Source organism: Rhinolophus ferrumequinum, chromosome 11 (genome assembly GCF_004115265.2).
Source record: "Rhinolophus ferrumequinum isolate MPI-CBG mRhiFer1 chromosome 11, mRhiFer1_v1.p, whole genome shotgun sequence".
Classification (NCBI taxonomy): domain Eukaryota; kingdom Metazoa; phylum Chordata; class Mammalia; order Chiroptera; family Rhinolophidae; genus Rhinolophus; species Rhinolophus ferrumequinum.
The window spans coordinates 84,142,266-84,214,354 of record NC_046294.1 but is presented as its reverse complement, the minus strand read 5'-3'; positions in this window follow the sequence as shown (position 1 = coordinate 84,214,354).

Here is a 72,089-nt window from a genome sequence, read left to right as displayed (position 1 = left end):
AATGTCTCTCGGTGCTTTTAATCATTTAATAATTTCTTGTCACAGAGGGTATTAATTTTCTATTGCTGCTACAACAAATTATCACAAACTTAATGGCTTAAAACAACACAAATTTATTCTTTTACAGTCTTGAGGCTGAAACTCTGAAATCAGTTTCATTGGGCTAAAGGTCAAGGGTCAGCAGGCCTGGTTTTTATGGAGGTTCCTGGAGAGAATTTGTTTCCTTGCCCTTTCCAGCTTCCAGAAGCAGCCTGTTTAGGCTCTTGGCTCACGGCCCTCTATCTTTCTATTATCTTTAAAGCCAGTAGTGAAGCATCTTCAAGTCCTAGTTTCTCTGTCCTTTTGCTTCTGTCGTCTGTCTGACTCCTCCTCCTCACTTTGATAAGTACCCTTGTGATTACATGGGGCCCACCCAGATAATCCAGGGTAATCTCCCCATCTCAAGATCTTTAATTTAGTCACATGGCAAATTCCCTATTATGATGGAAGGTAATATTCACTGGCTTCAGGAATTGGGATACAGACATTTTGGGGGACCATTATTTATCCTGTCACATAGAGTAAGGAACAAATAAATACACATTTTTGTAGACATGTCAACAAATCAATTAGAAAATATTTAATAAACACTTACTACATGGCAGTGTAGGAAATGCATATCAATATTCATATCAATGCATATCAATGTTCTTTTCCCTCATAGACCTCACAATATTTTGTGGAAAAGGAATGTTCTTTTCCCTCACAGACTTCACAGTATTTTGTGGAAAAGGAAACTAATACTCATGAAATAATTATATTCTAAACTCTAGGGTACTAATTATAAATGCCATAGGGCTACAGAAAACTCATTTGAGTTGTATGGGTTGTAGCAATCAATGAAGTTCACATGAGGAAAACACAGAGACTCAAAATAGATATGTAGAACATAGATGGAGCAAGAAGGGAAGGAGGAAAAGTAGCAATACTAAATGAGTTGGACCATAGCAGCCAAAGTGTGGCCACAGGAATGGAATACGGCTAAGAAACATAGAGATTCCCCTAGATCAGGAGTCAGCAAACTATGGGCCACATGCCAAATTTAGTCATTTCAGCTATTTTTATAAATAAAGTTTTATTAGGACTCAGTCACACATTTAATTTATGGCTGCTTTCATGCTACAGTGGCAGAGATAAATAGTTGCAACAGAGACCATATAGCCCACAAAGCCTAAAATATTTACAGTCTGGCTTTTTACAGAAAAAAAGAAAAGTTTGCCAATGCCTTCCCTAAATAGAAGATTACTTGCTAAGTTTCCTTGCAGGAAAAGTACTGGGAAGGACTCAAAGCACAGGGTAGGGACTTAGGAGACAAGTTCTTTGGGAACCTGGGTAAATCATGCCTGGTTTCCACATCTCTGATACTCATGGAATATAAAATGGATCACCTTAGCCCTTATCTGCTACCCTGAGCTCCTGAGAGCTCATGGATGACAAGTATCTCTAATACAATCTTGAGAGGAAGTGGCCCAAGATATATTTTCATTATTGTTTCAAGGGGGCAGGAGTGTCTGTGTTACTCAGAGTATAAAAATGTGCTTTCCTGTAAAGTCAAGGTCAAGGATTTAATCTCTTTGTTGGTTTGCCCCATTCCATTCTTCTGAATGCAGCTCCTGTGCCAACCATAAAAGCCTCTTGTTCGTCAGAAAAGGGACTGGACAAGAGAAAGGGCACAGATCAATCAACAAAAGCCTCCTCACTCCTAACAACCGAGCTTATTTGTATTTTTAACAAATATTTATTTTGTGCATAGGAAACAACCAAAAAAAAAGTCTCTGCCCCTCCCCCGCCCAGGAGCTCTGAGCCTAATAGAAGAATGAACACAAACTCACAAGGAACAGTTAAGAAGAGAAAACAGACTGTGATAAAATGTGAAAGTGAGGGAGACAGATTGTAAGTGTGATAGGAGGAATTTACAGAAGAAGGAGATGGATGTGAGATAGATGTGAACAGAGCAGTTTGGGGAAGGCCTTGGGGAAAATAGAATTGGATCTGGTCTTGAGGAATGGATCACATTTGGATTGGGAAAGTGGAAATGGAATACATCATGATAGAAAGAAAAGAATGCTCAAAGCTTGGAATTGTAATTATGAATAACAGTCTAGAAAATAAACAACTAATGCTGTTAAGAAGTTAGGATACTAAATTGTGCATCCAAAGTACACTAAACTGCCGAGAGATCATCACACCTATGACACAGACTTCCTATAGCTATGAGACCAATTCATTATCAAGCAAATACACGAGAGATAAAAACAATGCTAGGAGACAAATGTAAGGTAATTGTAGAATGGGTACTAGGGACAGTAACTATTATAATCACTTCATTCTTGGTTGAGACAATCATAGCTCTCTAATGAAACATCAATAAAGAAAAGTCAGACGTACTTTGACAGGACATTCCCTGATTTTTGCTGATTATTACGTCCTGCTACCACCCAAAGGTAGAAAAGGAAGATGAGTATTCTCTTACTGTTGAGAGCCTTGGAACCACAGAACTTGCTTCCTAATTCTTGCTAGAGCTCTTCCTCTGTAGAACTGTTTTGGCTAGACCACAGACTTTGGTCCAAATTCAAGGATGGCCTATAATGATGCCTTGGCGTCAGTTTGAAGTTGTTTTTACTTGGATTACTCTCAAATCAGAGAAGCAGTGCAAAGGATGGAAAGAAGGTAAGCACAAAGATGAATGTATATGGCTCTCCGTTTTACCCCCTGATTGTGAATATATGTACCTGAAGTACAGTTGGCTTAGCATTGCACCAGGTTGAGAAGTGCTCCAAGTTGAAGAAAAGGAGGTTTACATCACTAAGTTTGGGAAAATTTGTTACACAGCAAGAATAATTGGAACATGGACTTAACTACAGGTTTAAGATAAAATCACAATCCATTTGCTGCTTTCTTTTTTCATATTTGTCCAAAGTTTATTTGTAATTAATCATCTCCAATTGTTTCCTTGAATATTTTAATTATTTTCACTATTTTCTAGCTATTTCACTTCTTCTCCTACACTAGTGTTCCCTGGTTTTACCCATTGTTAGATTTCTCGTTTACTGATGAAAAAACGACTAGAAAACTAGGTCTTTTAAAAACTTTTCAGTATAATCCAGTTTATTCTGTTCCTTCTAGAATTACCAGAAATGTTGTATATGCTTCTAGGGACTTACTATAAGAATATATGTAACTTGGAATATGTTCAACAGAGAGTGACAAAAATGCTTAGAGATTTAAAATTTTTTTATGGAATGACTGAAAGAGTAAGGGTAGTTCAGGCTAGAGCAAAAAAATATTAAAATATTTAAGAGATGGGGATAGTGTTGTAAATTTGAAATCACTAATATTAGTTGTGAAAGCCTAAGAAGAGCAATGAATATTATTTGTTTGGGCTCTGAGGGCAAAACCAGAACCAGTGGATGGAATGACAGACAGATTTTAACTCTGTAAAGACCTTTCTAATACTAGAAATATCTAAAGGTAAAATGGACAGTTGTAAGAAGCAGTGAATTTCCTATTACTGGAGGTTTTAAAGCAATGATTAAATGTCTTCTTGATGAGAATATTGTAGAATAAATTCATGCGTTGAAGAGAGGAAAGCAAAGGGTGGGGAATGCTGGAAGAGATGACCTTTATGGTCCTTCCCAAACCTAGGATTCTATGAATATTTTATTTTTGGTTCAGTGGAAAAAAACAACATGTATATTTATAGGACTATTGACATCAACAGCAATATTTGCCAGAAACACGAGCCTTTATAAACTGATGAAGCTTTGGTGTGAGTAAACTGGTCAATTCAGTGGCGAGAACCCACTGATCAGGATGAAGACAAGCAGAAGGTAATTAAGTGAGACGTCTTAGTAGGAGGGCTGCCAAGCGTAACTAAGTCAGACTTTTATTTTGATTGGAAGGTGAGAAGAACGTGATCCTCTGCCCGAGTTTGAAATAAGGAAATATGGTAGTATGGGGAGGGTTAGGATAAAAACCTGTGAGTCAACAAAGCTGCTCTGCCCAGGAAGAGATATCAGGTCTTGCTTGGAGTAAATTCATTAACAGAACTAAAAAGCTGAGTGATAGCGGCTTTCACGGAAATAAGCAGATATGTAGTTAAAAGCACCTATAGAAGACCCTATTTTTGCAAGTCAGGGTACAGCACCACCCACCCAAACAGAGCCTAAGAGTCAGAGTAAGTTGATGTATTTATTTCCTAGGGCTGCTGTAATAAAGTACCACAAACTGCGTGGCTTAAAATAAAAGAAATGTATTCTCTCACAATTCTGGAGGCCAGAAGTCTAAAATCAAGGTGTAGGCAGGGCCATGTTTCCTCTGAGGGCTCTAAGGAAGAATTGTTCCTTTACTTCTAGCTTTTGTGGGTTGCTGGAAACCCCTGACATTCCTCCATCTTCACATAGCAGTCTTCCCTCAGTAGGTGGTTCATGCTTTATATGACCTTCTTGTGAGGACACCAATCACTGGGTTTAGGACCCACCCCAATCCAGTAGGATCTCATCTTAACTAATTACATTGCAAAAAACTCTGTTTCCAAATAAGTTCATATTCTGAGGTTCCAAATGGACATGAATTTTTTTGGGGGTGTGGCGGCAACGCTATTCAACCCAATACAGTTGGGAACCACATTTTTGTTAAATAGTTGAAAATAGAGAACATCACCAATCTGTGCCTACATGTTAGTCTTAAAAAGTTTTGACTTACCATTTTTCTCCTTTCAGTTAGTGATAGCTAACATTTGTTGAATACTTCCTTGGTGCCTCACACTGTACTAAGTTCTTCACATGAATTCTGTTACATAATCTTCACAAGACGTGTGTAATTATGAGCCCCATTTTATAGAAGAGTAACTGAGGTTTAGAGAGGATACGTAACCTGTTGGAAGTCACTTCATTAGGAAAAGCCGGAGTGAGGCCTCAAGCAAAGGCCTGGGTGATTGAAAGACTGATAGAGATATATCAATGATTAGTGACTCATACATATTTATATTGTTATCTTTTTGAAGTCGTGTTTACATTAACATCATAATTGGGTGGGATATATGCATTAATCTCAAGATCCTCAGTTATCTCTGCTGGGTAAGGAACTTATTCTTTTGAACATTTGTTATCCATCTACCTCATGGCAACTAATGTTGAACCGGAGACATGCTGCCTCAGAGGAACCAACCGAAATGTGCTGTAGGAAGGTATCTCAAATTCCACAGAATGAAAGTATTTTCAAAGCATCCACACACTTACGTGCAGCACATGCAAGATGTCCTCGTGCCCAGTCGAGAAGGAAATGGCAATTCATGAGAGGAGGTAATTCCTCACACGTGATTATTAGTATTATCATTCTTTTTTTTTTTAAATTTTTTTTTTAATTTATTGGGGTGACAATTGTTAGTAAAATTACATAGATTTCAGGTGTGTAATTCTTTTTAATCATTATCGTTTAAAATAGTAGTTCTCAACCAGGGTAATTTTGCTTTCTGGGGGATGCTTGGCATCATCTGGAGACACTGGTTGTCACAACTAGGGGAGGGTGCTATTGCATGACAAAGGCCAGAGATGCTGCTAAACATCTTGCACTGCATGAGTCAGTCCCCCTACAGCAAAGAATGATCTGGCCCTAAATATCAATAATGCTGAGAGTGAGAAACCCTGGTTAAACAGTTAGTGGTAAAAGAGGGTGCCTTAGGGGTCTCATTCCTGAATTATAGGATCTCATTGCTTCCCTCCCAGCCTCTGGTACTTAATAGAATTTTTCACGATCCCCAAACTAGCGACTACTCTCAGTAGTGATGATAATTGATAATGATGGTTAATATTTATTGAGCTCTTTCTATGTGCCAGGCATTGTTTTAAGGGCTGTTCATGTATTGACTCAGTTAATCCTCACTGTGACTCTTTTAGTCAAGTGCCATTATTATTCTCATTATACAAATGAGGAAATTAAGACATAGCAAGTTTGAGAAGCTTGCCCCAGGCTACAAAGCCAGTATGCGGGCATAGGCAGAATGCTGCTAATTTAACTTTTATTCTCCCCTTCCCCCTGCTTTTCCCAGCAGTAAATCAAGCTGAATGCCTGGTTGTATATCTTATGGAATAATACAGTAGGAGGGAGTAGGACTCCTATTTAACAGATGGGAAATTAGAGGCAGTAACAAGAGAAGGAAACTTGCACACTGCCCATGGGCATTAACTAAATCCACTCTCATGGAATGCTTAGTTGACATTCTCTTCCAATTCATATGACACATGTGAATTTTTTTCCCTTTCAAGAAGTCTTATCTGAGAATAAGGTGTGCCTCGTAGAGTCTGAGTAGCTGTAGTAGTGCCAAGCGAATACTGCTGGCTGGATAAATGGATGGATGGATGGATGGATAGATGAAGGGAGGAAGGGGAGGATGGATGGATGGATGGATGGCCAGATGGCCAAATGCTGAGCTACCAGGAGGGCTCAGGGAATGATATGTTAGGGGAGAGGAACTTCATTCCTAAGACGGCAACTATGATCAAGAATCCCAAGTTCTCAAAGGTGGCAGCAAAGCTGAGAGCCAGCAGACCAGGAAAGAGCCAGAAAGAGAAGCAAGACCCGCAATTTACCTGAGCCTAAGGGCCTTATTCCACAGAGCCTGGAAGTAAGTCACATTTTAATGTGTTTGTATTTTGTTTTTCTTCTAGACCAGGTGCGGGGACAGAGTCCCAGAGCAGTTTCCAGGCTCTCGGCCTCATGTGGAAAGGTGCTGGCTCAAGTAGTAGATGGCCATCAGCTGTGACTAGTTGGGCATCAGTTGTTACCTGTTAGCCATCAACCCTTAATATAACTGCCATGGCTATGTGGGCAGGTTGGTTGGTTGGCAGAGAAGCGAATGGCAGACTGCGGATCATGTGGCTCCTGCTTCCTGTGTCTCCAACCCAGTCACCAGCGAGAATATACTGGTATGACTCCCCTATCTATGGTTCCATGGGTGTTCCGTTTTGGCCTCACCATATCCTGCATTCTTATGCAGGGAGCAGGACCAAAGACCCTATATGACACATGGCACAGCAAGCAGGGTACGGTGCCGGCCAAAGCTCTCTGAAGAGCGGTGGAGCAGTTTGTGAGTATGAACACTCAGTTTTGGGAAGCCCGTGAGTAGCGGCTCCGGGAACAGGAGGCACGATCTGCTTGGGAGAAATGTGACCCCTTGGTGAATTGGCGGTCCTCTGAAGCATCCGGTGGCACGCCGCCCTATTGGCCAAAGCAAGCGTCATCTTCTTTTGGTAGTCTGCTGCTGTCATGGGCTCCTAGAGTTGTGGACATTTTACACCAAGGCCTCCACCCAATCAGACACCTGGCACAGCGAGCAGGATTCAGGCCATGTAGGAATGGTGTCTGACTCTGGGCAGGAGGGCATGTGGCCCCCACACAGTATGTGGTACCCGGTAGCCACTGTTTTCAGGAGTTAGACCCCCATGGAGGGGTGGGAAGATGTGCATGGCTGTCTGACCAGCATAGAAAGAGCTGCGCAGCTGCCAGAGAGCTGGACCCCCGTGGAGGGGTGGGAAGAGGTGGACGGTTCTCCAACCAGCATAGGCCAGAGACAGCGAAGGTCATTGCGGCCGTGTGAGCTGGGAAGTGCTTGCTGAGGCGACCCAGATGCAGGGCTTGCAGTCCCAGGAAGAAATACTTGTTGAGTCCTTAGTGAAAGATGCGGGTGAGGTCAAGGTCATCCCTCACCCCCAGGACTTGGAACCCTTGCCCTGCGGAGAGTGCACACATTGTGAGGCTGGTGCACAGCCCTGGCAAATGACTGTGGACTATAGGGAATTGCCTTCTATCCCTGATTTGATGGACAGCTTGACTGTTTGCTTGGGAACGTACCACCATGCAGTGGAACCAGTGGATGTTTGCTTCCTATGTCTCAACGGGCCACCAGCACCTGGCACAGCAAGGTTCAGGAAGACCCCTTGTTGGGGTACAAGTGGATGATTGCTTCCTGTGTCTCCACTGGCCACTGTGGAGAATGTGTAGGCACCTTGGCTGTGAGCCACTATTGTTCTAGCATGGTATCCTGAGAACCCTGACTGTGCCCAAGAAGTTTGGTTGTGCCCAGAAAGACTGGCGGTACGCTGAGAAACCCTGGCTGTGCCCAGGGAGTGGATGGACATCGAGGGACACCCCCGGAACATTACTTGAACTGAACTGAAACCTTTTCTCGTAGGCTGGGTTCCTCACACAGGGCCTCTCGTGGAAGATGCTTGTCGCATAGATTGTGAGGCGAGACCCTGGAAGGGTAGAGTGTGGGGACAGAGTCCCAGAGAGCAGTTTCCAGGCTCTCGGCCTCACATGAAAAGGTGCTGGCTCAGGTAGTAGATGGCCATCAGCTGTGACTAGTTGGACGTCAGCTATTACCGGTTAGCTATTAGCCGCTAATATAACTGCCGAGGCTGCGGGGGCATGTTGGTTGGTTGGCACAGAATCAGAGGGCGGATTGCAGATTGTGTGGCTCCGGCTTCCTGTATCTCCAGTGAGAATATAGTGGTATGAATCTCCTGTCTATGGCTTCGTGGGTGTTTCTTTTTGGCCTCACCATATCCTGCTTTCTTATGCAGGGAGCTGGACAGAAACCCTGCATGACATCAGGGTTTCTCAACCTCAGCATTATTGACATTTAGGTCCAGAAAATTCTGTGTTTTGGAAGCTTTTCTTTGTGTTATAAGATGTTTACCAGTGACCCTAGTCTCTATCCACTAATTCAAGTAGAACCCATCCCAAGCCATGACAATAAAAAATGTCTCCAGATATTGTCAAATGTCTACTGAAGAGGCAAAATTACCCCAGTTTAAAACAACTGCTCTAGGCTGAGTTCCTACAGGATAGGGCTTGGGTTTCTTCACCTTGGTGGCAATTGCAGAACTAACACAGTGATGAAAACTTCATAAATGTCCATGGATTGATAGATTGCTTTTTCTCCTTTGGCAGCAAAAAAAAAAATCAAATTTCAAGGGGTAAAACTACAGGACAAATGAGGCAGGGAGAGAGGGAGGAAACAAAAAAACAAGGGGGAGGGAGAGTGGGAGAAGAAAGAAAGGTGCTTGCTCATAGATGCCGGTAAAACCCCACCCACGGCCAAGTCCTCTGTGGGCAGAGCAGCAACAAGTGTGAATTAGACTCAAACTCAGCAAGAAATCTCAGTGACTTCACCTCTGCTTGAACCAGAAAACTCACAGTTTTTGCATTCATATTGCTTAGAGGGGACCAGGGTTATCTTTTTGTGTGTATGAATGTGTGTGTGTGTGTGTGTGTGTGTGTGTGTGTGTGTTGTGTGTGTGTGAAAGTATAATTACCCATCACTGATTAATCTTCAGACTGAGTCAAGCATTCATTGCAAATCCTTGAAACAAACAAGTCTATTTATATTTTAATTATTTTTTTGGATTTCAGGTTGATTTGTCTTTCTTCTGCATATTTATGAAGCTGTTGATCCTATGGCAACCTTATCCTTACCTCTTGTGGAGCAGAAGGAAGAGAGTGAGAAAGGCAGAGAAACACAGAAAAGTTGGTTTTTCCCCTTCTCTTCCTCAGGATGCTACAGCATTCCCTGTAGCTCCAAAGGACAGCAAGGATGACACAAGAACAGACAGTTTTTTAAAATTAAGGTGTAATTAATTAACTGTGGACCCCTGTCCACAGCTGTCATTCTTATTGAAGGTGACCTCAGCTCTCTTGCTGGAATCTTATTTTAGTCTTGGCTCCTTTTGCTGCCTTGTTACCATTATGGTCAGTCCTTCTATGTCTTTATTATACCTGCATTTTTCAAATGACCCAAATTTGTTCTTAAATAGTCCAAGTTTTTATATAAAATTTTATCAGTGAATTTGGGTTATTGGAAAAATTGTGCAGTTTTCCTTACTTGACAGTGCATTGCATCTGTGCATGAAAAAATGCAAATGTGAGGTGAAGGGTAAACTGTTGACCAGATCAGCAAGTGGATCTACAACGCCACCTCCACTAACAAACATCAAAATGGCAGTATATTTAAACAACTGGGCCCAGTAGCTCGGGGCAACACTAGACACTACTGTTTAGCTAATGTTTTGGCTTTTGTAGATTCTTTGTCAGCAGATAATTACTTCTTCTAACAGATCTCCATTGAGGAATATGCTTCCCCATCCCACTGATTTTGGGCTTGGCTGTTTGACTTGCCTTGGTCTCATGGAGAGGAGCATATGCTTTCCTGTTTCTTGTTGTGGCCAATGGGGTGTTGACATATGTGATGCAAGCAGAGGCTTGGGCTCTATCACTGAAAAGAACATGAAGCTGCTGCTCCCAAAAGACACATCCTCCTTGAATCAGACCTGCAAATTGGAGCCACACTTGGCTGAATCTATTCTAGATCAACTCCAGCAGACTGACAGATGTGTAAGCAAGAAATGAATGCTTCTTGTTTTATGCCTCTAGATTTTGGGATGAGTATTATATAGTTTCAAAGGTTGATTCCCTTGACAGACCCAGCTCTACCAAAAATGCCTTAAGACATGTGATCTTCTATTAGCGCCAGATCACAGAAGAATAATGCCTGCATCTCCGCAGCACAACACCTGGCTTATCTGGGTCCATCACAGTATTACATAAAAACCATTATAACTATCATGTGATAACTGTTTGCATTTGAACTATGTGATTTTTTTAAATTAAAGTTTATTGGGGTGACAATTGTTTGTAAAGTTACATAGATTTCAGGTGTACAATTCTGTATCACATCATCTATAAATCACATTGTGTGTTCACCACCCAGAGTCAGTTCTCCTTCCATCACCATATATTTGATCCCCCTTACCCTCATCTACCACCCCCTCCCCCCTTACCCTCTAGTAACCACTAAACTATTGTCTGTGTCTATGACTTTTTGTTTCTCATTTGTTTGTCTTGTTCTTTTGTTGTTTTTGGTTTATATACCACATATCAGTGAAATCATATGATTCTCTGTTTTTTCTGTCTGACTTATTTCGCTTAGCATTATTATATTCTCAAGATCCATCCATGTTGTCACAAATGGTCCTATTTCATCTTCTCTTACCGCTGAACAGTATTCCATTGTGTATATATAACACAACTTCTTTATCCATTCATCCATCGAAGGACATTTTGGTTGTTTCCATGTCTTGGCCACTGTAAATAAAGCTGCAATGAACATTGGAGCACACGTGTCTTTATGGATAAATGTTTTCAGATTTTTTTGGGTAGATACCTAGGAATGGGATTGCTGGGTCATACGGTAATTCTATTTGTAATTTTCTGAGGAACCTCCACACTGCCTTCCATAGCAGCTGCACCAATCTGCATTCCCACCAACAGTTTATGAGGGTTCCTTTTCCTCCACAGCCTCTCCAACACTTGTTACTATTTGTCTTGTTGATGATACCCATTCTGACTGGGTAGAGGTGGTATCTCATTGTGGTTTTTATTTGCATTTCTCTGATGATTAGTGATGTTGAGCATTTTTTCATATGTCTATTTGCCATTTGTATGTCCCCTTTGGAGAAATGTCTCTTCAGGTCCTCTGCCCATTTTTCAATTGGATTGTTTTCTTGTTGTTGAATTGCATGAGGTCCTTGTATATTTTGTATATTAGCCCCTTATCGGAGGCACTGTTTGCAAAAATCTTCTCACATTCACTTGGTTGCCTCTTTATTTTGTCAATGGTTTCTTTTGCTGTGCAGAAGCTTTTAAGTTTGATATAGTCCCATTCATTTATTTTAGCTTTTACTTCCCTTGCCTTTGGAGTCAAATTCATAAAGTGTTCTTTGAACCCAAGGTCCATAAGTTTAGTACCTATGTTTTCTTCTATGCAGTTTATTGTGTCAGGTCTTATGCTTAAGTCTTTGATCCATTTTGAATTAATTTTGGTATATGGTGACAGATAGCAGTCCAGTTTCATTCTTTTGCACATGGCTTTCCAATTCTCCCAGCACCATTTATTGAAGAGGCTGTCTTTTCTCCATTGTATGTTTTTGGCTTCTTTGTCAAAAATTATCTGTCCATATTTATGTGGTTTTATTTCTGAGTTTTCAATTCTATTCCATTGGTTTATGTGTCTGTTTTTCAGCCAATACCGTGCTGTTTTGATTATTATTGCCCTGTAGCACAAGCTAAAGTCAGGGAGTGTGATACCTCCAGCATTGTTCTTTTTTCTTAAGATTGCTTTGACTATTCGGGGTCTTTTGTGGTTCCAAACAAATCTGATGATTTTTTGTTCTTTTTCTTTAAAAAAATGCCATTGGGATTTTGATGGGGATTGCATTAAATCTGTATATTGCTTTGGGTAATATGGCCATTTTAACGATGTTGAAACTTCCAATCCATGAGCACGGAATGTTTTTCCATTTCTTTGTGTGTTCTTCAATCTCTTTTAAAAATATCTTGGAGTTTTCAGCATATAGGTCTTTCACATCCTTGGTTAAGTTTATTCCTAGGTATTTTATTCTTTTTGCTGCAACTGAAAAAGGAATTGTTTTTTTTATTTTTCTGAGATTTGATTGTTAGTATATAGGAATGCAATGGACTTTTGTACGTTGATTTTGTAGCCGGCCACATTACTGTATTCGTTGATTGTTTCTAATAACTTTTTGGTGGAGTCTATAAGGTTTTCTATATACACCATCATGTCATCTGCAAAGAGTGACAATTTAACTTCTTCATTCCCAATTTGGATGCCTTTTACTTCTTTCTCTTGCCTCATTGCTCTGGCAAGGACTTCCAACACTATGTTGAAAAGCAGAGGTGATAGGGGACAGCCCTGTTGTGTTCCTGAACATAGAGCAAAGGGCTTCAGTTTTTCACCATTAATTATGAGATTAGCTGAGGGTTTGTCATATATGGCCTTTATTATGTTAAGGTATTTTCCTTCTATACCTATTTTATTAAATGTTTTAATCATAAATGGATGTTGTATTTTGTCAAACACTTTTTCTGCATCTATTGATATAATCATATGATTTTTGTCCTTTATTTTGTTTATGTGATGTATCACATTGATGGATTTGCGGATGTTGAACCATCCTTGTGCCCTGGGGATGAACCCCACTTGATCGTGATGAATAATCTTTTTAATGCATTGTTGTATTCGATTTGCTAGAATTTTGTTTAGGATTTTTGCATCTGTATTCATCAGAGAGATTGGTCTGTAGTTCTGTTTTTGTATTGTCCTTGCCAGGTTTTGGTATCAGGGTAATGTTGGCCTCATAAAATGAGTTAGGGAGTACTGTCTCTTCTTCAGTTTTTTGGAAGAGTTTGAGCAGGATTGGCATTAGATCCTCTTTGATGGTTTGGTAGAATTCACTAGTGAAGCCATTTGGTCCCGGACTTTTGCTTTTGGGAAGGTTTTGGATGACTGATTCAATTTCGTTACTGGTGATCGGTCTGTTTAGATTTTCCATTTTTTCATGGAAGGCTATATGTTTCTAAGAAGTTGTGCATTTCTTCTAGGTTATTGAATTTGGTGGCATATAGTCCTTCATAGTATTGTTGGATGATCCTTTTTTATTTCTGGGGCATCCGTGATAACGTCCCCTTTTTCATTTCTGATTTTGTTTATTAGTGTCTTCTCTCTTTTTATCTTAGTGAGCCTAGCCAAGGGTCAGGCTCGCTTGTCAATTTTGTTAATCTTTTCAAAGAACCAGCTCTTTGTCAGATTAAAATTTTCTATTGTCTTTTTGTTCGCTATTTCATTTATTTCTGTTCTGATTATTATTATTTCCTTTCTTCTGCTGACCTTAGGTTTCATTTCTTCTTCCTTTTCTAGTTCTTTAAGGTATAATGTGAGGTTATTTATTTGGGATTTTTCTTATTTCTTGAGATAGGCCTGTAGTGATATAAATTTCCCTCTTAAAACTGCTTTTGCTGCATCCCAAAAATTTTGGTAGGATGTATTTTCATTCTCATTTGTTTCTATGTATCTTTTGATCTCTACTCTAATTTCTTCTTTGACCCTGTCTTTCTTTAAAGTATTTTGTTTAATCTCCATGTATTTGTGTTTTTTTCTGCTTTGTTTTTGCAGTTGATATCCAATTTCAAAGCCTTGTGATCAGAGAATAAGCTTGGTATGATTTCAACCTTCTTAAATTTGATGAGATTAGTTTTATGTTCCAGTATATAGTCTATCCTTGAGAATGTTCCATGTACACTAGAAAAACATGTATAGTCTGACGTTTTAGGATGAAGTGCTCTATAAATGTCAATTATGTCCATTTCATCTAATGTGACATTTTGGGCTGCTATTTCATTGTTTTCTTTTTGGATGATCTATCCATAGCTGTCAATGATGTATTTAGGTCCCCTAGTATAATTGTGTTTTGGTCAATTTCTCCCTTTAGTTCTGTTAGTAGTTGCTTGGCATATTTTGGTGCTCCCTGATTGGTGGCATAAATATTGATGACTGTTATGTCTTCTTGTTGTATAGTCCCTTTTACCATTATGAAATGTCCATCTTTGTTTCTTGTTACCTTTTTCACCCTGAAGTCTGTTTCATCTGATATCATTATGGCTACACCTGATTTTCTCTGGATACCATTTGCTTGGAGTGTCAATTCCCACCCTTTCACTTTGAGTCTATTTTTGTCCTTGTAGCTGAGATGTGTCTCTTGGAGACAGCATATGGTTGGCTTTAGTTTTTTGATCCAATCTGCTATTCTGTGCCTTTTTATTGGTGAGTTCAGTCCATTCACATTTAGGGTTATTATTGATATGTGAGGATTTCCTATCATTCTATCTTTAGTTTTCTGGTAAGATTGTGTCTCCATTGTTTCTTTGCCTTTTTGTTGTTGTTTATTATTTCTTTATGGTGGTATTCTGTGATATTTCCCTCTGTTTCTTCTTTTATTACAGTACATATTTCAGTTCTGGATTTGTTTTTGAGTGGTTACCCTTAAGTTTAAGTAAAAGAAAGTTTGATATTTAGAGTATTCCATTTTCTTTAGCATGCTTACTTTCTCCATTGCCATATTCCGGTTCAGGCCGTTACTCTCCCCCTTTTTATGTTTTGGTTGCCACAAATTGTCCCTGTTGATGGTGGTCGAATAGCCTCCTTTAGTATTAGAAAATTCCCTCAGCTTCTGTATGTGTGGAAAGGTCTTTATTCGTCCTTCATGTCTAAAGGATATCTTTGCTGGATATATTATTCTTGGCACATAATTTCTGTTTTTCAATAGTTTGAATATTTGGTTCCACTCCCTCCTGGCTTGTAGAGTTTCTGCTGAAAAATCTAATGATAATCTAATGGGCTTTCCTTTGTAGGTTACCGTCTTCTTTTCCCTGTCTGCCTTGAGGATTCTTTCTTTATCATTGACTTTAGACAGCTTCAATACAATGTGCCTTGGAGAAGGCCTTTTGGGATTGAGGTAATTAGGTGTTCTATTTGCTTCTTGGATTCGAGGATCCAGTTCTGTCCACAAATTTGGGAAGTTCTCATCAACAATTTGTTTGAATATATTCTCTGTTCCCTTCTCTCTTTTTTCTCCTTCTGGTATGCCCATTATTCTTATATTGTTCTTTCTGATGGAGTCACAAAGTTGTTGTAGAGTTCTTTCATTTCTTTTAAATGTCAAGTCTCTTTCTTCTTCCATCCGTGTCATTTCCAGGTTTCTATCTTCAATATCACTGATTCTTTCCTCCATTTGGTGAACTCTACTTCCTAAACTGGCTATTTTATTCTTAATTTCTTTTATTGAGTTCTTAATCTCCAGAAATTCTATTTGGTTCTTTTTTTAAACTTTCAATCTCTTTTGTAAAATGCTCATGTTGTTCTTTGATTATGTTCTGAGTTCATTAAACTGCCTTTCTGTGTTTTCTTGCATCTTGTTGAGTTTTTTCAGAACTGCAATCTTGAATTCTGTCATTTAAGTCACATATTCTCATATCTTTAACTTCATTTTCTGGAGACTTTTCAATTTCTTTCTGAGCTGTCTTGTTGCCTTGGTTATTCTTGGCAATCAATGATTTATTATTTCTCTTCCTAGACATCTACAGGAGTGGGTTCTGCAACAGGTTGATAGGAAGAGGTCTTTCTTTTGTTTTCCATTACGTGTTGGTAGAATGTTTTATTTTCTGTTCGACTGCAGCCCTTTTTTCTCTCTCACACTGTAGTGTTATGTTTTCTCTGCACTATTCCAGCTTTTCACACAATGGGCGGATTTCCTGGAAGGTGGGCTTCTCCTCTGTTAAAAGTTCACCTGGGTCATAGGGAACAGCATCCCTGTGGAGATGCGGAGAGCTTTTGAAGTTCCAAAGCTCTTCCTGCATGCAATTCAGAGCCCATGTGTTTCAGCTGTTCTATTTACTCCTGCAGGGATCCACCCAGATAGGTGCGGACAAGGGCAGGGTGAGTTGTGAGAGGTGGCCCAGAGCAATGGCAGTGACCACCACCACAGGCAGTCCTGCTTCCACAGCTCCCTCCCCTTTGTCGGAACTAGTTGGGCTGCAAATCTGTGTTTGCAGACCACAGTTCTCAGAACTGCAAATATGTTGTTCTTTTGATCTGACACTGCTACTGTTCCGCTTCTAGCACCAGACAGGTGGGGGCAGGGTGAGCTCTGGGAGGGTAGAGAGGGGGTGGCTAGTCTCAGTGCATAAAGCTTGCAGTTCTCTGTGGCAGTGAGGGCTTAAACCACCATTTTCAGCCTTCTTCCCTCAGTCTTTGCTCCAAGGTCTCTGCCGTGAGCATTGGATTCAGCCATGTTGTGTGCTGTCCCCTCAGCCCTATGGGCCATAAGTGGAGCCCTAGCAGTCCGAGTTCTTCCCTCTCCCGCAGCTGCGGTAGTTCCAGGATGCAGTGAGCTCAGAGCACTGAGCTAGATTGCGTCCTGTGCCTGTGCGGCTCCGTCTCCACACTTCTCCCTTCCGTCCACCCCTACTCGTGCAATTTGCCCACCTTTAGGTGAATTCAGTAGTGAGCTTCTTCGTCTTGCCTGTCTGTTGGGCAGGGACTCCTTTGTGGAGTTATAGCTGTTTAATTTGTTGTAAATTCCAGGGGAGCTTTACAGAGGCTCACCTCATGCCTCGATTTTGATGACGTCCTAAAGTTATACTATTTTCATCTCCATTTTACAAGTGAGAAGACTAGAGCTCAGATAAATTAAATGACTTGACTAAGATGACACTGACAGTAAATGGAAGATCTTGGACCAAAACTTCTCCTTCTACATCTTACCCTCGAATCATACTGCCTTGTTTGTTGTACACATAAATTAAATGACGTGATGACAATTTGTTAGGAGGCGGAGTGGATTTTCTGTTCGCAACCTTGCCCCTGCTGCAGCCACTGTTAGCCCTGTGGACAGGGGCACATATTGCATCTCATTCTCTTGGATCCTATTCTCAGACTCAGAAGACAGAAGTTTAGAAACTCACCCTCCTTTATCCCTCCCTTTCCCTGCTGCCACATCACCTTCCCCCTAAGAGCTACTTGGCTTAATGGTCTCTGAACATCATGCAGATGGGAAGTTCTATTCTGGAAAGTCAGTCCCACTCATTATGTTGTAAAATCAAATCAAGCAGGATGCCTGCTCTTAAGAAATGACAGCAGAGTTTGGCAAACTTTTTTCTGTAAGGGCCAGAGTCGAGTTTTAGGCTTTGACGGTGATACAACCTCTGTTGCAGCTACTAAGATCTGTAAGTGTAGTGTGAACGCAGCTATAGACAATATATAAATGTGTAAGCCCAACAAAACTTTATTGACAAAAACAGGTGGTGAGCAAGATTAATCCCATTGGCTACAGATTGTCTGCCCCTGGTTTATAGACGAACAGGAGACAGACCTGAGCTCAATTCCAGTATCAGTCATCCCCATCTTTTAAGTTATGTCTTATAAAGACAATGAGAGTGCTTTTCCTTCTTTCCTTTCTTTCTCTCTGTCACGCAGGGTGTCACGTGGGGTCTCTGGTCCCACTCCCCACATAAGAATGTAGGATATGGTGAGGCCAAAAAGGAACACCCACGGAGCCATAGATAGGGGAGTCATACCACTATATTCTCGCTGGTGGCTGGGTTGGAGACACAGGAAGCAGGAGCCACACTATCTGCAACCTGCCATCCACTTATCTCTGGCATCCAACCTCACTTGCTAGCTGCAATCTGCCTTGCTAACTGCAATCCACTCTTGCTAGCTGTCATGCAGGACGGCCTGCAGGGTCTCTTGTCCCGCTCCCCACACAAGAATGCAGGATATGGTGAGGCCAAAAAGGAACACCCACGGAGCCATAGGTAGGGGAGTCATACCACTATACTCTCACTGGCAGCTGGGTTGGAGACACAGGAACCAGGAGCAACACAATTCTCAACCCTCACTGTGTCGCTTGCAGGCTCAGCCACCATCTTCTTGCTAGCTCCCATTTTCTGCTAGCCTAGCCACGGCAGTTATATTAGTGGCCAATGGCTCACTGGTTACAGCTGACGGCCAACTAGCCACAGCTGATGGCCATCCAATCACAACTGATGGCCATTTACTATTCGAGTAAACACCTTTCCACGTGAGGGTGAAAGCCTGGAAAATGCACTCCTGGCTCTGTCCCCAAACTCTCTCTCTTTTCTTTCTTTGTTTTTTACTTCTAGTCTTCCTTCATTCTTCCCTTTGTTCTTCCTTCCTTTGTCTCTCTTTTTTTCTTTCTCCTTCCTTCCTTCCTTCCTTCCTTCCTTCCTTCCTTCCTTCCTTCCTTCCCTTCTTCCCCCTTTCCTTCTTTTTTCCATCCTATCAGCAAATACCTATTTTGTGTCATGCACTGGGCATACAGGTCAGGAGTTTCAGCCTCTCATCCTGAGCTCTGCTCCTTCTCACCTTGGAAAGCTCTAGGCACTGTGTTCCCAGCAGTGCCCCAGGGAGCAAGGAGGAAGGAGACACTGAGGGGAGAAGGGGGAGGGAGAACAATCCAGCAGGAAAAGGAGGATTGCTAGTGTCATCACCCTGGGCAAGAGACATATAGGTGCAGAGTGTCTGCTCCTGAGTCTCTATTTCAGCACTCCTTTCATCTGGAGTAAGACTCTTTAATTTGTAAACATTAATAACCATTATTATTATTAAAAAGGAAAGAAAGTGAGTAGCCCTGTAACTAATTACTTTAAGTGTTCTCAACAAGGCACAGTTCAACTCCTTTATAAAGCCTCCTGCTGTGAAGACCAGATTGTCATTATGATCAGATCCTTCCTTAGACCTATTAATTTTACCCAGAATAACAGCAGAACAGATGCAAGAAGAAGGCTAGTCTGATTAACATAATTCTTTTCAAAGACCATTTCCTCCCTAAGGGCCACGTACTGAGTCTTCTATCTTGTCTCAGATCTAATTACATTCAGGAGAATTCAGACACTGACGGGCGATCTCAGCAGATGTCACTTCTCAGATTTGAAGCACACTTCAGGATATGAAACCTTATCAGAAAATCAATTGAAATTAACAATTCCCTCTCTCTTTCTCTCCATCTCTTCCCTCTGCCAATGCTCCCTCTCCCTGTGTCTTTTCCTCCCTCTTTCTTTTTTCTTTTTCTTTGGCCAGATTAAAGTTGTTTCCAAATAGTACTAACCTTTCTCAGGAGGAGAGACAGCATTTACAGGAATTCAATAAACCTGAAACTCAAGCCTATGCTTACCTTTTGAAGTGTTTCTCTGTCTCTTCCAGTCTCAATATAATGAGTGTGTGTGTGTGTGTGTGTGTGTGTGTGTGTGTGTATTAGGAGCAGCAGTTCTTGAGGATCTCTATAAGATATAAAAATAAGGTAAAAACAGCAGAAACAGGGGCTTTCTGCAGCACATTGAAAAGATACACACCACAAGCTACCTCTTAAGTATCTGATCTCTGATTGAAACCAGAACCGATTTGGTTCCCAGTGTCTGATATTTGATGGGCAAAAGCGTGCGTTTACAATGGAATCTCTTGCTGCTTTTAATGAAGTATTTGACTTTTCACCTGCTGCTTTCAAATGAGCTCTGGGAGCTTTAGAGAGATGCTCTTGGGTGAGCAGCAAATGAGGGGTGGCTGGGGTTTTTGTGCCTGGCGCCTAGGTCAAGTTATGGCAGACCTGGAGTTCCAGCAGCACCAGAATCTCATGTTTCTACTAAGCCTCACCCTTAACTCCAGTGCTTTTTGTTCTGGGATCTCAGAATGTAGAAAATGAGGCCTGAAAAACCAATAACCTGAAACCCAACCACACTTTTCTCTGCTGCTACGCTTAAGCTCCATTGTGGTCTGCATTGCTCTGCCCCTCTGAAGTTGCCTGGTATGGGAAAATAATGCCACAGACAGGAGTATTTGAGGACATGACTGTAGGCAGAAGCCATGGACAAGCCATCTATTTTATGTATCCTGGGAGAACAATGAAGAAGGAGGTAGGAAGTGGAACATGCAGTTCTGCATTCTGTATTTGCTTTTTGTGGTTTGCAGATGCTGCTCAGTGCCTTGCTGACACGGCGCGCAAACTGGCCTCCACTCCCCAAAGCCCCATTGCAGCAGCTGTTCTTGCCTGGCTGAGCCTGGCTCTGCATCTCTGCGGTGATGTTCCTCAGGGTGGCCAGCTGGGTGTTCTCCCCCGATAGCATGCAGCCTTGGCACTGGCCCTCTGGGAAGCTGCCAAAGCAAAAGCATTGGAGCAGGATGGGCACAGAGCATCTCTTTGCAGGGACACTGAAAAATCTCCCCATCTTTATGCTGGTGGAGTTAGGGCTTGAGAGGAAAGCACTAGAAGTGGGATAAGAGGTGGAGAGAATTATGGAAACAAGGGCATCTTTGTCATTCTCTGGCTTGTACTGTGCATCTTTCTCACTAACTCATAGAGAGTCTAGAGAATTTGACTTGTATATACCTGTCCATGCTATATGACTTTTCGATAGTCTGGCCTTAAGAATGACACCAGCATGTGCATAATTGATGAGTGAGAAGCCTACTGGCTCCAATGAAATTGCTCTATCTCAGACTTTACACCCTGGGGATCCCTAAGAAGGTTTAGACTTACACAGTAGTTGAGACAATAAAACAACCAATAGGAAACCAATCCCTTATTCTTTTCCAGGTTTCACCAAATGTAATGTCATCATTACACAGTCTGCTCTTGTGGGAGAGAGGGGAAGCTCGTTATGGTAGAAGGCAGGCCCATGCTATGTCAGTGGGTCCTTAGCAGTAGGTGGTTTCTCATACCATCTGTGCTGTCACAAAGCCTGTAGGCAAACAAATGCATTAAAGTCGGTGCCACTCAAGCCTGCATGGGCCTGTTAGGTATCCCCACAGTGCTCAGCTGCTGCCTTTGGGGAAAGAAAGCCTGTCTAGGGATCAAAAGAAAAGGATGGAAATGAGTCTCAGAAGTCCAGGCTCCAACTTGCCTTGTCTGAGTTAATCACAGAAAAAAGGTAAGCTTTGTTGGTATAGGTGGTCTAAATGGAAAAACATAGTGATTTATGATCGCAACATCCTATGGCCAGTCTAATCCAAGATTCAAGGAAAAAATAATTACTGCGTGTCTTTGATGTGTAAATGCTTTCATTTACTTGGCATTTATTAAGCATCTGCTATGTGCACATCAATGTGATAGTTCCTAGGAGAAGTGAGGAGAAATGAATCAGACATGGTCTCTGACACTAAAGTAGTTTACACACTTTAGTGTGTAATACACACACACACACACACACACAATATATAGAGAGAAAACAGAGGGGAATGTTAATATGGAGGTAACCAATTTCAAGGTTTCAAAACAAATTATAGTTTTTGTGATAGACGGGCTGCTTTTATTGTAAAATGATAATTTTCCTTAAAAACAAATATAGTACTTGCTTAATAGTGAAAATGTGAGGAGGGAAATTCCTCCTAATCCCACTAACCAGAAATAATCACTATTGATGATACTTGGATATCTCATATAAATCTCAAGTATTACAAACTTATAACTGAACTCTCAATTACACACACACACACACACACACACACACACACACACACACACGACGTCTGGACAAAACCTGCACTGTCTCTTCTGTTCTATCTCAGCACTTCCTCAACTGTACCACCATGAACATAATTGTTTGAGGAAGAAACTGAGACTCATCTTGTATGACTCCATCTCCTCTTCCCACAATACCCAGTTATCTCCAAGTCTTTTCTATTCTAACCTACAAAACATACTTCAACCTACCTGTTTCTCTCTCTATTTTCTGCCACATTGTAGCTCAAGCCACCTTTTCACTTAGATTACTCAATAATCTTTCATCAAGCCTACTGATTTCACTTTTGCCTCCTTTACTTCCTTCTCCATATTGTAGGGTTTGGTTGGTTTTTGTTTGTTTTTGTTTTTGTTTTTGTTTTTTTAATGTAAGTTGGACCAAGTCATTCTTCTGCAGAATACCTTCAGTTGTTTCCAGCTGCACTTAGTATAAACTTCTGTCTCTGAGAATAAGGCAGGCTAGGTTGTTTGGACAATTATCACATTGAAAACACTAAAAATGATTAATAATTTTTAAAAAGATTCTTAAAAGCATCAAAATACTGACCCTATGGTATGAAATTACTACATCAAAATCGATGTGAAATTAGGAACCCAGACATCCAAATAGGACATTTTTTTACACTGGTGGTATTTTCTGAACTAGATGAACTGATTGTAGCCTCATGGGTCGATGGAGACAGACTCAAATATCCAAGCCTTTTTAAAGTGTGTCATGTAATATAGGATACCTCCTGCCATAAATCTGGAACACCAAAGGGCTATACCTTGAGGGAGAGCCACCCCATACCAGGAATTTCAAGGTAGATTTCCTGACCCTTAAGCAGTCTGGAGAAGAGAAAATAACCTCTCCCCTAGAGGTCATATGCACCAAATTGTTTTATAGCAAATTTGTGGGTTAAATTCACATGAACTGAAAGGCACATAAAAAGCTATAACTTTGGTTTGCTGTGGCCAAGCTCTAGGAGGAAGCATAGGTGAAAACAAGACAAAACAAAGCATAAATTATCTTTGTAGAAAATCAACCTCAATAAACGTCAATAAAATCAACGTCAATAAAATCACAGAAATAATTGTCCAATGGCAATGAATAGCACATCACAAAAAATACCAAGATACAAAGAAAAACACATCATGTAGGAGAATCAGCATAAACAATAGACGGCAAAAACAGGCCCATGAAAACTTTAAATTGAACTGACAGAAACATTTTATAATTTATTATGTTATATATATTTATTTAGAGAAAAAGTGACAAACTTAAAAATATCTTTATGGAACAGAAAACAATAAAAGGCAACCTAGAATATTTCAAATAGAACTTTTAGAAATGAAAAATACAATCATAGAGACTTAATTGCTGGGTTTAAGAGCATACATGCTAACGAGAAACAAGAATTAGTGAAGTAGAAAATAACTCAGACAGATATTACCCAGAAAGAAGCACACAGAGAACAAGAAATGAAAATATGAAAGAGATTAAGAGTATAAAATGAGAGCTGATATTTATTTAATTCAAGTTCTAGATGGAGAGGTGAGATAAAATGAGGCAAAGACAATGTTTAAAGAGATGATGGCTGAGAATTTTCCAGAATTATTTAAAGACAGATTCAAGAGTTCCTACAAATCCAAACAGTATCAACAAAAAGAAATCCACTCTTAGATACATCACAGTGAATTTTAGGATACCAAATATGGTGAGAAGATCTTAAAAGCAGTCAGAGGGGAAAAGTGTAAGTTCAAAAAAGAGGCAGTTATAATGACAACTGAACTTTCAAAACTATTGTATTTATAATAAAATCTTAATTCCTTACTATAGCTCTAAAACTCTGTATGATCTGTGCTGCTCTCCTTTCCTACTTTCTCTTGTGCTGTTCTCTCTCCCTCCCTTGCTCTGATTCTCTGGAGTTTTCTCATTTCCATGATCAGACTTTCCTCCATCTTGGTGCATTCTCTCCATCTGCCTGAATCCATCTCTTCACATGATGGCTTCTTTTCATTTCATATCGCAGCCTAAATGTGACTTCTTCAGTGGATTCTTCCCTAAACACCAGTCTACAGTAAGTAATTCTTATTAATCTTTTTCATATAATTTTATTTTTTCCTCATTTTGCATGTCTCCCACTAGACTGCTCCATGAATACAAGAACCACAATAATTTTGTTCACCTTTCTATACCTAGCACCCTGAAGAATTTCTCATTTACAGTAAGAATTCAGCAAATAATATGGAAAATAATGTTTTAGTATAGATACTTCTGGTCTTTTCCTAGGAACATTTACTTATATAGTTATACGTAATTTTTGCTTTTTTATTTTTAAAAATATGGCAGTGTTCTCTTTTCTATTCTACTTTTTATATTTATCAATGTAATGTTACTATGTCTCATGTTGATAAACATTCTTCTATAACTTGATTACTACCGTGTTTCCCTGAACACTACCGTGTTTCCCTGAACATAAGACCTAGCCAGATCATCAGCTCTAATGTGTCTTTTGGAGCAAAAATTAATATAAGACCCGGTATTATATCATATTGTATTGTATTGTATTATTATATTATATTATATTATATTATATTATATTATATTATATTATATACCCGGTCTTATAAGACCGGGTCTTATATTAATTTTTTCTCCAAAAGACGCATTAGAGCTGAGTCCGGCGAGATCTTATTTTGGGGGGAATACAGTAATAGCTGCATGATAGTCTATCACAGAGATATCATCATTTATTTGACCCATCCACTATTGTTGGATGTTTAGATTTTCATGTTAATCATGATGTGAATAAATCAACTTCTACTATTTCCATGGCAATAACACCTGGGTTGAAATGCAAAGGGGGCAAAAAAGTATATGCTGGAAAATTTTTGTATCCCAGTCACCCAGTTTCCCTACCCAGGCACAACAACTGCTACCTATAAAAATTGTAATTTTGTCAAATTTACCTTTCCCTTCCCACAATTTGTACTTTAATAAGTCCAATGTACTGAATCTTGTTTGTTTTTTTCTGTTTTCCCTTAACAAAGTGAAAGTATACCAGTACATAAAGATTAGTTACATTCTTTTTAACTATTGTATGCATATAATAGTCTACTGTATGTTATGTATATACTATATCATAATGTATTTAATCAGTGTCCTATTTTCAGACACATTAGAATAAAATCCTAGATGTGGAATTGCATATTTAATTGTATCGATCTTGTTAAATAGCTCTTTTTGGAACTTGTACTAAAACATATGCGCCACTAGCAACATATAAAAGTGTGTGTTTCCTTACACGCTCAACACCAAAGTCTTATCAAACTTTCAGATATGTACACATGATATATGAAATATGATATCTTGCAGAAGTGCGAAACAAATTGCATTTCTTTTATTAGTAATGAAGTTGATGCGTTTTTTTGTTCGTTTAAGAGCCAGTAGGGAAGCATTTGAGATCTTGCTCCCCAGCATGTGTCATCAGTTTTGACTCAAATAAATTCCTATAAGATTTTTTTTTTTTAAATAGTGCTACAGTGAACATAGGGGTGCATATACCTTTTCAAATTACTGTTTTGAATTTCTTGGATAAATACCCAGGAGTGGAATTACTGGGTCATAAGGTAGTTCTAGTTTTAATATCTGAGGAAACTCCATACTGTTTTCCATAGTGGCTGCACAAATTTGCAATCCCACTATAGTGCACGAGGGTTCCCTTCTCTCCACAGCCTCGCCAACACTTGTTGTTTGTTGATTTATTGATAATAGCCATTCTGACAGGAGTGAGGTGATATCTCATCGTGGTTTTTATTTGCATTTCTCTGATGATTAGTGATATTGAGCATCTTTTCATATGTCTATTGGTCATCTGTATGCCCTCTTTGGAGCAATGTCTATTCAGATCCTCTGCTCATTTATTAATTGGAGTATTTGTATTGAGATGATGAGTTTTATATATAAATTTTGGTTATTAATCCTTTATCAGATGTATCATTAGAGAATATCTTCTCCCATTCAGTAAGAATACACATCGATAGAGGATGGGATAAAGAAATTGTGGTACATAGATACAATGGAATATTACTCTGCCATAAAAAATGAAATCCTACCATTTTTGACAACTGGAATGGACCTAGAGGGTATTATGCTAAGTGAAATAATTCAGACTGATAAAGACAAATACAATATGATCTCACTTACATGAGGAATCTAAAGAACAGAATAAACAAGCAAACAAAACAGAAACAGACTCAGATACAGAGAATAAACTGATGGTTGTCAGAGGAAAGAGGGTTTGGGGAGCTGGGTGAGCAAGGTGAAGGGATTATGTACGAAGTATTAGTTACAAAAAAGGCCTTCTTCACTCTGAGATTATAAAAGACTGCTCCCATGTTTTCTCATGGTATGTTTATGGATTCCTTTTTCACATTTTATGTTTGACCCAACTGGAATTTATTTTGGCATAAGAGGTGAGGTAGGGCTCTAACTTAATATTTTAATCACATGCCTACACAGTTGTCCCAACCAGATTCATTGATAATCCATCTTTATTCCATTAATTTGAAATGCCATCTTTATAATACATTAAATTCTTATGTGTATTTGAGTCTGTTCCTGCGTTTTCCTGTCTGTTCCTTTAATAAGTCTGTTTAGTACAAAGAGACGGCTATTGCTTCCTATCGCTGTATTGCTCTCCAGAAAGGTTCTGTCAGTTTATCCCCCATCGACAATGTACAAGAGTACACCTTGTGTATCTTTTATAGCAGTGCGTCTTACCCTTCCACACCCTTGACAACACTCATGTCATCACATTTTAAATCCTTTTCATTTTGAAAGATAAAGAGTATACTTTAATTGGTTTTTATTTGCATTTTTATTACTATCAAGGTTGAAGTAGGTTTTTTTCCCATTTATTGAACACTTATGTTTCTTCTTTTGTAAATTAGCTGTTTGTGTCTTTTGCTCATATTTCTAAGGGGAACATTTAACTTTTTTTGATGCTAAGGGCATCCTTTAAAAATCTTTGTCAGAGAGGCAGCTGATGTTAAGAACTGAGGTTAGAAGAGCAGGCTGGATGGAGGAGACCATTCTAAAATATATCTTCAGCAGTATGTCCAAAGGCAGAGAGTTGTTTTAGATGAGGAGAGGGGAGGAGATAGATAATAACAACACCTGCCATGGATTAAATATTTGTACCCCCTACAGTTCATATGTTGAAGCCTTATTCCCAAGACAATGATATCTGAAGGTGAGGCCTTTGAGAGGTGACTAGGTCCTGCTCCTCATGAACGGGATCAATGCCCTTGACAGAAAAGACACACGAGAGAGCTTGCTTTCTCTCTCTCTGATCTCTGCCATGTACACACACAGCAAGACAACAGACACTGCAAACCAGGAGGAGGGCTCTCACCAGAACTGATTTCAAACTTCCTGGCCTCCAGAACTGTGAGAAATAAACTTCTGCTGTTTAAGCCACCCAGTCAATGTTGGCTATTATATTCTGTTATAATCGCCTGAAATGACTGAGACAATCTATAATAACATTTGCTAACCACTTGTGTACCAGTACTTTTCAAGTTACTGTTTATTGTATCATCAGAATAACTTTACAAGGTAGGCATTACCATTATCTTCATTTCACAGATAAGAAAACTATGGCTTGGTGATTAAATACCAAACTCAAAGTCACATAGCTAGAACATTATAGAATCACAAATCCAGCTCTCTGACACGAAAGTGGATTCTCTTAATGTCTAAATATACTGAATTCCAGTAACTACAAACTAGTGGAAAAGTCAGATCTGTTCATATACAAAATTGTGTGATAGTCAAAATTGTCTTCAATAGACTGGTCTCTGTGTCTTACGCAATGCACCCTCCTGTCTCATCAGCACCCACTGTCTGCTGCCTCTAGGTGATCAGAGATTTTGACCACAGCACCCATGGGGCCTGACCCCCACTAGGGGTGCCCCAAGCTTTGCACATGTCCCTGAACCTTTTTTGTTTCTCATAAAATGTACCTGGCCTTTGAACTAAAAGCCACAGTTTCTGCTAATTAGCTCAACCAAATTGGACAGAGTTTTTCATAAATGCTAATTAATTAATATATTATTCACATAGAAGGCAACAAGGAGAGAGGTAAAGAGAAAGGGAGAAGAAAATATTGAGCAAAGTTTACCAAGTGACAAATGTGAATTTGGCTTTCCAGGTAATACAGAATCTTTCCCTAGAAATCCTTCTGAGGAGAAAAGGAAGTATGGGCCAAGGCTAACCTGAAGGAGGAAGATGATCTGGAGGGCCAGATGGACCTCAGCTGCTGGGTGTGCTGTCTCCTTAGGCTGGCCGCACGGCAGGCCTTGGTCTTATGGCCCACCTCACCACAGTGGCTCTTCCACCACAAGAGTCCAGCTGGACAATAGAGTGGTGGCTCTGAGGGCAGTGTGAGGCAGTGGTGTGAAGGAGGCTCCCTGGAGAGCTGTGCTTTCCAAGCGGACAAAGCCCCAGTAGGCAAATCAGTGCTCAATTCAGTCCTGTGGAAACTCTCTTCTAACTCTTCAAACTCCCCCCTAACTGATCCGAGCTATAAAAAGGGCAAGAAAAGAGTCAAATAACCCTGCCTTCCTATCCACCTCTCAAAACCGTGTAAATCTGAAGGCAGTTCCCATTTGCAGAAGGTCTACCTTACTTGTCTCCCTGAGGATTGTACCTGTAACATTGACATGAAAGACCGAGGCGAGGAGGTTGGACACAGAACGAGGCAGCACCTTTGTATTTCTCACCTCGGACTGCAGGAATCATTCTGTTTGTGCAGAAGGACAAGGAGTGGGCAAATATGAGGCGATCTATATATAGTTTTCAATTAACAAAAATAATGAAATATTTTCAGAAATGCTTGCTTGAGGCTCCAGGTTTTCTCTCTAAACTTTCTTCCTTTGATGATGGAGTTGCTTGTGAGGAATGCACAATACAAAGACCTGAATCCATCGCAGAGTTCTCCAGTCTTAAAGTGAGGGTCTCAATGAGATGCGCTCTCAGTTCTCTCCAACCCGATGCTTCTGTGATCGTGTCTGGCTTTATCTGAAGTGATGAACTGCTTCCAGAATAGGGAATGAGAAAGGATTAATTATAGTCAATTGAATAAAAACATTATTAAGAATAACTCCTTACATTTTTCTTATTACTGGGCCTTTTTACTCTCTTGAGGCACTATGATACTTCAAGGCTATCATGAATTTAAAGTCACCTCACCACTAGCCCTTTGAAATAGGTATGATGTGCATTATCCTCCCCTTTCATGGAAGAGGAACCTGAGGCTGGGGGAGGACCCAGGGCTCACTCAGAATCCCAAAGGGAGCCCAGGTCCCACTCTGCCAGCTGGAGCTCTTTCTACTGGACGTGGGGCCTCTCCCTGCAAGACACACACTGCTGATTAGAGTGACTGCTTTTTCCCAAGCCCCATTGCATAGGACAGACGCATTAAAAGCCTCCCTAGTTCTAGGGCCCATAGGTAGATTTCCATTAATAAAGCAAAAATACAAATTAAGCCGTCCTCTCAGTTGTTCTAGAACAGGACTTGCCACCTCCTCCCCCGTCCCCTAGGAATCCACAAACATGTTTAAATAACAAAAGAAAATTGAGTATCTAACGCTGTTAGCAGTGGCCCTGGGGGGAGAAAGGGCTAGGGAGACCAGAAAAAGAGTGTTATTTTGCACCTGTCCTGCCCAAAAGCTCATTGTGCAGCAGTATTTACTTAAAAAACAGAGGAGGAAATCATTATTTGCTCTTAGTCCTGCGATTCCTGTGGCTATACTCTTTGGAGGAAGTGTTTTATTTCATTTCTTTTTTACCATTCTCCCATGCCTGAGTTGCAAGAGGTAAAAGTAGCAGTGCCTGCCATATACTATATGGAGAATCATCACTGAGGCCAGGGTGGGACATTAGCCTCAGCCTGCCCTGCATCCTTTCATGTCTGGATCACCATGAAGAAAAATGAACGCAAAGAGAGTGTGGGGACAGAGCCCCAGAGAGCAGTTTCCAGGCTCTCGGCCTCACGGGGAAAGGTGCTGGCTCGGGTAGTAGATGGCCGTCAGCTGTGACTAGTTGGCCGTCAGCTGTAGCCGGTTAGCCAATTAGCCACTGATATAACTGCTGCGGCTGTGTTGGTTGGTTGGTTGGCAGAGAAGCGGACGGCAGATTGCACATCGTGCGGAGCCTGCTTCCTGTGTCTCCAACCCAGCCGCCAGCGAGACTATGGTGGTATGAGTGCCCTGGTCCGTGGCTCCGTGGGTGTTCCTTTTGGCCTCGCCATATCCTGCGTTCTCATGCGGGGAGCGGGACAGAGACCCTGCATTACAGAGAGGTCTCTCTCTCTCTCTGATTCTGTAATTCTCTCTCCCAGTTTGCAAAACCTGCATATACATTATATATGAATACTATATATGCCTGTATACATTAAGGACAAACATATACACTTTATATACACATATATTTTATACATATATATGTGTATTATACATACTCGTATATTATCTAAACATATTTACATTATAGATATATGTATTAAATACATAACACACAGACATATATACATTCCACTTCCCTCCTCCCAAATAGTGGTGCTGGTGAAATACTCAAAAAATAAAAAATACACAACCTGAAGCAGAAAAAAACAGCAAAGCCCCCATTTTAAATGTTATAAGTATCTTCCAGTTACTAATGTCTCCCCCCTCTTAATGGCTGTTTCTCCAGTTGGAAATTGGCAGCAATCACCTTTACAAGTGTTGGGGAAAGATTTACTTGGACAGATGAAAGAAAATCATTTCCTCCTAAATGCCGGCACCCACCACAGATAATGTGGCACTCCCCTGCTTGGCAGAGGGCAGCACATTTTGAAGGAGATTGTTTTCTTGGAAAATATAGTCATTGGGCAGGGAAGACAAAAATATGACCGGGCTGGTAAAAATGCTATTGTTACAGGTAATAAGGTGTTAAGGGCAGTGCTTTACAAGGGGAGAGCATTTTCTAAAGCTTTGAGAGCAGGGTGGCCAGAGGGATAAATGGCGTTGGGGGAGAGAGTGGCCCAGCATGACTGTCTGACCTATCTTTAGCAGTCTCTGTGCCCTTTGCATTCCACGGAATGTTAATGCAGAAAGAGGCAAGCGAGATCATCTTGTCCCACCTCCTGATCTCTTCCACCCAGAAAGGAGAGAAAGCAACATTCCCACGCACAAAGTAGTTCCAGGTGGAAGTGGAGCTGGCAATCTGAAGACTTCTCCAGCTGCAGGCAGTTTGTGTTCCATTATCATCAGGAAGTCCAGTGTTCTTTACACTGCAGGAGCACTTTTCAATCTTTCTGTGTTTGGGGGGCTTTCAGAAGAGGAGAGAAAGCTAGGAGGCAGCTCTTAGGTTCCAGCCCAAACCAGCTTCCATCAGAGCAGCTCTCCTTGTATTGTTTTCATTATTAGTTATCTATAAGATGAAATTATAAGAGGTCCTGTGACTCAAAAGAGTATAAAAACCAATGTTTCCTTTTTGACCCACCTCTGGGCAGCCCTCTTAGGCTACCACATCCTTTCTAGGGCTTTACCTGATTTGCTGCTCTTGGTCCTAGATTTCTACCACACTCCTTGACTTACTTTTTGTACCAGATTGCTAACATATCAGATTTGATCTTTCTGCTAGTTCTTGCTTTTCTGCCCTAACCTTCCATCTCCCCCTTTGCCCTTTGGGCATCACTTTCAATGCTGTGTCCCCAAGGTGACATCAATTCCTCTAAACTATTATTCTAATCTCTTCCCCACTCACTGTGTCAGCTGTCAGAGGCTGCACTGGACTCACATGGACATCTCTATAATCTTTCTGCTGCTGAATCCCAAACCTGTTTCTCTGGCCAAGATCACAGGCCCAGGTTTCAGATTTATATGCTCCAATACATCCTGGATATCTTCACGTGAATGTTATACATCATAACCTTTCTTCATCAACCCATTCTGGTGTCTGTGTTTACAATCTCACTCAACAGGACCAGCATCTAAACTAGAGGGGAGAATCAGAGAGGCAAACTTCTCCCAAGCCAGTCAATTGTCAAATCTTGCCTGTTTTACCTTTCTGTCAATAATTCCATCTCCTCTCCATTTCCACTACTCCCACCGTGGTCGCATATCTGGTCTACCACAACAACCTCCTTAAGTAGTGTTCTGGGCTCTACTCTGTATTCCTATTCTCTGCACAAACACAAGAATGACTGACTTGGAAAGGATATCCCTCCATGCCTGGGACCAAGCCAAGCCTCTTCCATGGCCTGATAGGCTAAAGCTGTCTGGGATCTCACTCCTGTCTACCTCTCCAGCTTCATCTCACACCCCTTCCCACCTTGCACTTTTCACTGCAGCAAACCAACCTGTGTGCAATTTCCCACATCTTGGTGTTTCTGATTGCCATGCCCTCCTTACCACTTCCTCTTCTCCTAGCCAAGTTGAGTCTCAGTGAGGCATCTCAGTGAGGCATCTCCCTGCTTTGAGCCTTCCCCACGTCCCCGACGCACAAACTGGCTTAGATAGCCTTTCCTATGTCTCTCTTGACACCTTGTGCCTCCCTATCTCTATTTGTTCATTCCACCAATATTTATTGATTGCCTGCTATGTACCAAACATGGCACTGACAAAGCAGTGACTACAACAAAGAAAAATCTTGCCTCTTGAATATTAAATTCCACTAGGTGAGAAAGAAAGAAAGAAGATACTTAAGTAATATGTTTAGTAAGTTAGAGAGTGATAAGCACTAAGGAGAAAAATAAAACAGAGAAGGGGGAAAAATCAGTATAGTGAGTGGGGCTGCAATTTAGTTAAGGTGACTGAGGAAAGACTTATGGAGAAGGTGACTTTTGAGAAAGAGCTGAGGTTGGCAAGGGAGTGAACCATGCAGATATTTGGGCAAAGAACATTTTAGGCAAAGGCAACAGCAAGTGCTAGGGCCCTAAGGTGTGAGTGTGACTGGTGTCTTTGAAAAATAGCAAGATGCCAGTCTATGGGAGAGAGTAAACAAGTAGGAAATGATGTCGAAGCAAGGAGGGCAGATCATGTCCAGTTCTGTCTGCCATTTTAAGCCATTGTAAAAACACTGTCTTTTGCTCTGAGGGAGATGGGAGCCATTGAGAGTTTAAGCAGAGGAGTCACATCTGCTTTACATTTTAACTAGATCTCTCTGGCTGTTTTGTTGAAAATAGACCATAGGGATTCAAGGGCAGAAGAAGGAAGACAAATTAGGAGGCCATAGCAATAATCTAGGCAAGAGATGATGTTGGCTTGGCTCAGGGATTTGGCAGGGTAAGTGGTGAAACATGGTCATATTATGAGTGTATTTTGAAATAGACATGAGAGGATTTATTGAATTAATAAAATAATCGATTATTGAATTAACCATCAATTACCTAAATGCAAAGCATCATATTTGGGGAGGAGAGAGATAGAAAGCTAAGTGAAATGTAGTCCATAGTTCTAAAACCCTACAATGAAGAGGGACAATACTGCAAGTCCACATAAATGTCAAGTAACCATAAACAAATACTGGGGTAAGATTCGAGCAATAGCTTCCCTCGGAGTCAGGATTGGCTAGTTGCTGTGACAACTAACCTCCACATCTCAAGGTTCCCTTACTCAAATGCTTTTCTTCCTCATGTTGCTATTCATGTGGGTTGGCAGGTGTAGAGAGGTTGGTGTTCTCTTCATTATGGTCAATCAGCCACTCTACATCAAGTGGCTCTACCATCTTCAAAGTTCCTGTAGAGGTGAAATTTGGGAATCAATAACACAGTAGACTTAGCTGTTTGCAGCTTAACACACCACATAACTTTCTATCTAGCCACCTGTAATTAGACTTGGTTTGCTGTTAGATGCCTCCTGATATTCAGCTGTTTTCTCTTTATTTCTCCCCTCACTGATTAACTTAAGAACTGGTCCAAATTAAATTGGTCCAAATCTAGGACCAAGAGCAGCAAATCAGGTAAAGCCCTAGAAAGGATGTGGTAGCCTAAGAGGGCTGCCCAGAGGTGGGTCAAAAAGGAAAGTTTTCATACTCATTTGAGTCATAGAACCTCTTATAATTTCATCTTATAGATAACTAATAATGAAAACAATACAAGGAGAGCTGCTCTGACGGAAGCTGGTTTGGGCTGGAACCTAAGAGCTGCCTCCTAGCTTTCTCTCCTCTTCTGAAAGCCCCCCAAACACAGAAAGATTGAAAAGTGCTCCTGCAATGTAAAGAATACTGGACTTCCTGATGATAATGGAACACAAACTGACTGCAGCTGGAGAAGTCTTCAGATTGCCAGCTCCACTTCCACCTGGAACTACTTTGTGCGTGGGAATGTTGCTTTCTCTCCTTTCTGGGTGGAAGAGATCAGGAGGTGGGACAAGATGATCTCGCTTGCCTCTTTCTGCATTAACATTCCGTGGAATGCAAAGGGCATAGAGACTGCTAAAGATAGGTCAGACAGTTCTGTTCCCTTTCTCAACGCTACCTATACCTCATTAATCCATTTAATTAGCAGAATCGTAACCCGGAAAGGGCAATTTCTTAGTCCTCAGGCACCCGGACATTGGAATCCATTTTGCAACTATCTTGCAGTTTTACTGGTGATGCATAAGGTCCCAGGCCATGGTCCCGAGTCTGAGTCCGGAGTCCAGGCATAATAACATTACCAAAACAGACCAGACCCCAGGATGAGATGTCAGCCCTCAGACCTGCCTGCCTGACTCCCCCTTTCCTATATAAGAAAAAGCTCATCTAAAGATCAGGGGAGTTGTCCACTCGAGACTCTTCCCCCAGCATCCTCTCTGCCGGTGCCTTTCTTCTTACATAAACTTTCTAACTTCTACTCCTTTTGAGTCTTGTGAATGCTTTCACATTCTATGAACGACAAGGGGTATTCTAAGCCAATACAATTTCCTGACTCCTTTTCTGCATCCTCTTCTCTACCATATATTTGAAGTTTAAAAATCCTATTTCAATTTTCTCCAGTTCCATGACTACTCATGAATTCAACAGAATATGAGTGGATGAGACTGCATCAGTTCTGGCCAAAACTGTTAAGAATGCTCTGACTTTCCCAAACTCTTCTTTCCTCAACTCCTGACCGAAAGCATTGGATGCAAGGGAGGCTGAGAAATGTAACTCATCAGTGTGTCAAGGCAGAATATTGGTAAACACCCACAGTTTCTACCACAGCCTCCCAACTGGCCCCCTGGAGTCCTGCTTGCATTACACCCAGCCCATTCTACACCCAGTTGCCAGTATCATCTTCATAATCCATCACAGCATGGATTATGTGATTCCCCTGGTTAAACACCTCCACTGCTCCTTATTTCTCTCATGTTCCACCTGAGGCCTCCTTTCCAAGCTCATTCTTAGCCATTCCTTGCCATGCACTCTATCTTATACCATCATATGCTTCTATACTTTTCCTCTATGCGTTTCCACAGGTTTTTTCCCTTTGTCTGGAAAACACTTCTTTTTGTCTCCACCAGAGGAGCCCCACTCATCCATCAAAACCCTGTGAAGCCTTCGTGACTCCCTAGGCTAAGTGTGTTACTCCCTTCAGTTATACGTGCTTTGTCTATATCTGTGTCATTCTATGTAGTAGCCACTAACCACATGTGGCTCTTGTGTCGTTGAAATGTGTCTAGTGCCACAGGTTGAAAGGATATTTTGGATTTATTGAGTTAAATAAAATTTTTTATTAAGATTAATTTTATTGATTTCTTTTTACCTTTTTAAAATGTGGCTACTAGAAAATTTTAAATTATATTTGTGGCTCACATTATATTTCCAGACAGCAATGGCTATAGTAGTTTTCGTACTATAATGTAACTATTTGAATGCATGTCTGTCTTCTGCACTAGAGTCTAAGGAAAATTCTCACTCATCTTTGTGTCCAAACGCCCTTCAAAGGAGCCTTACCCATAATAGAATTCCTCGCTCCCAGAGTGTACTAAAGTAATGAATGAGCTCCATAAGAGAAACACAAACAGAGTTGATGGTGAACAGGGAGGATTTTGACTGATGGAAAAGAGGAAGATAGAAAGAAGTAGTTTCCCAGAAAAGCGAGAATAAATAATACAGGGATTTCTGAAAGCATGGGCAGTAGATACAGAATGTGAAGGGAATGATTTGTCTGGAATGCAGGGCTGTGGAAAATAACGATGGAAAGATCTGCATTGGGCAAACTGTGAAGAGCCTTTTAATGCCAGAATGAAGGGTCTGTACTTCCTTCTATAAGCAACAGACTCATTGAGGATTTGTGGGCAGGAAGTAGCTGCCATTATCACACATAATACAATGGTCATGAATAGCTGTAGCTTGTCGTTTCACAGACTGTCACACCATTTGTCAGAATGAATTATTTGCATTTCTGTACTTGGTTTCTGTTTTCCTCTGAATACTTGTGGTTTAGAGCCCTGATTTCAGAATCCCCAGGGCAAACCCCTATTTGAATTTCCATTCCCCATCTCAAATCCCCTAAGCCCAAACCTTTTTGCAGGGGAGGAGAAAACCCAGTTCCCAGGAGGCTCTTTCCTGCTGAAGTTTACTTTTTGTTTCCTGAGAGGTGACTGGGGAGCCCTAGGGAACCAGACTGGAGGATTCCAGAGTTTTTTCAGGTTGTGGACTCAGAGCCTTTGTTCCTTTGAACACAACTGCTTTGGAAACAAGCAAGGAGTTGGCCGTGGCTCCAAGCTTCAGACTTTGATCTGAGGCTGCTAGGCCCTTTGATGAGTGTGTTCCAGAGCCAGCCTGGGGATAATTAAGGCTTTTTTTCATAATGAAGTCCAATTGGCTCCTTCATTATTTTTCCCCCATCTTATATTAAAAAAAAAAAAAAATAGTGAGCCACCTAGGTTGGTTGATCAAAACTTGTGTAATATGTGGTGGGAAGAAGAAAAGGATCAGATTTAAATCTGAGCTCTCAATCTTTATTAGTGGATGAAAGCAGAAGCCTAGTAGCAAGGCTGAATAGAGAGGTGGGATCAGGGCCACAGCCCGACAGCAGACTGAAACAGCTAATATACATGTCTCGCTGGGGACACAGAGCCTTGGATCAGAACATCAAATCTCAGGAAGTGAGCACTGGAAGGGATTTGAGTGATTTTGGTCTGAAGCTGTCATTCTGTTGATGGGAAGTGACTTGCCCAAGATCACAGTTACCATCGTATCAGGCAATGTGTTTGCTCAGACTCTAGCCAAAAGCGTGATGTAATAAGAGGTTCCCTTTGCATATTATTTTACGCTGTAAGCACTTTTTCCTAGCCATTCTCTCACTTGATCCTCATGACAATCCTGTGAGTCAAGCAGTGTTAAATTTACCTTTTTTTCAGAATCTAAATTTCAGAATGGCTCAGTGTTTGCCTGAAGCCACACAGTAAATGCTAGAGCTGGGAAACATACACGAGTCCCTGTTCTTTCCATGACACTGTGCAGCCCCTCTGTACTCTCTTCACAAATTCTTTCATTCATCAGACCCTGGCTGAGAGAGCCCAAGGCCAGGGGCCAGAGATGGGATGCCTACCCATCTCTTTGACATCCCCCAGCCTCTTCTAAGCCCTATCTGCCTTCATGGAGTAATTAGGGCTTTAGTCACAGGAAGAACATGATCTGGTTTGAGTTGAAAATCTCTTCCACAGTGTGTGAAAGACAGTTTGATGAGGGTAGAGCCTGGTTGCAGAACTGGCAATGAGAAGCAAGAGATGGAGGGGCGGCTTCGAGAGAGATTTCAAAGGAGAATGTGGTTACTGAGGAAAAGAGAGCAGTTGAAAGAAGTGTGAGATTTTAAAATTTAGTTACTTGGTAGGTTCAAATCATGTTAACCAGGTCTGGGATGTAAAATAAAGAGCCCGGTTTCTGAGGATCATTTGGGTAGAAATGTCTTCCAATCCACTATGTGCACCTCTGAGTCTGGAGTTGAGGAGAGTCACCAGAGTGTTGGCGACAGTGGCCCCTTCGGAGTGGGTGTGACCACCCAGGAAAGTGTGAAAATAAGAAGAGGGCTTGAGGTACATTCTGAGCCACGCTCCGGTCCTCACAGACTCCTGGGCTAAGTTGTTAACCTCAGTTCTCATCTGGAAAAGCTGGAGCAGATGACCCAAATACTGCCTTCCAGCCTTGGCATCAGTCGCGCCTGAGTTGGATTCACATAACGATGGAGGGATATTGCAGGAGTTCAGAGTCTGGCCCTGTTTCTTAGCTGACTGGATCTCCTGCCTAGTTTTAAGGAAGCCCTGGTGGCCCCATAAAGCCACAGTGCTCAGTGCCCTTCTTTCCCTGGCTTCCCTCACACCCACCCGTGGTGGGCTGTTGAGTAAGTGTCACCTCCCCAGCCTCCACTTCTCTGCATCGCTCTGTCCTCTGCCCTGGGTTTTATTACTCAGTGAGTGATGTTTGCCTTGAAACACTCTCTTTATGACTTATTAATAAAAAGCGAGGAGGGAGAAATGGAAGAAACACAAGGGAAGAGAGCAGGATTGTATCTAAGTAAAACACTTTTCAAAGTGTCAAAAGGTCTTTGGGGAAATAGGAAAAATAAATGAGTCAAAGTGTGAAGTGAGTGAGAGGCAGGAAACTTTGGCTTCAGGAAATAAGTCCTCAGCAACAGCAATTTGCACTAAAACAACACAAAATAAAACCCAACAAAAAGAAAACTAATAATAATCATTGCCATATACCTCATCACGGTCACGCTCACCACAACAGCCTGTTTTGACATTATTTCGAGACTGGATTGATCTGAAAAATGACGAAGTCATAAGGGGGTGATATTACAAAGTTGACGATGGTGGCAGGAAGATCCAGGAAGCACAGAGTGATCCAAGCTGGCTCTTCCACTCTCTGGGCCCTGCACATGGCAACCTTGGGCTGGAGATGTCTGTAGGGTGGAGCAGTACCTTGGATCAGGCTTTATTTCAGAATCCAGGGTCTCTGCGATCTCCAAACCTCCCCTGGAATTGACTGCTCATTGAAAAGTAGGAGGCAGCCACCAAGATTGCAAATCCATGTCCTGTGGGTAAAGTGGACGGTACGTGGGGTGAGGGAAGCTGCACACCTGGTGAATCTGTGCGAGTCTTTGTGAGACGAGAAGGATAAGGTGCAGCCTGCCACAGGCACAGGCCTTCCTAAACTCACTGAGCTTCAGCGATGGCTCCTAGGCTGAGCCTTCAGAAAAGGTCTTTGTGAAATGACAACGACGCTGCTCTTCTATCCTATCCTTTACTCCCCCATTTTTGAGAGTTTCTAGTTTCAGAAGGTTTCCCATTCCTTCCCACGGCCCTACTACCCTCGTTTCCAAGACGCTGGCCAACCAAAAGGGTATTTCTTCTAGTTACTTTGCCTTGTGAATACCCACTCCCATGGTTTGACTGAAGTCACTTGTTTTACCTAGAGCCCCTCCAACACTTTTGATCCTAATTCTCCCTCTTGAACTCCTACCCATCTCTGCACAGCCTGATGCCTCCAAATGGAAGTAATTTCTCTTCCTTTGCTCTACTTTTATTGCGCATATTATATTCATGCATATTTTATGAATATCTGTACACATTCAGGACTTATCTTCACTACTAGACCACAAACTCCCTCAGAGGTGGGACCTTGTCTTATTTATCTGAATAATGTTCAGAACAGGGAGCCCATGAAATTTTCCAGCTACAAGGGAACAAGTTAAAATGAAAAACACTAGATGCTTTCCCGTGTCTAGTGTGTGGAATCATCGTTCTGCAAACTGAATCAGTGGCTTCACCCAGCTCACCCTTCAAGGCCCAAGTCGAATGCCACCTTGTTCTGAAAGTCTTACCAGATATTTCACTTGGAAGTAGACTCTTCCTGGATTGTTTATCAAGGATATTAGTGCTGTTCACCAAATATTTCCAGTTCTCCTTCTAGACACATGGTCAGATTGTATTTCCCTGGCCCTTTGAAGTTCGAAGTGGTCATGTGACTTGCTTTGGCCACGAAATAAGAGTAGAAATTATTTGTGTTACTTCTGAGTGGAAACTTTTAGAGCCAGTGAAAGATTCATTATGTCTTCTTCCTCCTGCCTCAGCAATTGGGGAAGCACAGAGATACAGCTTCCCTTTGGTGGGAGTTCTTAAGTGAGGACACCATCCAGCAGAATATCTCTGATTAAATCCCATGATTCGAAATATAGGAAGTAAACCTTTTGTTTTGATGAACTCCTGAGAGTTGGAGTTGTTCATTACTACAGCATAACATAACCTATCCTGTCTGATACACACATTGTAATACTTTCCAGTATTATATTGTTAGTGAAATGTCATCTCCTTAATAAATTGAGCATTTATTCATCTATTCATTCATTTACTCAGTCTTTCACATATCCAACAGTTATTTACAGAGCACCACTGTGTGTTTAGCACTGTGCTATTTGCCTGAGATAGTACAATAAGCCAAGTATCTGTTTTCAACAGGCTTTTGATCAGGGTGGGAGGGTGCAGAAGTAATCAGACAGTATCAATGAAGTATAATGCATACCATGGGGGAAATTCAGATTGCTATGAAGTACAGAGGTAGGGCGCCTAATCCCTTGGAAGTTTGGTAGGACAGGAAAGGACTGCTGGGGTGATTCCCCTCTAGGCTTAGCCCTGAGAGACATGTCGCAGTTATTCAGGTGAAGGGGTGAAGGGAAAAGGAAAGAAGAGTAATCCAGTCAAAGGGGAGCATCTGTGTGAAGGTGAGATGGGCAAGAAGGAGCATACTGCCTTCATGTAGTATGGCTGGTGCATGGAGTCTGAGATGGGTAGGAAGGAGACTGAGCGAGCCCCAAGAGGCTGGCCAGGTAAGCTTGGGTCAGATCTAGAAAAGCCCTGGACGTCAAGTGAAGGACTTCAGATTCAACTTTTCATAAAGGCAACAGAGAGCCATTGAAGGGTTTCAAAGTAAGTGAACGACATAACCATATTTGTGTTTTGCATTTTAAGATCCTCCTGGCTGCCAGCAGGAGAAGGGATCGGAATGGGGCCACATCATGAGTTCCCAAGGTTAGAGTCTGTGTCTGATTCACTTTGATGGCCCGTCCCACTCTTCTCACACCCAGCCCCCAATACTGCATATACATTCCAGAAATTCCAACTGAATGGAGAGAGAGGGAAGGCCTGCAAGTCCTCAGCCCTGGAGAGTCTCTTGTTAGTAACACCTCCAGGTCTGAGCAGTCACTCACAATAGCAACCACTAAGAGTTTGAAAGTGCGAGGGTTTTAGATGCCAGGATTGTGTCATGAGCAAACCTGAGCAAGCCCCAACCTCTCAGTAGTAGCACCCTGCCCTTTTCCCCAGGAGACGCACCGGGCACTCCCAGAGGAAAACAAGCCTAGGAAGTGATTGCTGCTTGGGGGGGGGTGGGTGGGGAGGGGGCTTGTAAGTGCACCCACTGGGTTTCACCACATCACACCCCAATCTGGCTGCAGGTTCTGCTGGGTCTGTGTTCCTCTCAGCTTGGAGGCAGGTACATGGGGTTCCTAAGGGTCACGACAGAGAGGGAGGTTTTCTAACCCTTTTTAGGCCAGCGTTGGGGTGTGGAGGTGCCGAAGCACTGCTATTTCAGGCATGAGAGTTGTGCTTTTCCCTGGGAGCTGGGCTGTGGGCCGAACCAGGTGCTGCCGAGCAGGAGGGCTGCTCATACCACGAGCCAGGCCGGCGATTCCAGAAGGCAAAACTTCAGTGTATTCCAATTTTCCAAAATAGAAAGAATAAAACAAATCAGAGCAGATGTTCCAACATGTAATTATCAACTAATCAGTTTGGACTTTTTTTTTTAAAAAAAGGGAAATTTCAAAATAGCTCCCAGATTTCATCAACTGCAGTGCTGGTGGAGGGCTGGCTGGATTGGAAGGAGTTAGTGCAAAGGGCTGCAGGTGCCCAGGTTGGTGGGGGGAGGGCACTGGGGGCAGGTGCTACCGCTGCCACTGTTTCTGATGCTGAGACTGCTGGTGCTGCTGGGTGCAGGGGGGCGGGGGAGCAGTGCCAGGACGCAGGTGCCAGGTTGAGCCAGCTGGGCCTCAAGACAAGCAGTTCTCTCCCAGGAATGCTGAGAGCTAGGATGAGTCAGCTCCATGCCTCATCCTGCCCTAGATCTTGTCTCTGGCAGCTTCGTGAAATGCCTGGCCTGCAAGAACATAAGTTGACCACTTTATCCTCAAGCTGCAGGCCTTGACCAGCCCCTAATACCCACTCTTTCTTTTTAAGCCAATAAGATTCAGGAAAGAAACAGAACACGTTCTTGGATGGGAAGCAGTCCTTGAGATGTGGGAGCCCCGAGCCCCTGAGTTTACCTCTGGAGTCAGGTCTGAAATCTGCAAGGCTGAAGTTTCCCTTTAAATACTGTTGGGACCTTTAGTGATTCCCTAACAGCAAATAATATGAGGGAGGCAACAGAAGAAAGGAGGGAAGGAAGGGAGGCAGGGAGAGGAAGAAGGGAGCTCGGAGAGGGAAGGGAGATGAGAGGGAGAGAGCCCTACAGGACGAAGACCCCACAGTGAAATCGCTAATTATTTTAGATATTTATAGTAGAGTTCTAAGATGTTAGACATTGTTTAGAACTGGACGCGGTCTTTCTGCTGATCGGTGCATATATATGTGTAACTAGACCTCTACACCTTAAGCATGCTTGGTTTGCTGGAATGCGCACTCTGCAGTCCCTAGAAACTTTTAGAAACAAAGTGTTAGTAACACACAAACACACTTCACAGCATGATGCAGTAGGTGCTGAATCCCAGGTTTCCTGACCTGGTGAGCAGCCCCTGGCCCCTTCCTTCCTGCTAAAATTTAGCTTCAACATAGTTCCCAGGTGAGGACTGGACTGAATACCCATCCTGAGTGCCTGCTCCCTGGTAACCAGTTTCCAAAGACTACACAGGTGGTCTAGACTGGGCTCTGTAGCATACTGGGCTACCTGGGGCAAGTCCCAGGCTCATCTCTGGCTACTAGCTGTGTGTCTTTGCTAAACTGCTTCACCTTTCTGGCTTCCATCTCCTCATCTATAAAGTGGACATAATGATAACACTTATTGCACAGGGTGGCTGTGAAGTTGACAGGAGGGGACACACATGAAGTGTTGGAACACACTCAGTAAAAGGCTGGCCCCTCTGAGCAGAGCCCACCTGGCCTTTTTGTGCAGGGTCTGGAACTGAAAGGTCATCTGACCAGAAGGAAATGGAAAGTGCTCTGTGGTGCTGGCTATTTCATTCCAGAGGAAGTTCTCCCCATCCCTGGAAGCTCCTTGAGATTCTCTCTACCTTTTTTTTTTTTCGTGTTTCTCTAACAAACAGAATCTATTTCTTTTTATTTTTTAATCTCTTTTGAACAACTGTAAATTTGTTTATAAAATAGTACTATGTTTTTAGACAAACATAAGAAAACAGATTCCTAAACACTTTTTTTTTTAATTTATTGGGGTGACAATTGTTAGTAAAATTACATAGATTTCAGGTGTACAATTCTGTATCACATCATCTATAAATTACACTGTGTGTTCACCACCCAGAGTCTCTACTTTTTTTGATTTGAGCCTTTGCACTAGCATTCCTTCCACTGTAAGTGCCATTTTATCTCCTTCCCAAATTTGCAGAGTCAAGCTGGGTTGACTCCTTGACTCAGCTCAGAGCTCACCTCCTGCATGAAGTCCTCCCAGCTGCATCCCAAAGCCATCTCTTGCTCCCCTAAATTCCCTTAGCACTACATCAGTGTATTTCTTGGTGTTATTTATGGCTCTCCAGCTTATGGTACAGTTATTTGTGTACACATCTTAGCTCTCCTAAGAGACTAAGAGATCCATGAGGAAAAGGTCCCTGCTGGGTCCCACTTGACGACGACCCCCCACGCCATGGCTACCACAGTGCCTCCTACGGGGGAGGTGCTCAATTCATGTTTTTCAGCTTGTTCATGAAGACAGCTCATACTCTGCACGAAGCCTGACTTCTCAACAGTGCAATGGAGAAGGAAGCCAAGGACCAGTCTTCCAGCTGAACGTGAGTGAAAACCCGAAATCTAGGGGGAGCAAATGAGAGGGGAGGTGTCAGGGGGCTATGAGAAGTTCTCCTGCTAGCATACTTCAGAGGCTTTGGCATGCTGGAGACAGAATGTTCTGTCCTCAGCCTTTAGCTCAGAATAATTTCATGGACTTTGTTCACCTTCCTTTTAATTTATTACTGAGATGTGGCTTAGCAGAGTGGTTACAAATAAGCACTTGAGTCAGATTGCTTGGGTTTGTATGGCACTTACCTGATGTGCAACCTTGTGCAATTAACTTGAGCCCTCTGTGCTTTTCCCTCAACTCTGAAATGTGGATAATAATAGTACCTGCCTTTCAGGGTTGTTGTCAAGATAAAAAGAGGTAACAGATATAAAGTACTTGGGCAGTACTTGGCACATGATAAGCACTAAGTGGTAGTTACTATTACATACCCACGAGTTAAACCACAGAAACAATTGTGCTAGGCTCTGAGGGCACAGATAAGAAAAGTCAAGAGATTTCGCTTCAAATCCTAGCCTACCGGTTCTGTAATTATATGTGAGGTGCTTGACTTCCTTGAGCATTAGTGCCTCAGTTTTTGCATCTGTAAAATGAGAATTGAATTTGATGGTGCCTAAAAGCTTCTTTCAAACTCTATTTTAATGTGTTTATGAATATTTAGGAAGAGACAAGGTATGGGAAACAAACACATATACTCAAATGCTAACTGTGCATGCCCTTTTCTCACCTACTATGTCTTATTTCTTATCTCCATTTTCCTTCTCCTCTCCACCATTCCTTATGTCTCCTCTAATCTGTAATCTCTCTCTCTTTCACACACACACACACACACACACACATACACATATACACACACACACACTCCCCTTTTTTTTATTGCTCATTTAATCTCACTCTTTTCAGAGCCTGCCTCTGATATATCTCTCAGTTCCTCAGGAAAGCTCAGGGTTAAGGGACCTTGTCAGGGTGGAGGCAGGAGGGAACAGGCCCATGTCTACATCTGTTACCTGTAAAGCTGAGGACCTGGCAGGAGGATTAGGCTTTATTGGATATATATGCCCTGGCTTTCCATGGGCTGAGCTTTCCATGACGCATCAAGAACTGTGGGCTTGACAAGTAGTCAGGGCACTAGAGAAAAATGAAAAAGGATTTTTTTTTTTTTTTTTTACTTTTTTAATAAATGATAAAGAAGGAAGAGAAAATTAACAAACTCCAGATCCCTCCCCTTGCTCACTGCTGGGCCTGGTACAGAGGTGAGTGCACTCCCAGGGAGGGGCCTCCCCACTGTCTGCGGTGGTCTGTCTGCACCTGGGGAAACCAGCAGCCTAGCACGGTAGCAGAGGCCTGAGACGCTGACTGGGGTTACGTGAGGGATTTTCCTGCGGCATAAGACCTCTTTCTCTCTCTTTTTCTCACTCTGCTGTGTCTCTCTCTATGTCTTTCAATGTTGCTGAATCTTTCTCCTCTCCCTCTCTCCACCACCCACTTTCATACCCCCTCTCCAACCTTTATGGAGAGGCTCCAATTAAAGCAGAAATGGCAGCTTGGCTCCTGAGCTGACATCTCTGTTGCTACAGAAGCTCTCACAATTGACAGAAATCTTCGGCTTTCTTCCATCTTTATGTGTTCTGTGGAAAGGAAAAAAAATTACCGCACCCCTACTATCCCCTTCCTGTTCTCTGCCTTTTCCCCTCTCCTTCCCTAGCAAGCCCCAGCCTCTCCCCACCCCACCTATCCCCCCCACACACAGACTCTTCCCAAACCCAGGGCAGTTTGGACAGGCGTGTATTTATGCGGCTGTTCTGAACCCTCTGCTCAGCTCTTCCACCCCATCCTGGCTCCTCTGTGGGGTGGAAGTGCCTTCCATGTCGCATTTCAATGAGGTCTGAAAGAAGCAGCAGAGGCTCCAGCCTGATCTTGGGAAGCCCCTCGCCTGCCTGCCTATATTCACAAATGTCAGGTTTCGCAGCACCGTGTTTCCCAGCGCTGTTCACTGATAGTTACATCCTGCGAACATGACTCTGAAAGGCCGGAGCAGAGCGCCCGGTCTGCCTGCTTCCCCGTGGAGTCTGGCACCCTGCACTGCATCCCTTGCTGGAGATGGAAGCACCAGGCTCCGGGGCCATATTTGATTGTTCTCTGCAGCTTCACCACCCTATGCCTCCCTCCGAAGCCTGGTTTCAGGCCACCAGCCACACTATACAGTGAAGCTGCTCATCCCCCATCCCAGTCTGTCTAAGCGCCAGCGCATTACCTGCTCCCAACTGCACATCCAAACTCCCACCACCACTACATCAACTGGCTCTTCCTCCTAAGTGACAATGTCACCATCCTCTCAGTCTCCAAGATTAGACCTAAGCAATCTTCAGACTTGCCATCCTTACTTGCCTCCTGGTACCCAGCACTCACATAGCCCTGAAGCGACAGCCCCTGGAGCACCTTCAGGTCCACTCTCACATCGCCTGTTCTGTTCCTGCTGCTCTCCTTGCCTCAAATCCCATGCCACTTCAAGCTACTCCTCTCTACTCTGGGGTTTCTAGTCCTGAACCTCGGCTGTTTCTTGCCTATGCCATCCTCAAGAACTTGCAATGGCTGCCTACTGCTTATGGATTGCAGTCCAAGTCCCTTTTCAATCTTATGTCTCACTGTCACTCCACCCCCCCTAACTGCCTTCCCACCACTCCTCAGACTCTCCAGGCTTTCGTAGTTCCCATCTGTCTCCATGCTGTTTCTCAGCCTGGGATTTCCTTTCCCCCAGCCTGGTGTTGTGTCTTGTCTGACAATTTATGCTAATAAGATATCTTGCCTGAGAAAGGCACATAATAAATATTTGTAGATTGACAGATTCAAATTTAAAAATCTAGAAGTTATTTATGTATTTTTAAAATATGCACTGAGTGCCTACTGTGGGTCTGGCTGCACTAGACACTGCAGATACAAAAGTAAGTAACCTTGATGTGCTCACAGTCTAGAGGAAGGGCAGAAATGGAAAGAAAGAAATTATAGTGCAACATTAGTTGATAAATAGATCATCGTTTGCTAAATGTCTCTTCTATGTCAGGAACTGTGATAGGTACTGAAAATAGAAAATAAACAACGTACGATCTTTACCACTGAGGAGTTTCACTTCTGGTGTAAGAGACTGACAAGAAGGGAAATAGGGAGAAGTGGGAGTTTATCCTCATGTGCTCTGAGGATGTGTAGTAGGGACACCGGATACAGCCTTGGGGATTCAGGAGGCCATGTCTAAAGTCAGGTAAGGAAATGTGCAGGGGATGCCAGATGCAGGAAGAGGGGAAGGATGGCCTGCGAAGGGGAAGCACATGTGAGCAGAGACCCAAAGAGAGAAGAGTGACAGAGGGGGCAAGGCTGGAGTTCGGGGAGCTCAGGTGTGTGGGTAGAGAGGCTCATAGTGAGAGAGGAGGCGTAAGAACTAAGCAGAGAGCAGATCAAGATGACCTCAATTAAGGAATTTGGGTTTTATCCTGAGCACTGAGGTGTTGAAGCAACAGAGTGAGGTGGTCAGTTTGTGCTTTAGAACCATCACTCTCCTTCATTCATCATTTATTCATTCACTCATTCAACATATATTGAGCACCTACTACATGCCAGGAATGATGATATGCATTGTGAGGAGGGTGAGGTTAGCACTTGGAGTTCAGTCCAGAGGCTGTAGCAGAATTCAGAAGAGAGAAGACAGTGGCCTGGAACAAAGTGATGGAAGTGGGAATGCAGTTTCAGAGGTAAAAACCTCAGATAGATTAGATGAGCTATGTAGGAGTGAGAGCTGGCAAAAATAATTATGAACCCTTATTGAGCTTTTACTATGTGGTAGGCACGAGTCTAACTATCTTATATGTATTCTTTCACTCTTACAACAACCTTATGAGGTGGGCTCTATTATTATCCTCATTTTCTGAATAAGGAAACTGCAGCACAGAGAGGTTAAGTGACTTGCCTAAAGTCACACAGCTAGTAAGTTGCAAAGCCAGGATTTACATATGGGCAGAAGAGAAAAAGAGGCATATTCCTAAGATGGAAACAGCCTGACTAGAAGGGCAGGGGAAGAGGTGGACATGTCAGGTGGAGAGGAGCAGAAACATGGATGTATTTCATCAATTTTGACAATTTCAGAAAAGTTTAAAAACAAAGTATTACAGTTCCTTTGAGGTTTGGAATTAAGCTGTGGGGGATGCTTCCCTAAGTCAAGATTTCTAACAGTTTCAGAGAGCAAACTTTGCCTGTGAAAATAGGGGGCCCCAGCCTGCTCAGAAGACCCAGTATTTCCCCAGATCTAAAACCATCTAAAGTAGAAGGACCCTTTCTTTGTTGGGTTGGAACAGTCGTAAAGACTGGTTTTATATTGTTATATTTGAGTCCTTTCACTCCTTGCCTTCCTGGTCTGCTCAGCTCCAGGAAAACTTCTTTAACATTATGTTCCATCAGTATTCCAGTGCGTCCTGGGGTCATGCTGACAAGACAATGAATGGCATGTATGTTCTTGAAGTGTGTTATGCATGGACATATCCAGGACTAGCTATTTAATTTGTGCAAAATTAAAATAAGGCCCCCCCTTGCTCAAAAGTTATTTTGAATTTCAAGCAAAAGTTATTAAGTTTTAAGCAGAGCATCAAACCACGCACAGGACCCTATGTGACTACACAGGTTACAGACCCATGAAGCTGGCCCTACATGGATCACTCACCCAATTGTGTTATACATTTCTTTAAGGTAAGGACTATGTTTTCTATCCAAAAAGCATACTTTGCAGTGTAAAATAGACTTATCAAATTTTGGGAAAACAGCACAGGAGAAGGAATCCTGCCTGACATTACTATGCCAAGCCCTGCAGTGGGTGTGTTTTATAGATGAGTAAACAAAGGCACAGTGATGTGCCTAAGATTAAATACCATTAATGATGGATGGGGTCTAGATGGGCATACATATTTTTCTGCTCCAAAGCCCATACATTTTGCAATATACCCCCAGTAGCATAATGATTCCCATGGAGGGAACCTAAGCTACAGGTTGTGCTTTAGAACCATCCCTCTACTGCTCTCCTTCATTCATCATTTATTCATTCACTCATTCAACATATATTGAGCACCTACTACATGCCAGGAATGATGATATGCATTGTGAGGAGGGTGAGGTTAGCACTTGGAGTTCAGTAGAGGCTGCAGCAGAATTCAGAATTTGAAACTTCTGTTTCCGTCATCAACCCATTAAGACAACTTAAATGTTCAGGAAGATGGGGCGCTTTGGACAGGCCTGCTTCTTGCTGAAGCCCCATTTGATCTTCACTTGGTGGCTTCCAGTAGTCACAGGAATCAGAAAAAGTGAAGTTAAACATGACCCAGGGACTTGGGATGAGCTGAGGCTGTGGGAAGGGGTGACAGTTAACAAGTTAACAAGCGTTAACTGAAGACCTACTATGTTCCTTACCCTGTGCTGTGGGCTGGAAATGGAGAGCACGTCAAGGATAGAGTGAGATGCGGGAACAGGGTCAGGAGATCTATCTGCATATTTTATTTGTTTATTTTGCAAGCCGCAATTTTCATTTTTAAATCAGGTTTCTGAAATGTCCACAGCATAAAAGTCCCCCCATTATACAGGCTTCATGTCGACTTTCGCTTAGTAAAGCAATGGCTCCCAGTGCTTTTGCTCCTTTCGAATTCTAAACATACTTTGAAATCTCACACATCAAAGTAGTTTTTCTTTGAGTTATCTGTTCATTAAGAAACTGCATAATGACAAAAAGCCATAGTTGAAAATGTGTTTTATTCATCACAACCTTGATGACATTTGACAAATAATTGCATATCATGTATGTGTGAGATATATTATGAGTGGAGCCCAGGGACTGAGCTAGGTGCATGCAAGGATTCACTCACCAAAACATACTCTACCCCACACACGTGCAGGTGTGTAAATGCACACAAACGGGCGAGAAACACACTGAGCTGCTGCACAAGACCCAGAGCATGGAACCTTGGCTTGAACTGCAGCTTACAGATGCTGTCAGATGACGAATCTGTTCCAAGGGGTGTGTGTTTGGAGATTCTCAAGCGTCTGTTTGCAAACCCAGGCTGGCCTGGTCCTTCCTCAGGTCTCCTGGGGAAGTAGCAGACAGATGAGCTGTCAGCATTGCTGGGAGGAAGCTGGGAGCAGCTACCTGGAGAGCAACCCAGACAAAGGCTCCCAGAATGAGGTGATGCCAGAGGGTGGGTCCCATGGCAGCTCCTGGGCAGAACCTGTCATTACACCTTTGATGCTAACCATTGGGTGGATAGAGCAGCTTTGTCTAGTGTAGTTATCCTTCCTGCAGCAGGCTTTCCCGTGATGAGTACAGTAATTAGAATAGAGCGGGGCATAAATAGCTATCCAGATGCTTCGTTGTCCTGGGAGCTGGCATTAATAAGGATGAGTTGAGGAAGGGTGGCTCTGGCCCCCAGGGCCCTGCTCTCCCCAGGGTGCAGCCATCAGGCCAGGAGTTTGGCTATTTATAGTCAGGCTCTGATATCTCAGATGATTACCTTTCAGATCTCAAATGTAAGTCTGCTTTGGGGAACTAGCATGCTACAAACTAATTGCAGGTTTTGTGGTATACTTATTTTTTCCTCATTTTATCTTCTCTTGCCACAATTTTACCCACCCTCCCCACAATTCCCAGCACCACCACTACCCCATTTTTCCCAATTATGCTGTTGAGAATCTGACAAACCTGCAAAAGTGCCACCATCTCCATTAACCCTTGGAAAATGTGATTCTCTTGAGTGTGCAAAAATATACCAGACTAGACTTAATTCCTAAAACTTTGCTGGCAATTTCCTAGCTTTTGGCTCAAAAGCTGGCATAATTCCAACAGAGCGTGCATGGTACCTTAGCATCTCCACCTTGGACAGCACGTTGAAGGTCACCTAGCCCAACCTTCTAACCTGCGTATCTCCCGTTAGAACATCTGTCTATCTGTCTTTTGCTTGACCGCTTCTGAAAAGATTACCTTACCCCAGTGCCACTTGCTCCAGATTTAAAATAACTCTAATTATTAGAAAGTACTAGTTTTGAAATGTAGAAACTAAACCCATGGATTCTAAATTGCCCCATGACAGTGACCCCTGGGAATCATAATGGGAAAGTCTGGTCTCATCTCACACTTAAGGATACAGTTCTGATTGTACCTAATCCCACTTCCTCTTCAGCAGCGGGAAAGAGACTTGTTACTACGACCCCGATTCCAAAGGTGAAAAGGGTAGAGATATATTCTAGAGATATATTCTAGAGAGAAATATCACTTGAGAGTTTCTTAAGGGAGATCACGTTTTCGAAATCTTTTGGCATCCATGGATTTAATCCATGAGATCTGGAGACTGTGGTCTAAAGAATGTGGAGTTTGCCAAGGTCTGTGGTTCTCTCCAGTTGAAGCTTTTGTTCAGGAAGCCACGCCCCAGGATTGGGAGTGTTTTCTGACAAGGACACAACAATATCAAACTCTTTGCGAAGGAAGGAGAGTCACATAGCAACTCACTCAGTAATTGCCTTGCTGACCCCAATCTGAGTTGGTTCCTATTCTTCATCTTGATTCTACTGTGTAGACAAAAATGAAGCTTTTTTTTATAAGATCAAATGTTTTAAAGGGCAAATGAAAAGTGACAACCCAAATATGCTAACTAAAAACAAAAGAAAAGAAAGAACATAAAAAAATCAAGCCAAAACAAAAAGACAAAACCAGCCTCAGGGCTCATCTAAACATGACTGCAATATGATGAACAGCCTGCCCACAGTGAATGGCAAGTTAATTGTCCCTATTAAGGTTGCCCTCTTCAGCCTCTTAGTAGGGAAGGGTCTGATCTTGTGTTCTTTCAAAACAAGGCTGCAGACCGTAGGATCTCACTGGAGCTGATAACATGGCTTTCTCAGTGAAGATTATAAAGGTGCAAAACTGTAGATCTTGGCAAACCCCAGAGCAAATCTCTTAACCTTGAGGCTTGAGGCCAGGCTCCCCAGACCAAGCCGTGTGGATATGGATCACAGGGAATGAGGGCGATCAGAAATCTTCCCTGACATTTAATGAGTTTGTTTGGTCATATACTTGGGGTCACTGAGGGGTCCCTTTTAACAACCCGACTGAGGAGTCTTAGAGATTGCAGACTGTAATCAGCGGCATTGCATGGATAACCTTTCGGATACCCCTGAAATTGCCCTCTCATATAGTAGCTATAAAGAAGAACTGAAGTGTGCATCTTAAATAGGCCAACTAAGTCACCGTTATGGAATGTGTTATTCACATCATCAGTTTTTTGGTTAGCAAATTTGGGTTGTCACCTTTTCTTAGTCCTCTGAAGTGTGTAGGCTTAGAAATACAGTCTTCCATTTCTTTTTTCCTGCACAGTGAATCAAAACAAAATTGGGAACGGGCCCAGACTAGAGTGAGAAAGGCAATTACTGAGCGTGTTACAAGGTAACCAATTCAGAATAATTGGCAAGAGCCCCTCCCTCTTGGCTTAGCTCAGCCTATCACTGAAGGGAGAACCCTGGTTGGAAGCGGTCACCTGATCTTCCCTGTGATAATGCTGATCTCTAGGGAAGAACCTCGGGACCAGGAGGCCCATCTTCACCATGGCTTCTCTGTGAACACATCATCCCAGGAATGAGATGGTTCAGTGTCTACAGAAAGTTCCCGATTCTCTGGTTTTCTTTTCCTTTTGTTTTTTCATGACCCACTTTACTTTCTAGTATAAATGTTGAGTACATCAATCTCAACTTTAGATAAGAGCAAATTCATTTATTTAAACTTGATGAAAGATATCACACAAGAAGAAAAACTAAAACCCAGGCCATCACATCATACTATATTTGGAGATATAGACAGACATCAAGTTTAAAGTTAGGAAGCAGATCCAGATCGAAAAGGCTGCCTAGCTCAGTGATTCTGTCAGTAACTGCAAATATTCTTCTCTCGTATGAGAAAAAACTTGCATACTACACTCCAGGAAACACAGAACCAGGCTGCGTCAGTCAATTATGTAACTTTGCTCTCCCGGCCCATGATTGGTTCAAAGGGTGGGCTTGTGACCCACGCTATGCCAATCAGTGATCTTCCTTAGGCATTTCAAACTGAAGTTGGGAGGAAGATTTTTCCGTTTCTCTTGCATTACATAGATGGAATTCAGAGAAACGTATGGCTACATTTCCTTCAAATAGAAAAATTCTGTAATGAAGACTACAGATGGAAATAGAATGAGGTGTAAGATTGAGGGAACTAGAATGAACTGAGAGAGAGAGAGAACCTAGAATGACCAAGAAAGAGCCTGATCTTATTGTAGACCTTCGGTCCTGTTTTCCCTGAGGTCAGTCCCACTGTTGCCAGAAATGACTTGATTATCAAACTAATGAATTTCCTTTTATTGTTGGATCTTCCTCTTTTAATTGACTTCTAAATATCGGCATCTCTAAAGTTCAGTCCAAAACCATTTTCTCAATTTTATCTGAACTCACTCCATTGGTGATCTCCTCTAGTCCCAGGGCTTTAAGTACCCTTTATGCCGACACTGTCATTTATAATTCTAGCCCTGATCTCCACACCCATGTATCTGGCTTCCTAGTCAACAATGCCTCTTGGTGGTCTGGAGTCATTTTGACTGGACATGCCCAACACAATACTCTCCCCTCCTCTCACCCTTCCCCCAGTTTCCCCATCTTGATAATGGCACCACCAATTTCATTTTTCAGTTGTTCAGATCAGAAACCTAAGCATCCTCTTTGAGTCCTCCCTATTTTGTAACTCTGACACCTAACCCATTACCAAATTCTGCTGGTTGTATGTCTAAAATAAATGTCTTATCTGTCAACTTCTTTCCATCTCATCTTTTCCCAGCCTTGTCTACCACAATAGTCTCCTAACTCGTTTCCTTGTGTTTACTCTTGACCACTATTCTCATCTCCACACAGCACATAGAGCATTCTTTCCAGAATTTGAATGACATAATGTCACTTCCACAATAATTAATAAAATTCCAACTTCTTATCATGGTCCACAAGACTCTATAATCTATCCCTGTCCATCTCTCCAACTCATCTTCTTAATTAAGTTTCCGTTGCTTGAAACTGTCACATTTGTTCTCTGCCTCAGGGCCCTTGCATTTGCTCATCTCTGCCCAGAATATTTGCATGACTGGCTCCTTTTCATTCTTTAAATGCCTCAAAGGAGCCTTCTCTGTCCCCCAAATCTAAGTTGATTTCTCAGTTATACTCTCTACATTATTTAAGTATCTTAATATAATCTGGTATTTTTTTCTTATGTATTCTTTATATTTTGCCTCTCCATACTAGAATACAAACATCATAAAACTTGGGAATTTCTTTTTCACTATGATACCCACAGCACCTAAAACAGTTCCTGGCAAGAAGTGCTCAATAAGTGTTTGTTGAATGTATAAATAAAAGCTATTTAGTTGGGTTTCTGTCACTTTCAAGTAAAGAAGATTTCAAGAGATACAAAATATTTCTCCTTAACTCCACATGAAAATCAATGACAAGTTTGATAGTTATGGAACTTAGGTTATAAAGCTGTGTTGAGTGTTATAACAGTAGCAGCAACAATGATGCTTACTATTTTTTGAGCATTTACTATATTCCAGACACAGAATTTTACTACAGTTTAATTTAATCCTCACAGAAATCCTGTGAAATAGGTATTTTAATCTTTTCACAGTGATAGAAACTGAGTCCCAGAGAGATTACATGACTTGTCTAAGATTATATAGCAAGTAAAATTGATGGGTCTTGAACTTGAACTTGGGAGTTCTGATTCCAATGTCAGTATTTACCCACGACATCACACTACCTATCTAAAGTAAATATAATAAAAGAATATGAAAGATAAATATTTAATAAAGTTAACTTCTCACTTCTTACCAGGTATGAAGTTTTTAGATATTTGCTAGATAAAAACATCACTGTTGAAAATGATAAAATAAAATATGAGACAAAAGGCACTTCATGGGTGAACCAAGGAAAATCAGCTTAACAAACAGTTTGAATAATCAAAGAATGTGAGTTCATTATCTGTTCATTATCTGAAAAAGTTCATTATCTGTTGTACATTTTAATGTAATGTAGCTTTAGAAGATATAAAATAATATTTACCCAAGCATTTCATAGTGGGTTATTGTGAAAGTATTTTGAGTAACAAAAGTTGTATCATGCACATATCGGGTTTAACTATTTTCACAGTGGCTAACACCTTAATCCCAGGGACAAGTGTCTGCTCATCCAAGGAGCTGACAATTTTCTGGGTAAAGATGCTGTATACTGAAGGACTCTGTTGGGCTTTTTTAGGAGAGAGAGAGAGAGAGAGAGAGAGCCAAGAAGGAGGAAAGAGAAGAGAGAGGAAGGGAGAGAAGAAGGGAGTGAGGGAGGGAGGGAGGGGAAAAGAGAAAGAAGGAAAGAGAGAAAGAAAGGAAGGAAGGAAGGAAGGAAGGAAGGAAGGAAGAAGGAAGGAAGGAAGGAAGGAAGGAAAGAAAGAAAGAAAGAAAGAAAGAAAGAAAGAAAGAAAGAAAGAAAGAAAGAAAGAAAGAAAGAAAGAAAGAAAGAAAAGATGAAGAAAAAAGAGAATGATGTGGGGAGGAGGGAGGGAAGGAAAGAGAGAGGGAGAATGAGGAAGAGAGGAGGGGAAGGAGAAAAGAAGAAAAGCAGACGGAGCTATCAATCTTGTCTGTCATGAGATAAATCCTCTGGACTAATCACTGCAGGTCCCTCTGTCCTTTCAGTGTTTATAGATGCTCCCTCTGGTACTGACTCTTATGCCCAGCTCTGGGACTCTCAGGCTGGCCTCACAACTTGTTGCTGCTTACTTGGACGCAGCCTCTTTGATCCCCCTTCTGCCTTAGAGGTCCGGGAGAATGATTGTAAGCAGTGCACAGGGTCTGCTGGCTAATTTCCTTCCTACCCACGGAGACCCATCATTGGACTTCTGCTCCATCCTGATTTGGAATCTCAGCACTTTTCTCCGTGGCTCTCTCTCCCCTCAAGGTGTCCATTAGTTTATAATGGTCACACTACATCACCGTCTCATTTATCCATGGCTTACATCCTCAGGACCACTATATCCTCTGATATATTTGATGAAACTCTTATTTTTCTTAACTCTTCTCCAAACTATAACTCAGCCAGGATTTTTGCCAACCTTATCTTCTCCCAGCAGTCTTAACTGATGCAGCCAATTTTTTGCCCTGTTCCCTCTCATCTTCTCTATTTCCAGGACAGATGTTTCCTTCTCTTCTTATTAATTATCACAAATACCCAAATAAAACCTAAATATAAACTTATTTTCCTTTTCAATCAATAGGAATTAAAGTACTGTTATCTGTTCCTTTCTGTTACTAAGAAAATCCCTGGGTAGAAAAATAAAAATAAAAACACTGAAATTACCCATTTATTTAATTACAAGGCATTTGCTTTCATAAGCCACATTTTCACTGCTGAGAAGATTCTGATTTGGCAACAAAAGGCAAAAGCTATTTCTAGTGAGAACGGCAAGGAGTCTACGTTAGCAATGCGACAGTGTGAAGAATGCATGTGGAGAGGCTTTAATGGCTTTCTACCTTTGAGGGAGGGGCAACCAGGAGGTAGGGAACGCAGGCACAGAAAGGCATAGATGGAGAGAGATGGATAAAGTAAAGGCAGGAAGATCAAGGGATGGAACAAAATGTTGGAAAGGGAGAGAGTAACACAAAGAAACTTATATACAGAGACAGGGATGGAGTGGAGAGCCAAGAAAGACATGGAGAAAGTAAAAGATGGAAAGTAGTAACGGGCAGAAAAAGTACGAGACCTAGAGAGAGACAGAGATGAAGTTTACAAGGCAAGGTCATTAAAAAGTTGGTCAGATTTCCCTGGGACAATGGCTGCAATTCAGGTCATTGTCACCTGATGGTAATATCATTAAAATCTCACAGATAAATGCACAGGATTCAAGTCTTGCTTGATATTTTTGTGTTGAAATAGGTTTTTATTAACAGAGGAATGTATATTAAACCAGTGTTCTCTTTTACAGATAAATAATATAAACAGAAGCAAAACTTAAATTGAATGATCAAAGCATGATTGAAATTTTCTAGCCAATATTTTAGTTTTGATTATTCCTCAGTTTTCCTACAGTTTCTGCACAGCCAGTTAAATCCAGCATTGAATTTTTCAGACATTGAAGAGCAGATGTAGGACTTGGCCTAGCAGCTGTTACTTTAGGCAGTCTAGTTCTGACACTAGCTGCTCAAGGCTATGGGTCTCAGACCTTCACATGAAACTTGATTGTTTTAGTATGAAAATCCTTTATCTCTGTATTATAACATGAGCATATCCATACCAAAGTTCATGGATTCTATCTAATATAGTTTCTGGAATAAAATGTCTTCTCCGTTATAGGTCACTTGAAAGATTCATAGACTTCATTTAGCTCTGGAATGGCACATAGATTCTATCTCAAGAACAAACTCTGGTTAATAGATGGTAGCTGCTAAAGAAACTTCGATGAGAAGGGATGTGTTGAGAATGAGTGCATGCTCAAAGGAAAAGGATGCTGAGCCTTACTGGCTCTGTGCGCCATAAATACAAGAGGAGGGAGTGATGGTAAGATGTTCGCTGTGAACCAGCTGAGGAACTCGTGGCCTGGCAGGAGCTACTTTACTAAGCCTTATTTAAATATCCACTTGAGAATTATGAGACTTCTCTTCTGTAGGTCCAGAAGGAAAGAAAATATTAGACTGTAGAACTAGCCAAAAGTAACAACGCAAGCCACTTCCTAGTTTCCACTGAACTCTTATTTCATCTTACTAATTTCATGCCAGTTTATTTCTATTAGAAGTTATAGAAGGGAAAGAAAAAGGGACAGTAAGTTTCATTAATTTCCTTTCACATTAATATAGTAACTACTGTGTGCCAAGCACTTGGGATACAGTGATTAATGTGACATTATCTAGTTCTCATGGAACTCATGGCCTAATTGGGATGGGCAGGGAGGTCAATCAAATTAAAAGTTATTTTAATATACTATGAGTCATGCAATAGTGAATGCCAGTCTCCTACATAAAACCTTTCTGTGACCCATTGATTCCTGCTTAAAGGGCAAATTTCGTGTGTGTGTGTGTGTGTTTTCTTTTTTTTTTTTTTATTAATTTATTGGGGTGACAATTGTTAGTAAAATTACATAGATTTCAGGTGTACAATTCTGTATTGCATCATCTATAAATCCCACTGTGTGTTCACCACCCAGAGTCAGTTCTCCTTCCATCACCATATATTTGATCCCCCTTACCCTCATCTCCCACCCCTCACCCCACTTACCCTCTGGTAACCACTAAACTATTGTCTGTGTCTATGAGTTTTTGTTTCTCATTTGTTTGTCTTGTTCTTTTGTTGTTTTTGGTTTATATACCATATATCAGTGAAATCATATAGTTCTCTGCTTTTTCTGTCTGACTTATTTCGCTTGCATTATATTCTCAAGATCCATCCATGTTATCACAAATGTTCCTATATCATCTTTTCTTACCAAAAGGGCAAATTTCTTACTATGACACGCACATCTCTATTAACACAATTCCATTTACCTCCCCAACTTTCTCTCCCCTGAACTCTGTGCTTCATCTCTCTGAACTATTTTTCAAGTTCTCAGATTGTATTTCAACCATCTCCAGATGCTCACCATACTGTTCACTCCATCTAGAAAATTCTTCTCTCCTTTCCCACCTCATGCCCTGCCTGTTCTGCTCACCAACTCTTAGACCACCTCCCTCCAGCAAATCTCTGACCTCATCTGTCTCGGTTAGGCACTCTCTGTGTTCCAAGATCACATTATACTTTGTTCAAATGATCACTTACCACACTATATCATAATTGCCTTGTCACCTGTTTCTTCCTGCAGACTGTTTGCTCTATGAGGGCAGGGACCAGGAGTAGCTGTTCATAATTGCATTCCCACCAAGAAGCACAAAGCCGGGCACAGATCAGGCAATTATGGGATATTTGTTAGGTAAGTAAATAAACAGAAATTGTATACAACTGGGTGGTTCATTTCGTCTTTAGTCTACCATTGTTGGATATTGGGCATAGAGATAGGTCACAAGAGATTTATTTGAATCTCAGAGGAAAGAATTGATCACCTCTTCATCTCAGTAGTGCCTAAATTTTTCTGAGAATACCACTCTAGGTCCTTCCCTGATAATTTCAGTTTTTAAGCTATAAGAGGTTAGGTAATGTAATGTAAAATTTTCCCCCTCCCATGGACATTTGAAATTAAAACTTGGTTCTGGAGGGTAAAAAGTCTTCAAGGACTAAATAAATGCAGATCAATAATAATGAATATGTGCACAGAGCTTTAGGATTTGCAAAGAGCTTCCCAAGTATTTTTATTTGCTTCTTACAGTAAACAGAAGCCCAGAAAGCCGAACGACCTGCCCACCATCATGCAGACTGAAAGAACAGAGCCAGGAATCGAAGATGAATGGATCTTGTAAGTCCAAACCCTATGCCCTTTTTTCCATGACACCACGACTCGCTGTGGCTGATGGAATTCTAGGCACTGAACAGAAGTGTCAGAGAGCTATTTGGGGATAGGGTGGGTCTGCCCGAACCATTCAAATCACGCCATGTAAGTCACTTCTTCCTCTGCCCACCATGAAGCTGTCCCTGGCAAGTAGTATGGCAGTGGCCCCTCTTGAAACCCATCTGAGCTGGTTGTGTGGGCTGTCATCGGGGTGTTTCCTTACACCCTAAAGGAGTGCAAGATATGCACATGTACATGATGACCAGAGGTAGAACAATTTACATGCCAGGGCACCATCCTAACTAGAAAAGGGACTTCTCTCGGAGTAGCATTGGATGCCAGTTAATGGTTAATGGGAACTCATGTCCTGGCAGTGCAGAGTCCCTTCCAGATATTAATGCTGTCACGGGAGTGCCAAAGCTAAGATGGGCCCCAGGACCTGAAGATATGGGGAGAGATGGATAAAGAATTAATCTGAAGTTGGAAAATGGGTATTATTTGAATCTAAGAGGCATATTTGAATCTAAGAAACCAGAGCCAGTAAGTGAATGGGAACTATGAAGTATACATGCAAGGCCCGGAGTTGTTTGGGTGGTATTCTGCTGTGCTAGGATTCTTTTGGAAACTTTAATCCCAAAAGGGATCTGCTCTGAGCAGAGCCTCAGACAGCTGACCAGGAAACAAGTTGAAGGACTGAGAAACTGAATACAGAAGGAAGGTAGCCATCAACACTGATTAAGGAATCCACCTCTAAAATTCCTAGAGTCTTTTCTTGTGCTCCCCATGCACAATCTAGATCCAGACTTCCTCCACTTCCCATTTCCATCCATTTGCAAGTGAGGAAGGTTTTCTCCCCCTTCCTTCAGCTCCCAGATTGGCAACACACAGGAACTTAATATTTTCTCTGTCACTCAGCTTTGCCCTACCTCAGAGAGAAAACTGCCATTGATTACAGACCTACCAAATTAAAGCTTCAGGAGACTTAAGTGAGCAATTATTATCAACTACAAAATACTGGAAATTGTTTATTAGGCATCATCTTGTTGTTTACTCTGACAGCTTCCTGTTGAGCTTCCTTTCTGTGAAGCAGGACGGTTCCAAAGCAGTCTGATTGGTTTCCTGAGCTTTCAGAGTTCACAGCTGAGACAGAGTTACTCCTCAGGATTCAGGAAAGTCAATCCATCCATCCCCCTTCCTCGAGGCAGGCTTTAATTACATCAGTGTAAATTAAGAAAGTAGAGGACTAGAGAAGATAGAAGATAGGGATCCCTAATTTAAAATTGCCCTATGAATGAGAATTCCTACATATCCCTGTGTCATGGTGGAGACATTTGGAGGTCAATTCTGTCCCCGTCATACTGGCTGCACACACAACAGATTGTGTCTATAGCATGATTTTTTTTCTGTGATTCCTACAGCCAAATTTCTGGGTCTCACTGGATTCCTGCTTATTTTTCATGCCTGGTTCTCCTGGTTGGATTCTATGAGTCTCTGATAGCTTTCCAATAGAGATACAATAGTCTAATTGATTTCTATTGCTTCTTGCCCATTGTGTTATGTTAGGGGCATGTTCACACCCAGTGTCCTAAGTGCTCATGAAATGCCACAAGATGCTCTGGAAGTAGACTATCACCTAATTCAGCTCAGGTGGGCCAAGGAAGTGTCTCCAGAGGCCACAATAAGCTGAATCTTGAAGGACATTGTTGAAAGGTGAGTGAGGGGGAAAGAGTGTTCCATGGAGAATGAGTACCAAATGCAAAGGCCAAAAAAGTGAGAGAGAATATAATATGATCAAACAATTAAAAGATTTTGAGTACTCCTGAGCATACGGTTCATAGATGAGGAACTGGAAATGAAGCTGCAAAAGTGGGCAAGAAGTGTGAACTTCGTTCTAAAGGTGACAGAGTGTCAATGGGAGAGACTAAGCAGGAAGTGCTCCATTCCATTTGTGCTATATCTGGCAGTTGTGTGGAGGGACCCCTGGAATAGTAGAGTCAGGAGGTAAGCAGGCCTCTCAGAGCAGTAGCCCAGGTAGGAAACGGGAAGTCTAACTTTAGGAAGACAGCATTTTTCAGGTAATGTGGGATTCAGGCAAAGGCACTGAAATTGACAGAGACAGAGAAGTCAGCTGGGGTAAATTGGAATGGTGACAGAAATTGGCATAAGTGCCCTGCAGAGAAATATTGGGCCTGCGTAAGTTAGATATATGAAAGACTGGACTGAATGCCGTGCCCTTAAAATACCCTCCTTCTCTCTCACTGATTCCACGTTTACATGCATATAAATCCTTTAGATTAATATTCAAGATGTCCCCCATCCCCATCCTCCTCCTCAACTAGACTTTCCCTCTTCCTCATCTTCATGTCCCAAATTCTCTATGCAGAGCCATTCTCTTCTTTACCTGCAACACGCAACCTGTGATTTATCCTGCAGTTTACCACCTGGAATCCCTTCTGTTCTGCTGTTCCCATAGCTACCCACAACTGAAGCCCAGGTGAAGTCACTAGTGTTCCAGAAAGCCTTCCCCGATGGCTCTTGCCAACCCCTCTCCCTCTTACTGGATTTTCTGTTATATCTATAGTCAGATCCACACAGTAAACAGTTTACTAAATATACTGCTTTATTATTTGTTATCCAAGAAAACAATAAAATTTTAGCTTGAGGGCAAGGACTTTGTCTTATGCGTCTTTTGCTTAGCCTATAAAATTTAGCACAAGAGAGAAAGAAAATGATAGCAACCCAGAAAATACAGTAAAATATATCATTAGTATTTATAGTACAGTTATTAGGGCCCTACCCAGAGTACAACAACCAAAGGCAAACTTGAGCAACCAGATATCTTCAAAAACAGTCATATGAGAAACAGTTGAACTTGAAGATATTTTGCAAATTTCAAGAGAAACATGGGTATGTGGTTTATTTAAAGAATTATCATGTGGTGGAGGGATTTAGACTTGTTCTGTCTTACTAAGGTATAAAACCAGGAAAATGCATAAAACTTTTAAGGAGAGGGTTTTCAGCTCAACATAGGGAGGTACTTTCTCAAGGTCAGAATTGTCAAAGATGGAGCAGCATGTTCCAAGAGGTCATGAGTTCCTCTCCACTGGAGACGTGCAAGCAAAAACGTCAGGACTGATAGTAAGGGATGTCCATGTGGGATAGTGGTTAAGAGCATAGGCTTTGTTTTCTAAACTATAAAATGAAGATAACGATATTTTCCCTCACAGAATAATGCCAGGATTAAATGTGGTAGATATGTGAAGTGTTTAGCAAAGTTCATTTATGGTAGCTCTGACTATTTAGAAACAATTAATAAGGAAATTTGCACACCAAATGGGAGGAATCAAATTGGATATCGTTGAAGTCTTCCAAACATAGATGTCTATGATTGTCAGTACTTCCTGGTAAACATGGATTTGTACAGATGGTATATCTTCAGTGGAGGGCTCGTATCACATGGCTTCCAGCTCCCTAGTGAATTACTACAATCATTGTGGGCCCAGAGAAGAAGTAAGGCAAGAATCACCAGAAATGCACTGGATCTAGAAGAGCTGATGTGTGGCTAGGAATAGAGAGTCATTAAAATGAAGATACAGGTAAGAAATCAGAAATCAAGGTTACCAAGTCAAAAACCCGAAGTCAGGAATAGGTAGGGGGTCAGAGTACAGACTGACTTAAGAGCACCTGGAAATAAGAGTTTACAGGAGGCTATATGGAAAAATCAGGCAGATGGGTCTGGTGGAGTCAGGAATGATCTTTATGATATACTCTTCCTTATGGGCAAGAGCTGCTTCACCCGGAGCCCAGTAACATATTCCCTGGTGGACCAGGGCTCTGGGCACCTCTCTTTAAATCTAACGATGGCACATCCACAGGGATGCAGCCCATGACACTTTACAAAGCACGTTATCTCCCAATACTGTCCCTGCGTGTGGAACTGCTGGTCAAGCGTCTGAGTACCCTCATCCTTCCTTCTTCATCCCAGGTGGCTACTTCTCAGTGTGGATTTCTCCTCCCAGCACAGTTTCTCCAGCTCACCCTAATGGAAACTCATCTGCTGTTTCAGTCTTGGTCTCAGTTCTACTTTCACCCCACCTCATCGATTCTTTCATTCGTATTAGCATTGGTGATGCCCGTACTCTCCCTAGGGTCTGACCTTGACTCAGCCTCTGATTTTTGTTTCTCTACTTCCACAGCAGTGCTGACATCATGAAAGGGCATGACACCTGTCACTGACTGAATTTCAACTACTAGTTGGGGGTGGTGGGGAGGCACAGAGAGCTCTGTGCCTTCCCTATGGCGAGGTAAGGGGCAGCACCGGCTGGGAAGTCAAAAGTGAGGGGTGGTGGAACACTACTTCTGACAATTCCCCTGGCCTGTCCTAGTTTCCCAGGGGGGGCTGACTTCCTCAAGGCAGCTTCCCAGAGGGGTCCCATTTCAGCTTGAAGAGTAGCTTGGGCATGTGCACAACCTGGACCTTTCTATCCCATAAGTGTAAACAGCCACATATTTGGAAGAGTACAGAAGTACCTGTGTGGGGACAGAGTCCCGGAGAGCAGTTTCCAGGCTCTCGGCCTCACGTGGAAAGGTGCTGGCTTGGGTGGTAGATGGCCATCCGCTGTGGCTGGTTGGCCCTCAGCTCTTACCGGTTAGCCAATTGGCCCCTGATACAACTGCCGCAGCTGTGCTGGTTGGAGAGAGTCGAGTCGAGTAGGTCGGTTGGCAGGCAGAGAAGCGGACAGCAGGTTGCAGGTCGTGTGACTCCAACCTCCAGTGAGACTATAGTGCCACCAGTGAGATTATAGTGGTATGACTTCCCTACCTATGGCTCTGTGGGTGTTCCTTTTTGGCCTCACCATATCCTGCATTCTTATGTGGGGAGCAGGACCAGAGACCCCACAGGCCGACCCTCACGACAACCTGCATTAACTCAATGCAATGGGAACCCTATAATAGCCCAAAGTTTATTCCCCACTTCTCTCACTTTTTTTTTTTCTTTGAAGTGAAATCATTGTGTTGTCAGCGTTGGTGAGGGTTAGCCTGTTTGACTGAAGCAGTAATTTGACAAGACGTGTCTTTACTGTCATTCAAATTGTGGAATAGAGCTCTTAGCACATGCAGGGTTTGTTCTCTCTGCCACCTCCATCTCCTCTTTGTGAAACTTTGCCTCCTTAAAGATTAAGAAAAAAAACACACCACATAATCCTGGGGTCAACAGGGCACGGTGAGCTCCTAAGATTCAAGATGCTTGTGGGGGCTCTCCAGGGACAGGGAGGGGCAAGAAATCATGGCAGAGGCAGCAGCACGGGTTCGCTGGCAGAGGCTCCTGCCTATCTCCATAAATCAATCCCAGTGAGTTAATTCCTCTTCAAGAATGATGAATGGAAGTCTCCAAGACCTGGCATGAGGCTGGCTTGGTGAGGGACCAAGACTGCTAAAATATCTGCCTGACTTGTCCCAAAGGTTGGGGGCAGGGGGTCAAAACCAGGGAAGACTCCGTGTGTGCACTGCTGCCCTGGCCACCAGAGACCTGCACAAGTATGTTGAATTCCAGACACCCCGAGACTTTGGAGCCAGCCAAAATCTTGATTTTGTACTGATAAATCTTAGTGATTAAGAGTATGAATTTTAGAACCAGAGCCACCTGGAATTCTGGCTTGTAACCTTGGGCAAGTCATATGACTTCTCCAGCTTTAAAATGGGGATGATAATACCAATTCTGTAGTGCCAGTAAAATGGTAGCTGTTATTATTAGGAGTACATCATGAATCTTCCCAGCTGCACCTCCGGTCCCTACAGGGACAACTTTATGGTCTGGGGTTGGGGGTTTATGTGAGAAGTGCTGACCAGCCAAAGAACCAGGAAATGGAAAAGGGATGTGTCTATTGACCCTTATTTTGAATTTCGATCCCCTCCTGGGTCTCGTCCTCCTTACTGCTTGACTCAGCCCCATTGGGTACTATACTCCAGGGTTGTAAGTTCACAAGTCCCCTGGTGGGGAAACTGGAGAGCCATATCTGCCTCTGAGAAAGACCTGAGTTCTTTGTTAGAATTCGCTGCATGATTTTCTCTGCATACATTCCCAGCAAACATTCGGGTAAGCCGCGTGCCAAGCATCACTCTGGGCGAAAGGAAACAAACATGAATGAGATGTCAACCCTTTCTTTGAGGGACCCACCCAGAATGTAGGATGGAGACAGAGAAGTAAATGAAGAGTGAGAAAGCACTTAAAAAAGTGCTTGTGAGATAAGCAGCGTGAATGCGCCACGAATAAAAGGATAGGGTCACCTAACACAACAGGCTGCTACGAGAAATCCGACCTGCAAGGCGGCTGAAGCCCATCTTTATTATGAAGCCTTCACCAGCCAAATAAGTCTCTTTTCCCGTCCCACTGCCCCATAGTACCACCCACTCCAGTATTTAAATATTTTGCTTCTTCTATGTTTATTTTTTTCCTCTAAACCAGAGTTACATGAGGGTTAAACTAAACGAGATAATGTTTGGAAAGTACCCAGCACACAGTTGATGGTGACAAATGCTAGTTTCCTTTTACTCCTTCCCTATTTGGGGATGGTGTCTACATCATAGAGTTGCTTGTACCATATAAAATTACCATTTTGTTGGTCTAAAATGGTTGAATGTTAGTAATTTCATATGGTTCAAATGGATGTTTTATTTGGTGACTCAAAGCTGCTTGATGGAAAAATTGACTTAGCTTAGAAGTAAACGTCTCTTCCTGACAATGACTGAGGGCAGATAAGCAGCCTTGTTCTCTATATCCAGCACGTTTTGAACATCAACTACATCTATGCACCGTAAAGGACCTGGGGATGTAGAGGTAGAAGGTCCCTGCCCTAGAAGAGCTGACCATCCAACAAAGAAGCCAAGAAAAATTGACCATTCAGGCAAGAAAAATTATGATTCAAATATATGATGATCAGTTTAGCAAAAATCCAATCAATGTGCTATGGAAATGCAAGAAGGGAAATACGGAGCTTGGTGTGAGGTGGGTAGAGAAAAATTGTACAGGAGTTGGACCTAAACTCAAAGGCTGCAGAGGCATTCTTTACAAAGCCAGGCATTCTAGGCAAATGGAACAGCAGAAAGAAATGACAGCAGTACACAGCAATTTTAAGAAACCAGTGGACCAATGTCTTTAAAACAAAGATGAAATCGTAAATGCAAATATCCTCATGTAGATCTTTAAAAGGAAACCAGTGCTTCTAACTGGAGAGATACGGTAATCCTGTTTGCTAGGAAGATGAGTAGGATTTTCTCCTGGGCCCTTCCCCTGCAAAGGAGTTGGTGCTCTGGCTGCCTTGCTGGGTCCTAGGCATGTGCCCTCCCCCCAGCAGTCTGCAGCAGCCTGGCCTACCCCGAGCCGAGCCGCAGGTTCCACTTTCTCCTCTGACCACAGTCGAATTTCTCAGCCTTCTACAGGGGTGGCCTTCCCCTCCACTCTCCCATTAACTGCAAGCAATAAACTCTGCTCTGCCAGGAAAGAGGTTGTTTCTTTGTCCTTCTTCTCATGGCCACGTTGCCAGCCCATGCTGAGGGCAGCAGCTCTATCGATGTTATTGATGCTTCCACAGGCAGAGGAGGCAGAGGGCTGATGTTCTCTCAGACACGTGTGCGGGATAAATTGCTCCATGCTTTACTGGCTTCTGTCCTTCCCCCGTCTCACCTCTCACCTCCAAGGCCTCCATTATTCCATGAGAACCTTCATTCTGAATGTCCTGTGGCCAGACCACATTCTTCCAAATGGGCTGAGTTTGCAGAACCTCCAGCGGGTGACTTCAAAGGCACTGATATGGAGAGAAATGTTGAAAGTGGGAGGAGGCCAAGGCCCAGGGAAGATAGGTCGCAGGCAACTACTGAAGACTATTCAGTACCTGGATGAGGAAAATATTTGGAGAGAGGCCTGAGAAAGAAGGCAGGTCCCTTTATAAGTTTCTCCTATGTTGCTAACTCTTGGAATTTTTGTAAAGAATAGAATAAATATGTATATATGAAAGAGCACCTGTATTTCTCTAATTAAACTTATTTTGTTAAAGGATTTTTAGGAACAGCTTGGGCAGCCTAATGCTTCTCCGCCCCTCCCGTTCCCCACTACCCCCATCCCAAATTAATATTTCAGCAGGGTGTCTATACTCTCAGTAAATATACTAGGATCAATTGTTTGTTATAGCCCCTGCTCAAATCCGCCTTAGACGGTAATATTTTAAAGTTGATTGGATCTTAAAATTGTAAGCAGTCCCTGGTGTCATGACTTTGCTGGCATTATCAGCTCAGCCATTGTCTTACCAAGCACTCTGTTCCCCCAACCCCACCCCACACCAGCCACTGGGGAAAGCTCACTTAAGAATCAAGTGATGGTGAAGCATGAGAATGCCTCTCCTAGCCCCCGCCCCATGACCTTGGGAGGGCAGAAATGTCTCCTTGCAAAGCCAAGGGAGGCTCTGGGCTTTTAGCCGCCCCTTCCTTCTTTTTCCTTTTTTCTTTCATATACCCGTTGACAGTGTCATCTCTCAACTTGATAAACTTGTCAGAGGGAGCTCAGGGAAAGTGTGACACAGAGGTTGGAGTGATTGCTGAGTATTCAGGGAGAAAGGGCTGGGGAGTTGTGGGAGGCACTGGGACATTAGCCTGGGGGCAGGCAGCTGTTCTGGGGTATTCCTGGCTTGCTGGCAGTAAGCACCACCCCCATCATGCAGTCTTCACAGACCAGGACCTGGGAGAAGGGAAAGGGAGCTTCAGGGACCGGAATGTGATGGGAACTAAGGGAGATGTGGATGGACAGTGCCAGCCAAATAGTGTGGGAGGCTGCGTGTGTGTGCACCAGTGCGTGACCCGGTGTATAACATGTGCAGGCCATGCACGAGGCAGACCATGTGAGGTTATGGGGGGCAGCTGGGCATGACGGCGGGATGGAGGGGCAAGAGCCCTCTTGATAAAGCAAACTGACACTATGACTTGGGGTTTCTTCGGAACTCTTCTACAATTTCTCCCTGAAATATCTTTTCAGATACCCACCTGGAATCCATAATCACAATAATCGGGGAAGTTTACTCTAAAAATTATCTTTTGAGCATAGAGGGTAAGTAAGCTAGTGATCTCTGAACTTCCAAGCCTGACACAATGCTTTATGTTACTGGCATTCTATTGGTATTAATTGAAGAAATGTTGAATCGATGAATGAAACTAAGAATTTCACTTTTTCCTGAACTAATTTTCTGGGATACAGGGAAAATCCACATTAAATGAGTAATGGGTGGGAGGGTGGAGTAGAAGGATCTGAATTTGAATACCAGCTCTGCCCAAATTACCTCTTCTCTCCAATCCTGTTTCCTCATCTGTACAATGGGTCATTTGAAAATTCATTACAGAGGACATCATCTGATATTCTAATTTCTAGATAAACATCCCGGATGCTTTCATGGGGATCAGTGCAACAATGCCAATGAAAAATATTTGTGAATTACAAAGCACTGTGCGAATTTAGGTAGACTGTCCGATCTTGTCCACTGGGATAGTTCTCCTTGTTAATGGGCTCCTAAGCACACTGTGCTTACCCTCTCATTGCACTTACAACACACCCTACCTTCCTTGTTCTCTCTAGAGGGAAGGATCTGGTGATCTGCCAATGAAACAGGTGTTCTCTTTTTCCTGTAGTATTTAAAAGCATAGTAAACTTCTGCCCCAGTACCTCTCAGTGATTAGAACACATCTCTGGTGCTGCCTTGAAGAGTTGAGTCCAAGAAATTCACCTCACTTGGGAAGGGCAATAATTGTTCTACAGTGCCCTGCCTAGAGTGTGATATTTATATTGTAAGAGAGGTTAGGTCTAAAAATAAGGAAAGTTGTGAGAGCTCAGGATTATTGATACAAGTGTGAATGACAACACTGACAGCTAATGAGAACAGCTCTAGTTGTGTCCAGGTTTCTAAACTGGGAAGGAGGTGAAATTAATAAATTAGGTCATTGACAATATGCAGGGAGGGAGGGAATCATCAGCCCAGCTCACTGGCTCACCGTTATGGCCTTCACATAAAGAGAGCTGCATTTTGGAAGCACAATGTGACTAAATACACACACCAAACACACAGGGATGAAATCGCTAATGTAATTAATATATTAAAAGTTCATTGATGAGCTCAAATAATGTGGTTTTGAAAAAATTAATCCCATTATTATCCACAGATTACCCATGTTCAAAGAATTATAACAGTAGAGTTTGTATTATCAGTGTGGTATAACAGGAAGGAACAACTGAAATGCAAAGGTTTGGGGTCTTATTTCAACCAGTTTTGCATCAACTAGCCTCATGATCTCTGGGCCTCAGTTTCCTTAATTGTAAAATGAGGGGTTTGGACCTGAATGTTTCTAAGGTCTCATCCAGTTTTGTGAGGTTCAATATTGAGTATAATTCCATTGGTCTTTGTTGATACAGAGGCACTTCAGGATCCTGCATGCTTGCGGTTGCCATTTTTAACATCAGTGGCCTTTGTCTGAGAGAGCATCAGCTGATGGAGAGACTGATTAACAGAATAGGAGATAGCAGGGCTTATTGTTGTCACTTTCTTTTCTATAACACTTCTCTCTTTAGGGAAATAAATAAGACTGGTCAATTTTGCTTGCCTTTCTAAATTTTCTGGTTTTTATCCACACCTCCAGCAGAGATTTTGGTTTTGCATTTACTTTCACTGCAGGTTTCAATCTTCCCCACACCCAAAACAATATCCTCTACACTGTTGCAGAAAGAAAGAAAAAGAAAAAGGAAGGAAGGAAGGAAAGAAGGAAGGAAGGAAGGAAGGAAGGAAGGAAGGAAGGAAGAAAGAAAGGAAGGAAGGAAGGAAAGAAGGAAGAAAGAAAGAAAGAAAATTAATAAATAAAAAGCTTCAAATTGGCTCTGCCTCCTTAAGCTTTTGGAAACATTTACTGTGCAGGTCTGTGGAACCTAAATTTGGGGTCTGCACTATTTGGTGGCATCTTTGCCTCAGAGGAATCTTCTAGCTTTTTCCCATTTCAAAGCCCTTGGGTCCACACAAATGCTCTCAGAGAGAGAGAGAGCTTTTTTTCCTCCCTTAGCAAAAATTCAGGTTTGTCACCAGGAAAGACAAGGTTATTCTGTGGAAATCTTCCTCATGCTGGTTATAAAGCCACTCACATCTCAGTGTGAACTCTGCTAACTCGCCCGTTGTCTTTGTGAGTGAGAAGTGAAATCTACACAAAGGTATAAAGAGCTGATCCATATAAAGATTGCTCTTGGATTTCCATTGGGCAGCAGCTTTCTGATGATTGCGTCTTTGCTGTAGACAGCTGTGCAATTGAGACAACAGCAGGACTCCAGATGTGCTGGGACTTGCTAGGCAACAGACTTAGAAGGTTGGCCAAATCAGCCCCAGATAATCACCAGAGAACAGGAAAAAAATTCAGGACTGGTCCAGTTTTTGTTGTAATTCAGAGGCTGGGGGATTAACCCAGTGGACAGAGAGGGAACAAGTTGGAATGGAAGGTTGACTTCTCATATAATGTGTGAGGGCTTTTCTTTGCCTGTAAGAAAGTCATAGGAGAATGGCGCTGAGAGTGCCTATCTAGAGAGGTGGCATAGCATAATGCTTAGAAGTCTGGGCTCCTGTGTCCAGCAGACCTCGGGTCGAACCTTGGCCCTACCTCTGACTAGCTGTGTGAACTTGGGGCTACTTTATAGGATTGATGCTTTTAAAGCAATTGAATATGGTTGACACATTTAATCATAGTGGCCCCTTCTTTTACAAGGAGTAATTTAACAACCAGCAAGACACTGCAATTAGATGAAGATCGAACAGTTAGTAAGTAGTAAAGATTAGTCTGAAATCCAGTTCTAACTTTCTTCTATTCAGTGTTATGTCCCCTGCACCAGTGACTCCAAATTTACTGATTCTAAGAATCACCTCGTTAAGTAACTTTTGCATGGCATCTGAAATCTGAATATTAATCTCAGGTGAGTCTTAAGATGGAAAAGAAATTGGAGAAAGACCCTCACTGCACTATATAACCTAAGATGGAAGAGAAAGGCTCTTGTTCCTTATATATCTCTTCTATACGTACAGAAGATAGGGTGTGGGGGTGGGGGCGGGCGGGAAGATCCCACAATGAGTAATCTAAGCAGTTCTTGGTGACGCCTTTGCATGAACACAGTAACTGACTTTTCATAGAACTTCAGGAGAGAACATCTGTGTGTCTTTTATGTGAGATCCATAACACCAAATGTTGAGAAACCTCATGTGGTCCTCTCCTGGACACATTTTAGTGGGATCAGTCTGCATTGGAGTGACCTGGCTTTTCCTTGGACTTTGCTAGAAATCAGGGAGCTATTTGGGGCTCGCACATGGCCCCTCAGGTGAGAACATAGAGGAGCAGATGATAAAAAGTATTCTTGGTGTCTCTTGAACATTAACACCCTGGAAACTTTGTTTTAACTTGGGTTTTTATGGTTACTTTGGGCAACCACAAAAGATAACAGAGCTGTGGTGGCAGCTACGCTGGGAGAGGAGAAGCACGT